The sequence below is a fragment of the Panthera pardus genome, unplaced genomic scaffold, assembly GCF_024362965.1.
Source record: "Panthera pardus isolate Hobbes unplaced genomic scaffold, ASM2436296v1 HiC_scaffold_15, whole genome shotgun sequence".
Lineage (NCBI taxonomy): Eukaryota > Metazoa > Chordata > Mammalia > Carnivora > Felidae > Panthera > Panthera pardus.
This window is the reverse complement of record NW_026526710.1, coordinates 78,539,996-78,612,084: the sequence shown is the minus strand read 5'-3', so window position 1 is coordinate 78,612,084 and position 72,089 is coordinate 78,539,996. Positions and strand designations below refer to the sequence as shown.

At 36.9% G+C, this 72,089-nt stretch overlaps 1 long non-coding RNA gene and 1 pseudogene across 1 annotated transcript; one reads left to right on the top strand and one right to left on the bottom strand.

Moving 5' to 3' along the window:
• Positions 1-4,153: 4,153 nt before the first annotated feature.
• Positions 4,154-16,757, bottom strand: LOC109256847 (importin subunit alpha-8-like; annotated as a pseudogene).
• Positions 16,758-42,765: 26,008 nt separating this feature from the next.
• Positions 42,766-68,474, top strand: LOC109256851 (uncharacterized). Its single transcript, XR_002075794.2, has 2 exons — positions 42,766-42,864; positions 68,301-68,474. It is a non-coding gene; the product is annotated as an uncharacterized LOC109256851 (long non-coding RNA).
• Positions 68,475-72,089: the final 3,615 nt, after the last annotated feature.

Below are 72,089 nucleotides of genomic sequence, written 5' to 3'. Positions count from 1 at the left end.
GAATGCAACATGGTACCGCCACTTTGGAAGACAGCTTGCGGTTTCTTGCCAACTAAATATACTCTTATCATACGATCGTCAGTCACACTTCTTGGTATTTATGCAAAAGACTTGTAAACTTATATCCACTCAAAAATCTGTACACAGATGTTTATAGCAGTTTTATTCCTAGTCGCCAAAACTCGGAAGCAACCAAGATGTCCTTCAGTAGGTGACGGATAACTGGTGTTACATACAGACATAGAATACCATTCAGTTCCGCAAAGAAACAGGCTATCAAGCCATGAAAAGATACAGAGGAAATTCAAATACATATTAATAGGTCAAAGATGCCAATAGTTGCCATACAATGATAAGGGAAGCATCATTAATTATAATTTATATTATGAAATATATTAATGAGGTGTGAGGAAAAGAATCAGTTCACCAGCATTATGTAAATTACTATGTCTTTTTTTATAAAGTAAGATATCATGAAATAGTAAACATTGTTCTGTTTGGGTAGAAATTTTACATGTGGAGTTTTCTATCATTCTGTTACTTGATCTGCGATTTTCCCCCCTTGATTCCAACAGGTACTGCTTTTCTATCAGAAATTATGCATTTATAATCTAAAGGTAGTTTTATTTGACTTCTGTATTGAGAAGCTTGAAGAGAAGCTTTAGGTACTCATAAGAGATCTAATATTAACCAAAAAGAAATATTCACGATCCAAACATGCATCTGGGTGCTCCAGGTGAGAAAACTTCAAAAAACTTTTTTAAAAAGTTGAATCAAGGGAGTTTGCCAAAGCAATAATATCAACAGGGAAAAAATTCACCATTACTTCCGGTTTTAATGAGCACATCTCATCCATAAAATAGGTATATTAGGTATAACAGAATTATAAGGGACATAATATGCACAGTGAATATTATGTTACATAAGTAAGATAATAGTTGAAGAGAACTAATGGTTTGTATCTGAGCAATATCATAGATTTAGGTAAATACCATGTTAGAATATGGCCAAGAAACCAATACGTAGGTGGGAATTAAAGATATCATAAAGTGTTATTCAAGGGTACTTGGATTAGAAACAAACAAACAGCAGTGGAGTTCATGAAAATTGAGTTCTTGACACTCAAAGATAGACTTGCGACTTCATTTTATCACTGATGTTAATTAAGTGCCGATTACTCTGCTCATTCCCATTAAGCATAGGTTTCCTCAGTTACTGATTTATACCACCTGCAGCCTCAATCAAGCACTCCTCTGGCAGCTTGTTTTCTTTTTTAAATAAAATCAATTGTTTTTATACTGGAAATTGTTATTTACTATAGGGCCGGGAATAGAGCAAGACAAGTAATGCAGTCACCTTGGGCACAAAACTTTAGGGGTACCAAAAAACTGAGTACTCACCATAAAGGACATTTTAATTCAATTTTTTAAATGCTTCTTTATTTATTTTCAGAGAGAGAGAGAGAGAGCAGGGGAAGGCTAGAGGGGGAGAGAGAGAGAGAGAGAGAGAGAGAGAGAGAGAGAATCCCAAGCAGGCTCCGCACTGTCAGCGTAAAGCCTGACACGGGGCCTGATCCCACGAACCATGAGATCATACCTGAGCCAAAATCAAGAGTCGGACGCTTAACTGATTGAGCCAGCCAGGCACCCCTAATTCAGTTTTTTTTAAAAGATAAATCAATGCAAATTTCTATAATGAACAAAATATCAACGCTTTAAATAAACTATCAGCCATGTACATATAGTTCCGGATTTCTTCCCAGTTCCTTAAGGGAAACTGCTTTCACTCCTGTGGCTAAGGAAACATTGCCAAGAGAGGCACCCACTTATTTAGAAGAGCGTGTAGCAGAGGGTATGCGGGAACTTTAAAGTGCAAGCATATCTCCCCCGTGTGTGTGCTTGGCCGTCTCTAAGGGGATTTCTGTCAGCATCACAGTTGCACAGATCTGTGTTCTATTTTTATTGCATAATCAGGCCAATGGCAGGCTTCACAATGTCCCCACCTATATGTTCTCTAGCAAACTGATAAGTATATCAAGAAAGAGAGGTCAAAGTCTACGGGCACATTTTGCCTGTTTGCATACTCATGGATTAATATTATGTCTAACAGTTTACAACAGCTTAGAGAAAATTAACAATGATCTCCTCGAAACATCAAATCCATCACATGAAGGAAGAGTAGTCATGAGAAGTGGTTTGCCATAACAAGGGTTAACTATAGCTAACCCCATGTGGTAACTCACGGGGAAAGTACCCTGAGCTTTATTATTAAAACTGACATGACTCTAATTTTCAATCTAATTTTTACCCAATATCTAATTAATTGAAATCAATCTAATAAAATATTTAGAAATGGGTACATTTTTTAAATATATGCTGATAATTCTTAAATTACTTTCATGATCTATTATTTAAAATTAGTGATAATTCACTTTTTGCCTTCTCTGGATGCCCAACTTGTCTAGGAGAGAGTTAAAATATTTAGTGTAACACATTCCAATGATTGAGCTTTTAAAGTATGAGAAAATACTCTGAAGACTAAGTTAAATCTCTCTTTACATTATCTGTATTTTTTTTTAAATTTTCTATTTCATGGGTGCTTCCATTATTTTGAGAAATATTTACGTGTTAAAAAAAACCTTTTGTTAAATAAGATAAATTTCAATCTTTCTCTCAATTTTTTCAATGGTCTCCAGAATCTCACTTTCAGGTTTCTGTCACTGATCGGATATAAAACGACAGTTAATTCTACCAAAAATTATTGATGGAGTAGTTGAAGATATGTTAAGTGACCTAATGGACACAGAAAAACGATATGCCTTTAAATTATTACATGATACTCAGTGGCTTTTTTCTTGGTAGAATCCCAAAGGTATTCTAAGACTTTTGAGAGGAAAACCTGTCATGAACGAAACAGGTGGGCAAATTGTATAACTTCATAATTCATGTGAAACCTAATTTTGTTAAACAAAAGTGTTATGACAAATGGTTCGGTTCAACCTGTGAGGAAATGCCAGGTAGAGCCTGTCTTGCTCTATCCCCTTAAATCATATTTTCATCTTACAAAGGTAATAGAACTGGACCTTGGTTATTTATATTTCCTACTTGTTCCTGCTTTTATATAAATCTCTATCCTGTTCTGTCTCTTGTTTGTGATTCTTCCCATAAACTGAAGGTGATACTTTTGAAATATTTCTTTCATTTCCTGGGAACTCGAGCATGAGTTCTCTTCTGGGATTCCCCAGTTTGGACAACTTCAGTGTGTGTGAACAACTCGGGTTCACACTTTGGCGCAACAGTAGAAAGTCACTGAAGTAGTTATATTTGAAATCGCCTCAGTCAATGGGAGGTACAGGTCTTTTTGGTTTGGGGGTGATCCTTGCCTGTACCTATGGAACTGTATAGTTATACGTATTCTTTTTTTAATTTATTTAAAAAAAATTTTAATGCTTTGCTTTTTTTTTTTTTTTTTTTTTTTTTTGAGAGAGACACAGACAGAATGCGAGTGGGTTAGGGACAGACAGAGAGGCAGACACAGAATCGGAAGCAGGCTCCAGACTCTGAGCTGTCAGCACAGAGCCTGATGCAGGGCTCGAACTCACGGACAGTGAGATCATGACCTGAGCCGAAGTCGGACGCTCAACCGACTGAGCCACCCAGGGGCCCGTAGTTATACGTGTTCTTTTTTTTTTTTTTTTAATTTTTTTTTTTAACAATTATTTATTTTTGAGACAGAGAGAGACAGAGCATGAACAGGGGAGGGGCAGAGAGAGAGGGAGACACAGAATCTGAAACAGGCTCCAGGCTCTGAGCTGTCAGCCCAGAGCCCGACGCGGGGCTCGAACTCACAGATCGTGAGATCATGACCTGAGCCGAAGTCGGACGCTTAACCGACCAAGCCACCCAGGCGCCCCTATACGTGTTCTTTAAATGGCAATGAAAGTGTGGGAAATGTTAACTAATATTCAGTTTAAAAATCTTTACACCTCTGAAACACTAGAATCTAGGAGGGATACTCCTTCAGAAAGTTACCCTTGAGGTTTTCTTCATTGGTTTAGAAGTTGTGGAACTTTGGTAACTGTGTTGCTGGTAAGCGATTTAAGAATTCATGATCCTGGCCTAGGACTGGGAATGTTATGTCATTGTCTTCTTCCTCAGTGAAGCGGCTCTCTATAGTGTCTAAAGAAGTCTGGACACATGAAGTTCCTCATGAAGTTGTAAACTTCAAGTCTATCAATCCCACTGAGTTCTGTCAGAAGACAGGTTTTCCTTCTCAGACAGTTTCTCTGTCACACGGTGGAGACAAGAGATGGTGTCGAGGAAAATGACAACAGTTTTGGTGTCTTGGATGATGAGAAGATTGTCCAGTGGCTCCAATACTCCGGAGTGAGCACGCTAGGTCAACTGGTCCGCAGTGCCCCACAGTGAAGGTAGCCTCTTTTGGGACTTTAAATTCTCCATTTTTTAGCAGAGCCACCAAGGGAAGGAGACTGTTGCAGGCTGGATGTGCCAGCAGGGCCCCACAGCGATGGAGCTCAGGTCCCAGGCTTGCCTGCTCTGGAAGGAGGCCTTGGGGCACACCATCGCAAGCTGGGGGCAGCACATTCAGCATGCCTGAGCCATGGCCACCTGGGTTTGCGGACCCATTCTAGTGACAGTGTTCCCGCAGTGTGGAGAGAGGGGGTCAAGACATCGAGCTCTGAGCTGTTCATTAGCTGACCAACCCGGGCAGGATCCTGTACCAAATACTTGGCCAAAGGACTCATTGTAGCCATTGGTGAGGAAGGACAGGGACCAGCAGGTGTCCAAGAGAATGTTGCTGTCATGGTTGTGAAGGAGATGGAAGAGGACGGGCCACATTTGCTTTAGTGCATTTTCAAAAGGGTTTATGTTCTTACTTTGACACAGGGTGGACAAAACCTGTGTAATTTTCCACAGAAACATGACTGATGTGATTGGTGAAACCAGGGTCAGCAAATGAGGGATGACATTGCTTGAGATGATGTCTCTGAACTCTGGGTGGTTTCTTGCTGTGTAACCAAAAACCCACCCTGTGTGTTCACACACAGCCCTGTGGAAGGAAGACAGGAGCTCAGTCAAAGATGAGACAGATAGCGTCCTTCCACAATGGCTCGGGTCTTCTCTGAAGTCCTTAAAGCAATGTTGGTCAGAGTCCAGATTACCTCTGCCTGGGAGCAGGGGTACAGGGATGACTTTAGGAACTCGACCAGCCTAGGAAAGAGCTCTCCTTCAACAGTCTGTTTTAGAGGAGGTTCCTTGTCCCGGGACAGCATTTTCTTAGCTTCCTGAGTGGACTGGAAATGTAAGTCTGGATCTGAGGCATACACACCATTGATTACTTCATGCGGGATGAGGCTGACTGGCTTGGATGGCTCTTCAGAAGCTGGGTCAGGGGAGAGATTGTTGATGTTCCATCTGTTTAGGGCCTGTTCACCTTTCTCAGCCATCTTCAGGCTAACAGCCATTGGCTATTGCCATCTGATAGATGCATCTTCGCTCCAGTACTTTAATTTTCTTGGCCTCTCTTCTGGAGCTTCTTTTTTAATTTTTTTATAGCTTATTTATTTTGAGAGCGAGAGAGAGAGGGCATGAGCAGGGGAAGAACAGAGATAGAGAGAGAGAGAGAGAGAGAGAGAGAGAGAGAGAGAGAGGCAATCCCAAACAGGTTCTGCATTGTCAGCATGGAGCCCGATGACTTGAACTCACAAATGGCGAGATCATGACCGAGCCTAAACCAAAATTCGATGCTTAACCAACTGAACCACCCATGCGCCTCTCTCCTGGAGCATTTAAACTCAGCGTATTGATAGGAAGAAGTAACCACCTGGCAGGAAGCCACTGTGATTGATGAAACAGAAAGAAAGCAATATTCAAAGCCCCAAACCCAAGTTCCAATTTGTGACTGAATAGAAGGTAGAATTCAATATCATCCACAGTGTTATTTAACTTTCCTAGTTGTCAGTTCTTTCGCTGATAGATTAGTGGTATTACCTGACTCTCCCAAAGTTTAAGGCTATTTTGCAAGAAGGAAATTACTGATGCATTAAAAAACTTTAAAAATTCATAATTCCTATTAACATTCCTCAGGGAATGCAAGGCATTTTCATTGTTATGGCAGCAAAAATTCTTTGAACTAAGTATACTAAGGGTGAATCACTCTAGTTAAAAAAAGTATACTTTTATAGTGATATTTTTGAGTGTCTCAGAAGTCTGTCAAGGGCTGTACTTGGGGACTCAGTATTTACACTTTCACTTATGTATACACATTCTCTCGTCTCCCATAAAATATTGATTAAGCATTTATATTCATTGAGTAAAGTAATACATAATTCTAACACATAGTATTGATTTTCAAAAAGATCATAATTTACACATGAGATTGTATGGTCAGTCGTTATGCAGCCAATGACATTTTTCTAAATTTAGTGCAACAAATATATGAATGATTGCTCAGCTACTCCAGTTAGTAATCTCTCCTCCCTGTTTTCTCCAAGAACACCCGTGTCTCATAATTCTAGAAGAGCTATGATTTTATGCTCTACTTGGTATTTGAGCATTTGATCAATACTAAGGATATTTCAGAGCATATGGGAAAAGCCAAACGGTAAAAAACATGCACAGAAAAGTCTTCTCAGCAGAAAAGTGGACTCTGAAGATAAAAAGCCAGAGGAGAATGAACAATGGCAGAAAGTTATTTAGTTTCATGTTGGGTTAAAGCTTGTTCACAAGAGAATGGACTATACGTAGATAATCAACAAAGTGGAATCTCCATAGACACAGAAAAGTGAGGGATGCATTCCTGTGCATCAGGAAAGGAAAGGAAACCGGTAGGTAAAAATGCCCATGTAAAGAATTGTTGACAGGAAAGAGAAGTCACCGTTGAGGTGATTTGCAGTGAGGTGGAGAATATCTGAAAAGAGCACACGTGTTTTAAATCCACCCAAAGGGAGAATGGGAGAGAGGCTGGCTAGAAAACATGGCAGGACTGGCAAAGCCCTAAAGGTTAACGTGAAATTGCTGCTTCTGTATGTATAGAGGGACTGTGCTGTCTGGTTTGTGGTTTTTCTTCACTAAAACTCAGTGTCTACGAAGCTATTGCCTAGTGGTATGCACGCAAGGGCCGTGCACACGACATTAGGTCATGAGATTTGGTGTAGGCCATTCATTTAACCTTGGGAAGAAAGAATGGGATGTTCTGAGAGCCCCTGCTGGGAGGGCTCGAGGTGGCTGTGAAAGGTCTCTACCAGGACTGTCCTTTATGGAAAAGCAGGCTACCCTTGAAGACAACGGTACCAGAGGCAGAGGAGTCTGGAGAAGAGTGTAGAAGAAAAATTACTAAGCCTAAGCACTGTAGAGTTCAGGAATGTGCTATCACGTGAATGAACTATTTTTTTTTTCTATTGTGCGTAAGGGGCATTTTTAATCACGTGTATGTATTCAAAGAAAAGATTAAACAGTTACCTTGAAAAAAATGACACAAACCCTAATCATATTATTTATTAACTTTGCAAATATAGCTACTAAAGAGTTAATTAAGAAGAAAAAAGAAAACCTCACCAAGGTTACAAAGCAAGCAGTTATAATAGTAAACAGGAAATCAGTCTATAATCACTCTTTATTAACTGTAGGCTTTTGTGCTGAACAGAAATTAAAAGTTTTTAAAATTATTTTTAGAGCAATTTTATCACTGGAAGTCTTTTGTTGACATTTAACTTATCCTTTCAAACCGTAAAATTATTTACAAACCCAAAGTTAAAGACATATTATGTAGTCAGAATTGTCCTTTTCCAATGTCACTCAGTTTTCACAATGAGCTGTGGAAGGAGATCTTGCTTTGTCTCAAAGGGATTTTTCTGACATTAAAAAAACTGGCATTTTTTATCAGTTTCAGTGTCGTTTTTCCATAACAGCTGTTTCAAGAAATATCAACTGAGTTCACATGAAGTATTTTGCCTTCTAGATTCCAAAACTACTAGGAGGCTCTTTCTCTATCAGGGTCCTTGACTGTGAAAATATGAACTGGGGCCAGTCCTCTAAGAAAATGAATGGTGCCCTAAGAATCAGAGCCAATATCCTCATCCTGGTTCTATTATTGAGAAACAAACAAAGAAACAAACAACTACATCCAAGCCAGATAAAAGCATAACATTCCAAAGGCTAACAGTATTTTACCATACACACATAGCATACACAGCCTTACATAGCAATAGAAACACTATCCCCAGGTTCCTGGATTCTGATGGGGCCTGCCTTTGGGCATATGTTACCCCCTCCATTTGTTTTGAAATCCTAATCCTTGATGATCTTTTGCCAAGAAGTCTGCTTTTGAATCAACTCAAGCCGACCAGAAGAACAGTTTTCCAAAGTCCGTAAAGTACAAAGGAAGTATGTATTTACACAAGGAATGAGATTCAAAGATTCTAGTACGTCAATTGGAGCGAATTGCCCACCTCACTGAGGCACCCTGTCAATAATCAGTACAGTATAACATACCCAATTATGATCTAGATTCCCATAATCTGAGCACGGCCTTCACAGATACAAAATATTTTTTATCTGGTCAGAAACCCAAAAGCAAAACAAGTTAGGAAACTTGGTTCCAAGAATTCCAGAGCAAACATGCTTTCCAATTACAGAACTACAGTTTCTTTCTTTCTTTTTTCTTTAAAAATATAGTTGACATATTATATTAGTTTCAGGTGTACAACATAGGGTTTCGACAATTATATACATTACAAAATGCTCACCACGGTAAGTGTAGTTACCATCTGTTACCAGACAAAGCCATTACATTATTGTTGACTCTATGCTATACTTTTCATCCTCCCGACTTATTTATCCTATAAAAATATGACTTCTTAAGCTCTTCTTGATTACTCTTAAAGTGCGAATAAATCTAACAAGTGTTTAAAACGCTTCAGAAAATATAGCCACTCTTTTAATACCAGCAAAAACGCAAATAAAATATCTATTTTTATACAAAGGAAATAGTGACCCCAAGGTTCTCATATTGGTTGGATTTTTGTGATGTTGTCAGTTAAATGTATTAAGATGTCAGGGTAATTATAGGCCATCTAGGAGTGAGTCAATTCACTGCAATTTTATTTAGTCTTCACATTTTAAAACCCTTGAAATAAAATGCAAAATGTCTATTTTATATATGTCATCAATCAGGGAAATAAATACATAATAGACTAATTGACCTCTAATAATTTACCTTTTCTGATTACCTGATCCTCAAGATTCGGAGTGTTTGTTCTTCCAGAAGTGCATCTCCTGCTGGGACAGTAATTTACCACATTATACTCTAATTTATATAATGTCAAAAAGATTAGCTGCTACCAAATCTGTAACAATAACGCAGCAGAATTTTCGAAGCATCTCGTGGCAATGACTATTTTGGCAGAAATTTCCTACCAGTTGTGGAAGGAGAAGGCATTTGACTTTCATGGGGTCACTCTTGGTTTTCAAGGAAGATTTGCATTATTGATAAAGACACACAGAAACACATGTACACACACACTGAGCAAAATCAGTTGGAGAATGGTTGCTTCATTAGAAAACACTAAAGCTGTTTAATTTTGATTATGTTATTATTACCACTACAATTTGAGACAATCTGAGTGAACCAAACCTTCAGGCAGCATTAAGAGCCCACCTTACAGATATTAGTAACACCCACTTAAAAATGGGAAGGACACCTAACTGAAGGCTTGTGCAACATTATCTGCAGAGCTAAGAAGGGGTATGTTTAAAGTGTTTAATTCCCTCAAAGTGACCTTTTTGGAATTATCTTTCTGGAGAAGTGAGCAGTGGGTTGCCTTTTAAGTGTAAGTCGTGTAAATTGCACCAACCTTGACCACAGCTGCTTTTCAAGAATTGGAGAAATCTGCTCTGCTTACGTGCCCCTTGTCAGTTAGTCTCTGCTTAAAATAGGGTGCTGTCAGTATCGTTTCCAGAGGGAGGGGATTTTTTTTCAGGGTTTGAAATACATATAGCACATTTACATATATACGAGTGTACATCTAGACTTTATTTTGTTTGAAAAACATTTGTTTATTTATTGAGATAGAGAGGGAGGGGGGGAGCGCCTAAGTGAGGGAGGGCCAGAGAGGAGGAGAGACAGAATCCCAAGAAGGTTTTGCACCATCAGCATGGAGCCTAGTGCAGGGCTTGAATTCACCAACCGCGAGATCATGACCTGAGCTGAGATCAAGAGTCGGATGTCCAACTGACTGAGCCACCCAGGCTCCCCTATACTATACTTTAATAAGTATTTTGACTGCCATTTCATCATACAGAAACCATAGACTTTCACATTTTCTCTAGTCTACATTCCCTGGGAGAGCTTGAGGTCTCTGCATTTCAGAGTTCAAAGGCACTGAAGGGCCTGGTGAATTCAATTCTAATGGTTTAGATCTTATTTCTACACACAAAGAGATGAGGTTTAATGTATATATTTGCTTCCATGGCATTAAGTATTACAAGACCATTGAGATTGCAAAAATCAAAATGAGAGTCTTATAAGAATGATTTTTGTCTAATCTTTCATATATATTTGAGGTCTTGAATCTTCTAAATATGCTATTAGTTCTCTGCCAATTTTCTTGCCAATACTACTTGCCTCTGGATTGCTCCACAAAGTTCTACTCATATTATTGACGTTCAATTATTACAGATGTATCCAGGAAGTCCGGTCAAAAACTGTGCAAGGGAATGTGAAATAAAATGTTGAGCCAAACAGCCACCGTCCTTGCCCTCATGGAATAAACACTTCCCGTCCGTCATCCCAATTGCTTATGCTTGTCTTTCTTTTACTACATAGGTAGGCTAGTGAGTTTCTTCTTTTTTTAAAGATATACTATGTTCATATATCAGAAAAGTCAATGTTTTTAAGATGCCAATTATCCATAAATTAATCTGTGGTTTAAACACAATCTACATCAAATTCCAGGTGGATTTTTTTGCTAATAATTACAAGTTCTACCTAAGCTCCAAAAGGCTTAAAGAGTTCTAGACTCAACAAATGTGTGGGACACCTGATTTTCTCTCTCTCTCTCTCTCTCTCTCTCTCTCTCTCTCTCTCTCTCCCTCCATATATATATATTTTTGAATGAAATTTTTAATATTTAAATCCAGGTTAGTTAACATATAGTGTAATAATGATTTCAGGAATAGAATTTAGTGATTCATCACTTACATATAACCCCCAGTTCTCATCCCAACAAGTGACCTCCTTAATGCCCATCACCCATGTAGCCCATCCCTCTACCCAACATCCCACCAGCAACCCTCAATTTGTTCTCCGTACTGAAAAGAATCTTATGGTTTGTCTCCCTCTCTGTTTTTATCTTATTTTTGCTTCCCTTCCCCTATGTTCAGCTGTTTTGTTTCTTAAATTCCACATATGAGTGAAATCATATGATATTTGTCTTTCTTTGACCGACTTATTTCACTTAGCATAACACACTCTAGTTCCATCCATGTTGTTGCAAAGGGTAAGATTTCATTCTTTTTGATCATCTAGTAATATTCCATTGTGTATGTGTATGTATATGTATATACATACACAATGGAATGATTTTCTTCTTTCCTGAATCTTTCATAAGGATTCACATAATGATTTCCTTCTTCCCTGAATTTTTCATAAGGATTCTTGAGAATCGAAATATCCAAGAGTTTAGCATGAATCTTTTTTGAAGATGAATCTACAAAACTACCTACTTGTTGAACCATTCCGCCCTTCCAAATCTCAGACCTTTTCTCTGCATCTGGAAATCATATCATTTTGGCAGCCCAGCTTCCTTGTCTCCATGTACTTCAACAGGTTTGGCTATGTATGGCTTGGCTCCAAAATGGACAAAGGTTTGAGGACTTTACCAGGTCCTGTCCTAACAATCATGTAAATCAACTGAATTATATTTGCATCATTGTTATTAATGAAATAATGACAAATATACATTAATACACAGTAAGTTAATATTTCTGTTGTGATACTGTGAGTTTGCTTCTGTACCAACCAGAACGCATCTTCTAAGACTGTGAGAGCAAATGCCCTGCACTGTGTTACTGCAGATCTCTCACACTCACTGGAGAAGAGCTACATCAAAGATCATACAGCAGCTAGAAGTAAACGCCAAGAGAAGAGACAGGGAACTAGGGTTAGGATTCTCATTTACCACTCTGGCAACCAAGATGAAAGAGGAAAATGGGAGGAAGCAGGAAAATGGAAGTATTGCAGAAAAATTAAGAAAGTTAGTTATGCACACATCTTATTTTGTTCATAAGAATCGACTTTTCTTTCTCAGACCTAGAGAGACACAAAAGACAATTACACTTTTTTGTTTTGCATTTGGCTTCAGTAAACATCTTTCTAGAAGACCATCTCTGTTAACGTCTTCTGCACTGATGGATAAAACATTGCAAAAAGTGTGAATCACTTAAACTCAAGCTTGGCTAACTTTTATACTTACATTTTTTAATGGTACATGTGCTTCTCAAATAATATGCATCAAGGTGGCATGTTTCTTGTAACAATGGAAAAATCTATGGAGACAGGAAGAAAGATGGGGTAAAGAGATTAGATGTATAATTTTTTTAATTAGGCAAACTATAAAAAATCATAGTAAAATAATGACATTGAGAAATACGAAAATTGCTACAAATATGTTCTGAACACATTTCTTTGAAGGAATAGTTCTTAATACCCTAATACCAGATGATATTTGGAGTTTTTTTCTTAATAATTCTATGTCAATTACTTCTAGTACACACACATTTCAGAGGCTTCACATAGAAAGCTTCTTTACCTGTTACCCAGACTCACCCAGTAAGCAGAACTGACTCCTAAGGTTTTTTATATATGTATGTGTGTATATATATATATATATATATATATATATATATATATATGCAGCACTGTGAAATCTTTGTCACAATTGAGTTAACTAACATATTCATTATCTCACATGATTAATATTTTAGCACATTTACAATATACAATATAGGATTAACTAGAGTCATATTGTCATACTTTAGATCTCTAGAAATTATTTATCCTGCATAACTGAAATATTGTAACTTTTGATGAACATCTCCCATTTCCCTCTTCCCCCAGCCTCTGGCAATGCCCTTCTACTTTCTACTACTATGAATTTGACTACTTTACAGTCCACACTTAAGTGAGATAACGCACAGTATGTGTCTTTCTTTGTCTGGCTCATTTCACTTAACATAATTTCCACTAGTTTCAACTATGCTGTTGCAAATGGTAAAATGTCTTTCTTTTTATGGCTGAGTAATATTCCATAATAATATATAATAGATATCTCTCTCTCTCTCTCTCTCTCTAGAGAGAGAGAGAGAGAGAGATATGTATCTCACATTTCCTTCATCCATTCATCTGTCAGTGGATACTTAGGTTGTGTCCATGTTTTGTCTATTGTTAATAATGCTGTAATAAACATGGGGATGCATATATCTCTTCCAGATGCTAATTTCACTGTCTTTGGATATATACCCAGAAGCAGAATGGCTGGATCTTATGGTAATTCAATTCTAAACTTTTAAGGGAACCTCCGTATGGTTTTCCATAATGGCCATATCAATTTACATTACCACCAACAGTGCACCAACACTTAGCTTTTAACTTTTTGATAATAGTCATTTTAACAGGTGTGAGATGATAGCTCATTGTGGTTTTGATTTGCATTTCCCTGCTGATTAGTGATGTTGAGCACCTTTTCATGTACCAGATGGCCATTTGTGTGTCATCTTTTGAGAAATGTCTATTCAAGTCCTTTGTACATTTTTTAAATTGGTGTTATTAGTTTTTAGCTATTGAGCTGTGTAGGTTCCTTATATATTTTGGATATTAACCCTTATAAGATGTACAACAGGCAAAGATTTCCTACTGTTCCATAGGTTACCTTTCACCCTGCTGGTTGTGTTCTTGCTGTGCAGAACCCCTTTTAATGGGATGCGATCCCATCTATCAATTTTTGTTTTGTTGCCTGTACTTTTCAGTTGCATCCTCACCAGACCAACTTCAAGAAGCTTTTGTCCTGTTTTCTTCTATAGATCTATGGTTTCAGCTTTATATTTAAGTCTTTAATTCATTTAGAACTAATTTTTGTATAGTGTGTGAGATTAAACCCATAAGTGTTTCTCCCGTGGTGATAGATTCACCTTTACTCTTCACTTTCTTTTGTCCTCATTTCCTTTTTTCCTCTCTTAAAGGCATCCATATAAGAATAAGTAAATGACTTTTTTGTTGTAATTTTTAGAGAAATGTTAGTTAACAATCATAGTTACTTGACATATAGTTATGAAAACTTGGATATTATTTTATCACTCCTGTCCAGTACTGTCCAAGATACTTACATCTTGGGGACAACGGTGGAGCTCTGATCAAACTTGGGGAATGACCTCAGGTTATGACTTATTTATTCCTCTTTTTTTTTTTTTTTTTTTAGTAAGAATTGTTTTCCTAGTGACCCTGTGCAATCTCAGGTTTTCCTTCGTTGACTAGTAAAACCTGTATAACCATCTAGTTTATAATTATGACTAATTGCTATTTCCTGAGATTTTAAAGGTTATATATATATATATATTTTTTTTTAAATAGGCTCAAGACAGTTTGACCTTAATAATCACAGTATAGGTGGAATGAAATATCTACAGATTTGTTGGAAATACTTTTGGTCATTGGATAAGAGGGGTATAGCCCATAAGATATCATAAATATCCTTGTATCTTTCATGTTTTTCAAAAATAGTGGTGCACGGCTTCCTGCTGTGAATGAGGTGGTAAGAATTAAGATAGGCACTTCAGAAATATAATAAGGTTTAGAATAATGTACTAAAAGCTGACCATAGATGAGTAAAATTGGTAAGGAAGAAGAAGTATAAGACAAAGAGTAAATAACACTCAAATAAAGAGAGGAGATGTATAAATGTTCATAGAAATTCTTTACATGCTAGTCACAAATAATATTCATATAGGAATATTTACATAAAAATATGTATTTGTTCTGTACTTTTAAAAATTGGGTTGTTTATAAAAGTTAACCATATATTAATAAAATATGTGAATTAGATATATATGATATATATGCATATACCTTTATACTATAAAGTATATTTATATAGTATATATATTATATAGTATATTTTGCATATATAGTATATATTACATTAGAGTATATAATATTTAACAAATTATATTAAATTTTCAAGTAAAAGTGAACATAATAAAGTGCATTAATATTTAGAAAGCAATTCCAAATATTTAAAAATTATTCAATTCTCACAATTGTCCTTTTATGGACACATATCCAGCTTGATGTAAGGATTATGTTTCTGGCACAAAATAAAAATACCCATCAGGTGCTAAAATACAGGATTCATGAGGTATTGCACAAATGAAAAAATCTTCAAAATCTTCAAAATGAGCTGCACATTACTAGTAAATGGTATTTTGGGGATGACTGAAACATAAAAGAGGGCCTGACCTCATAAACGTCCCAGTGCCTTGGAATTCTCCGATTCTTTAATTATCAGAATAAAACACTCTCTTTTCGTGGCCCCTTGGCTTTGCATCAATGTGTAAGTGTTAAAATCACTAATTCCATTATATGCCAGATGGTACTCAGGGGATCATTTCCTAATTAACCTGACTCTTCCATGACATTCATTCATTTTTGGTTTTACTGACATTTTATCAGCTAAAACACACTTTATATTTAAATAGCTTATCAGCTGCCTTTTAGGCAAACTGGTACATCCGGCATAATCTTTCTAACTTATAATGAAGGACCAATACATTTTTTGTAGTTTCATTTCAACCCACATAATTGCGGCAATGGGAAGATGAACATTCTACATGTCTCAAGGTTTTATAGCCTCAAATCTAGAGGACTTAGGTCACTAGTTCTGAATATTTTATATGTAAAACAAATTAAAATTACCGAGTGTTGAAATTATAACTTTTATAATCACAAGTATAGTTTAATTCCAGAGAAATCTAACAGTGAATAAGGGATATGAATCTGTCAAAAAGAAATCAACTCCTTCCTAGAAGACAGTATGGTATATGTGATCATAGCCTTCACGTACTGTATGGCCTGGATCAAGTTACAAAGACTCCTTAAATCTTAAGGTTTTTGGTGTTGTGTTTTGTTTGGTTTGTGTTTTGTTTTGTTTTGCCTCAGCAAAAGGAAAGAGTATAATCATAGTACTTAGTACCTAATCCCACTGCTGAGAGTATTACTGAACATAATGCAGTTAAAACATTTAGTACAGTGTTGGATACAACAGCAATTACTTAATAAACATTACCTGTTAAATGTCCCAATAAAACAATATAGAATCTTGCCTTTGGTCTAGTTCTAAAGATAGGATTGTCCTCAAGTAGTGGTACGAAGCTAGATCACCCCTAAGGTGGCTTATTTGGAAATCGGCCATCAGAACCTCCCCAGTGTGTGCCATACTCTGACAGAGATGACCTTGAAAGATTGCGAGAGAGCAGAAGTGAGTGTTTCTTCATCACTAGGAGGAAGATTTGCCACCAGGCGCCTACCAGCTCTGAAGCTAGCTCCCACCTCCCTGAATATTTTCTTAGAACCACACAAGACCGCTTTGACCGTACGCAGGAATTTTTGGCGTTGTCCTCTGTAATACCTACTGTCTGAAAGTATAGCTCCCCATGAGGAACATCAGGAGAATGATGTGTGGCCATTGCACGTGAATGTTTACTAAGGGGGAAGAGAAGGGATTTTGAAGTCACATCTGAAGCTCCCATTAAAGACTTAGGTACCTATTTAAGGATTGTGGACTCTGTGGGCCTAACTACAGAATTTTAGAAAAAAATATTAATTAGAGATTTATACCCATGTAGGATATCTGTTTCAAGCAAATCTCACACTGTATTTCCTTAAAAATGTCATGCTTACAGAGTGCCATTTATAACAAAGAAATGTATATTCGACTGGGAGTTTGAAATCAGTTATTAAAGGTTATAATTAACAATCTACAAAGAACTAACTCTCCTTTCTGCACTGTGAGAACAGACAGATGATGTATTAGAAATTCCCAGGCTTATAGATAGAAAGTAATTATTCACCTGAACTCATTTATTTCAGAGTGGTGCCATTTCTCTAAATATAGTTCAGTTTCACATCTGCACCTCGACATTGTAATTTAGCAGCCATCAAAGTATTATAAATGCAAGGGTTTTTTCATTTGATTTAGAAATGATTTTAGGTTATTTTTAGGGAATGTAGACAAAGGAAAAGTGAGCCATGTACGAACCATGGAACATTCATAAGGATGTTACAGAAGCTCTGTTGAACTTTGACTAAAATATTAGCTCATTCACTGCCAAATATTGATCAATCGATTAAATTAGTTATTACTCAGTGAGAAATACAAAATAGATATTTTTTGTAAAAAAAGAAATGTTCTAGTTTATGAATGAAATTCAACACGCTTCTATGAATATGAGCTATTATGCTAGCACTGTCCGTATGAATATGAACGAGACATAGACCCATCACCGTGGTACGGTGTAGAGGGTAGAGACTTCAAAGTCAGGAAAAAAAAATTGATTAGTTACTCTATTCTGTGGTCTAGAGGTTTAATCTATTTATGTTGAATTTCTCAGTCTGTAAAACACAGAAAATTATTGTAATACACTGCAATAATAGTCCAGGTGCCCAAGATAGTATGAGTCCCCTTAGTAATATGAGAGAAAGAAGAATTCGAACCTGAGCCACAGGCCCACGCATATTGAGAATCCAGTCGGCACAATATATATGGCCCCGGAAGACAAATCCTTTGCGAACCAATGCCTTTCATTTACACGACGCCATTCATCCATACAGCTCGCTCACCTTCCCACTCCGTCTGTGTCCCTCCCGTGTGCAGGTGCACATGCGCCACTTTTTCTGACCTTTCAGAACAGCGTATCTCAAACATCACTCACGCATGCATCAATGTATAACGCGTACATCTCTTCTCAGTCTTGTCACCATCGCTCTGTCTTCTTTTGCGCTAAACTCACCATCAGACCATAAAGGCAGAAATTCTAGCAAAAGCCTTGGCACTTGCTAACCTCTTGATAGAAGGTGGAAAGGGGACAGCTGAAAAGAAGCAGGCTGAGTCACGATATGTTTCAGAGTTCAGATTTCAGGCCTTGCCGACAGATTGGCTTTAAGGAGTAAAGAAAAGAGAAAGTTTAGGAAGACTCTGGTTTTGGTTTCAGAACTGTGTGGATGGTGGCGTCATTTAACTGAGCTGGGAAGAGTAGGAGATAACAGGTCTGGACGACAGGGTAGAATTATGAATTGTAGTTTACACAGACTAAGTTTCACATGCCTCCTGGATACCAAACTGAGAGAACGTATTTGGCAACAAGATTTACGGAAGAAGCCAACATTCTTTAGGATTCAGCCTGAAGAACGTTCCTAATGAAATATTAGTCTTAGGAAAGAAAGATATCCTGCCATTTGCAGGTGGATGAACCTGGAAGGTATTATGCTAAGTGAAAGAAGACAGAGAAAGATGAATACTGGGTGGTATCACTTAGAGGTGAAATGCAAGAAAGATAAAAGCCAAACTTATAGAAACAAGGCTAAAGGGTGCCTTCCAGGGGCTGGCTAATGTGAGAAATGGGGAGACATTTGTAAAAGGTTCCAAACTTTCAGTTATAAGATGAATAAAATCCCAGGATCTCTTGTTGGGTGACTATAGTTAATACTGTAGTCTATAACTGAAATTTTCTAAGACAGTAGATTTTAAGCCTCCTTGCCCCTTCCGAAAGGTAAATGTGTGAGCTGATGAATGTGTTAATTAGCTTGATTGTGGATCACAGTGTATACTTTAAACACATTACAATTTTACTTGTCACTTATACCTCAGTAAAGCTGAAAACAATTCTGTCACCAATAATAAGTGCACCTCACATGTTTTTTGTTTTGTTTAGATTTGCACCTTTGTGAAACATTCTTAACCTTAGTTATTATGAACCTAATATTTGTGATCTTAGATGAATTCTTTTTTTTTTTTCCTCTACTGTCTTTGAAAAATCTGCTCAGCAAAATACATGGCTGTTGTTTACTTAAAAACAAGTTAATCAAGATTCGTTAACAGTTTGTGCTAAAGATATGATGTTCTTTTAAAATTATTGTATTAGCCAGGGGCGCGTGGGTGGCTCAGTCAGTTAAGTGTCTGACTTCGGCCCGGGTCATGATCTCATGGTTTGTGGGTTCACACCCCGCATTGGGCTCTGTGCTGACAGCTCAGAGCCTGGAGCCTGCTTCGGATTCTGTGTCTCCCTCTCTCTCTGCCCCTCTCCTCTTCATGCTTTGTCTCTGTCTCTCAAAAAAAAAAAAACGTTGAAAAAATTTTTTAAATAAAATTATTGTATTAGCCAGGAAATAAAAATAATAATAATAAATAATAAAATAATAATTAAGCATTATTAGAAACTCAGTCCTAAAACAATGCAATTGAACTTAACTATAGAGTCCATTATTTAGCAATCTTGTTTTGGACATGAATATTCCATTCAGACTTAATGGAATATTTTCCAGTCTGTACACACTGATGTAGGTAATTGTTTTCTCCATTAGAAACGGCACAATATTCAAGCATTGTTGTTCCTATCATTCTTCCTGATGTGAGTTTTAATTTAATAGTATATCATTTATTAAACAAAATCGATGGTAATGTGAAATATATAGATTTCCTTCAGTCTTACCATTTGGTTTCGTTAATGACGACAATAAGAAAGACTATAAACTAATGGGGGTGGGATAACCAGAAGAGGGTATATGAGGACAAGAATCCTAAAATCTGTGCCTGCAGGAGATTGTTTCCCAACATTTTCTCAATTGATTGACCATTAGATCAGCACACTTTTAAGTGTAGACACTGATACACAAGAGGTACTTTGGGGGAATGTTTCATGTTGCATTATGATAACTCACAAAATGTGCTTAGTACAATCAGGAAAATCAGAAGTGTGGCATGATTAAGTGGCAGACCCAAGAGTTGCTACTGATGGAAATATGTTAAAGCAAGTGTGTCAAAGCCATGAGAAAGCTTAATGGTTAAAACTACAGGCTTTTGAACCAGATGGCCTGGGTTTGGATCTTTGCTAGTAAGGTGATCTTGGACAACTTAATGTCTCAGTTTACTAATCTCTAAAACAGGGGTAATAATTGTACCAATTTTGTAAAGTTGTTAAGAAGGTTAAAATGTTTCAATATATGTTTGAAAAAGTAAGAACTATGTTTAGTAAGTGCTATCATGTTTCAAGTAATCCTATCATTAACCAGAAAGTCCCTTCAGTCCATCTACTTAAAAAGCTCTCTGTATTTCTTTAATCTGAACTTTCTCAGACAGTGTCTGTGTGATGAATTCTACTTATTTTGTTGCCTCGATGAGCTTTGTTAATGAGAAGGATGATTTATTCCAGTATACTACTAGTGTGCTGAATAATTATAGTGATGGTGGATATCATAATTATTCTTGATTTTAATGGAATTTTTTCCAACCTTTCATCATTAAGTATTTTGTTTACAGCAATTTCTGGTAGATAATTTTCAGCAAGTCAAGAAAATATCTTTCCATTTATAGAAAATTAAGAGTTCTTTCCTTGTTTAATCAGAAATGAATACTCAATTTTAACAATATCCTATTAGTGGGTCCAGCTTTGAGTCTCTTAAATGAAGATGGCATTCTATTTTTATATGGCTGATTTACATATTTCAGACACTATTTACTTCTAACGTAGATACACTTTATACTTTCCTCTTCTTCTTTACCACACAAATTCAGACCTATTAAGCCATACTCCCTGAATTGCAGTCCCAATTGTCGACCCAGCTGGAATGGTTCTGACATTGTTTTGTTTATTTGTGTGGTAGGACCAAAAATAGCCAGGGAGATTCAAGGCAATCTCTCTGTAAACACAGTGACAGAATTTCCTTTATAATTATGCATTCAAAATTTTTATCCAACCTAAGTTGTTGAAATTGTGAATCGGGTAATTCCGCTCCTGTCCCACTTTGTCTTCTCCACGCTGCACATCAGAGCTTAACCTCCTTCTTACTGACAGCACCTGCCACATCTCTTCAACTCGTCTTAAGGGACTGCACAGTTTTTAAAAAAGCAGAGGGGTACCTGGATGGCTCAGTTCGTTGAGTGTCTGACTCTTGGTTTCCACTCAAGTCGTGGTCCCAGGGTTGTGGGATCGAGCCCCACTGAGCGTGGAGTCTGCTTGGGATTCTCTTTCCCTCTTTCTCTCCCCACCCCCCTCACGTGCTCTCTCTTTCTAAGATAAAATCAAATAAAGCGCAAAGAAATAACGAAAAACAATTCTCAATTTTACTTTTTACATCCTATCTTTATCACATTGTGATCCTGGTAGCACCACTACCCAATCTAATTATTCAGTCGAAACCTTGAAAGTCAAAACTGAACCCCTTTTACCTCAAATCCTTGCACACCTTTATCTCCGCTGTAGCACATCGAGAACCATGGTGATATAACTCCAAAATTTGTTCTGAACCTGATCACCTACTTCTCCCTATACTATGGCTTCCCCCATACCCTCTGATACCTTCTCCCCCACCTCCACCTGGACTCCTGCGATGGACCCACGCTGCCCTCTCTGGTGCCTTTCCATCCAGTCTACAGAGCAACGAGGTCCTCAACTTGAACTATGAATCAGCCGATGTCTCTAGTCTGCTTAAGACTTTTCTCATGGTGTGCCCAGCCCAGCACAGCCTGGTCTCTACATAAGTTTTCACCTTCATCTCTTACCTCTTTCATTCATTTTGATCACAGTTCTCATTTATAACAAATCAGACTCTTTGCTGTATGCCTGTCACCACTTAAACACTTATTATATTTTATTTTCTGTTTCTTGCTGCCATTACTTGTAGTGATTCTGTTTGACACTCCCCACACACATCCCCCTTATGTATTATACTCTGCACTGGTTTGACTTTTTTTTTTTTTTTACCTGACACTTTATTTTTGAAATCTGCTCATATTTTATTGGAGTATTGATTTGGTTACTTTTTAAACTCTATAATATTTTATCATTTGTATATGGCAAATATTCTATGAAATATTCTCCTTGATCGGGTCATATTCTTTCCTGAATCAGGCCCTTTATGGTTGCCTTGTCTCTTCCTGGAATCTAGCCTGTTCAGAGAGAGTAATCTTAAGAGAAATATAGTCAAGGCAGTGAGCTCTACCATTAATTCCAATCAGAAAAACTGTCAGAGAATCATCCTAAAAAGGTTAAAAATATAGTCCTAATGCAAGTACTTAATGAACCATGCCAAAATTTCAACTTAGATATTACATTAGATAGTTCACCCTAGATACTGCATTTTTAGTGATTTCTACTATGCATATATATATTTGTATATTTCAAAACCAAGAAAATCGTCTTCACCCAGTCTTGCTTACAGAAACTTTAATGTGGGTAACTTATTCTCTCTTGCATTTCCCCAAATCTGCTAAAGCTTCTGTTGTGCCAGAAAGTGACTTTTCTTACTTTGAATGCTTCAAGCCCCAGAAGAGATACTATATCAGTTTCCTCAAAGGGCCTCATAGGCACTGGTCCCACAAAGGATTTACAATAATATGCATCATCAGCTTTTCAAAAGAGGTGTATTTTCAAATAGAATCCTTTGTTGTATAATTGATTTGTCTAGCTATAACCTGGCCAAAAAGGGACAGATTCTTACTGAATGCATGGAAATTACTACATTACTTTGAAAAACAAAGTCACTTAGTAGAAGTATTTTTGTGGAGTCAGTGAGAACAAGATATAAATCAAGCAATGCTTCACTTCAGTTTATACAAGCAGAGTCTACTGAAGTTATAAAAAGGTCAGGAAGAATGTAAACAATGTCTTCGTATGCCTTTCAGAATATATACAGTAGCACAATAACAATAATATTCAAAAACAGATAACCACAATTATATTCTCCCTCTCTTACTATTATTACTGTCCATGTGATTATTTTTCAGTAAGATCTTGGATTCACAATCAGCTTTCATTAGGTCTTCTATTTTGAAATTGAAAACGAATCATGGAAATTCTCCCTCAACCCCCTAAAGTCTTCTGACCATGTACTGAAATGATGTCAGTTCACACTGAAAAGTTTGCATCTGTGAGCCCATTCTTTGTAGTATGATAATGACAAGTACTTTGTTACAGTCCTTTATGCTGGTCTCTGAGATTGTCCTTTCTCATTTGGGAGAAAACAGATGTCACGTGTTGATGAAAAGTTAGATGTGCTAGTTAACTTATTAGAGTAATTAACAATATCTGAATGGAATATAGTAAAATTTCTGTATAGACAGGATAGAACCGAAGATGATGAAATAAATAAAGACTAGAAAACATGCTTGAGGAATTTTGCTGTGAATGAGGGTAAAAGGTCTGAAGGTAACATTGGGAAGGTGAGGGTTAAAGAAAGGGGTTTGGATGCTCTGCTGCTTTTTTTCTCCTTGGCTGCAGCAAGTTTAATAACAGGTGGGAAAGAACTACTTGAAAGGCTTAAACTATATAAGAGATAAGGGATATACTTTGGGTAAGGTCTATGAAAGAGAGAGAGATACAAGTTTCTGAGCAAAGGGATTAGTCTTTGATAGGAAGAAAAACTCCATTACTTTATCAGGTGAAAAGGAAAATAGGTTTCTATATTTGGTATCATAAAGTGAGAGCACTCCTGTCTGGGTCATCCATTTTACTCTATGCAATGAGAAATGAGGTCATGTTCTGTGAAAAATAGATGAGAAGGTTTAGAACTTTGAGGAGAGTAGGTAAGGCTCAAAATCATCGGTGTAGACGTTTGGTGAATGAACTAAAAAGCACATATTAGAGAAATAGAGGCTAGTGTGGGAACTCATGTGAGTTTCAGACCTATGAAATTTCAAACGCAGATAGAATATTCACAGATGCCTTTCATAAATAAAATGTAAGCTATAAAAACAATTCTCAGTATATTTAAGTACATTAATATCATTTAGAGTAAGGTCATTGACCAAATGGAATTCAATTAGAAATAAATAACAAAATGGTATGTAGAAAGTAACCAAATACTTAGATATTAAGTAATATAACATTACATAACACATGAATAAAAGGGGATTCACTCAGTAATTTATAAATATTTTATTCAAGTGGGAATAAAAACATAATACACCCAAATCCATAGGATGCATCCAAAGCAGTGGTTGAGGACAATTGGCCTATCTGATACTTAAATAAGAAAGTAAGAATTCTCAAAATTTGTTATCTAAATTTTGACTTTAAGATGCTAGGTCAACAAGAAAAAAATAAACCCAAAGTATAAAGTAGAAAATAGTAAATAAAGGGGTAGAAATCAATAAAATAGAAAAGACGAAATAGACCTAATAAACTGAAAAGTTGTTTCTAGGGAAAGATCAATAAATATGATAAATAACTTGATGGAGGAATTTGTTTTTATCTAGGATAATGTTGATATCAGGAAAGAGAAGAGAAAATCAGTAAACATTTTATAATTATTAAAGTTATAATAAAATAAAATTATGAACAGCCTTATGACAATAAATGCAACAACTTAGAGGGCAAAAGAAAATTAAAAGTCAGAAATTTTAAACTGACACAAGAAGAAATAGAAACTCTGTATATCTTTACATCTTTGTTTTTTAAGTTTATTACTTATTTTGAGAGAGAGAGAGCATGTGAGCAGGAGAGTGAAGGAACAGAGGGAGACAGAGCAAAGCCCAAGCAGCTTCTGCACTATCAGCACGGAGTCTGACTCAGGGCTCGAACTCACAAACCGAGCCGTGAGATCATGACCTGAGCTGAAATCAAGAGTCGGATGCTTTACTGACTGAGCCACCCAGGGGCCCCTGTAGATCTTTATATCTTAAAGACATTGCATTTCTATTAAAAACCTTTTCACTGAGAAAATTATAGGGCACAATAACTTCACTAGTGAATTATGTAAAATATTTTTAAAATATACAATATGAAGCTTACATAAATGAATCAAAAATAAGAAATTGAATCTTTAAGAAACCTATTTCCAAATAAGATCACATTAGGAGGTACTATAGGTTGGGGCTTTGATATATCTTTTAGAAGGGCACAATTATTCAACCCATGACAGGAACCTCCACTGTTAGCATGCTATAGAAAACCACTAAAATTTGAAAAATAAAACACAATGTTCCATCTTTTTAAAAGAATGCAGAGTGCTCAGACAAACTCTAACTGGAGATATAAAATGAAATATAAGCCAGCTGCTCTGGGAAGTCTCGATTGATCTTTCCTGGGCATATTCAAGTACTTGTGGTCAGTTGACAGAGTGTCTGGGACAACATAATCTAAGGTGGCCTCACTCTCCTGTGTGGTACCTGGTCACTGTCCAACATGCTGGCCAGCCTGGCTCCTTCCAATAGCAGTAAGCTTCCAAGAGAAAGCAAGACCCAAAGAGCATTGTTTCAAGCCTCTTCTTGAATCACATCTGCTGTTATTCCAATGGCCAAAGCAAGTAAACACAACGGAGGCCAGAATCAACCCAAAGGAGTAAATAAAGAGGTGAAAACAAATAAGGGGCTTGAGGCAGACACACCCTGCGGTGAAACCCAATGGATCCCACCCTAGGCAAGCCACCATTTGAAGACGTGTGGCTTCTAACCAATAGAACCTGGAAAGGGTGATAGAATGCCACTTCCTTGATACTTCACCACAGATGACAAGTTTGATGGGATATCGCTGCCATGACTGACTGTCTGTCTTCTCTGACCAGAAAGGAACATCTTCCTGCAATTCTGGAAGAATCAGACAGCCGTGTTGCGAACTACCTATGAAGAAGGCCACAGAGCAGGGGACAGTAGATGACTTCGGGACCTGAAGCTGGCATCAAACTAAGAAGGCTAAGACTCCCAGACGTACAACTGGAAGGAAATGGAACATTTCTAACAACCTGAGTGAGCCTGGAAGTACATTCTTCTCTATGTAGAGACTCCAGATGGGCACACAGCCTTGCTAACACCTTGACTGCAGTCTTGTGAGAGCAGAGCAGGGTGCGGGGCAGGGAGAGTGCATAGGTAAAACATGCCTAGATTTCTAACAGAAACCTCGAGCTAATAAACTGTGTTGCTTTATGTCACTAAATGTATGGTGACTTGCTTCCCAACAGTAGAAAACTAATACAAGATTAGTAAAAACTGTCTACCACAGTCAGTTATCACCGCGAGTCCCTATCCTTCCCTGCAGCTGAATTCCTACGGTAGACTTCACCGTCTCTTTCTCACTGGGGTCATCAAAACATCAGCTCACCTTACAGCATCTCCAGGGAGGGCTGTTTTCTCTCCCGCACACTCATTAGGTTCCGCACACAGAAGCCAGGGCAAAGCTACAATTCATTACTCCTCTCCTGCACATGCAGCTGGAAACACACACACACACACACACACACACACACACACACACACACAAATCTTACTAATTGCGATCATAATTAATTCGTGAACGTCAACAGCCAGAGGGCTCTGAAAGAAGCCCGGCGACGTTTCTATCGTCCATTCACGCCTCTGCTCTCTCAGGTTAACTATTTTATACCTTCTCTGTTTTTCAGATGTCCAAAACCCTTGCCCCCATCTTCCCTCTCTACTGATGACCTTGTGATCTATATCATTGAGAAAACAGAGCAAGTGAAAGTTCTCTTAAGAGAATCTGTGCATACACACCCTACTTCAGAGACACCGGTAACCCACAGTGTCTCTGTGTGATTCAGAATCTCCCTTTAAAAAAAAGTTTTTCTGGTTTTTGTTGTTAAATTAGGCATATTGTTCGTTGTGAACCAGAGCAATCACAGTAAACACAAAGTCTTTACGTTTACATTTTTTGAATTAAGTTCTTAATTAAAAACAGAAATCTAAAAATTCCACCAGCATTTTGATCTTAATGTTTGATTTGGAAATTCAAAGTCATTAGGGTCGTTGTTAATTTTTTTACAAAATGCATTTATGGATGTTGAATTGTCTATATGTTCTTAGAAAAAGGTAATAAAAGAGACCGTGGCTCAGGAACAGCAAACTAAAATTATTTTTCTTTTCTATAATTTCAGCTTATGCTAGACCTAGTAGTTACTTTTTATTGTTTGCAGCAACTTTTTCATGCTACAGTAGAGGGACATTTGCAAAGATATCAAGAGCGGTGTGAGTATTTGATATCTCGGAGGCCTGGTCTGAAACCTTTTTGGTGGAAAATTCATTAGCAGTTGCTTAGCAACCGAGGTATTTGGATGTACTATGAATCACTTGACATGTTTTCAGTGGAAAATATTGCCACAGGGAGTAAAAAATTGAGATTTGGGATTTAACTGTGAAATTTGGAAAAGCATTAATTGTTCCTTATTAGTAAAATATTGTATTTGAAAGACATTTTGGAAGGAAGATATTTAAGATTGAGTTGTATTGGATACACACACACACACACACACACCCCCAAAGAAAAAAATTGTCAAGTAAAAAGAAAAACACATATTTCCTTATGAACCCTTGAATCTATATATAATATCAGGTTATTTTTAGAGAAAATAGTGTCTTAAGATTCACCATATAATAGGGAAGAGTTACAGGTTCACAGAAAATCAATGGCCACTTAAGGGGTGGAATCTCTCTGTAGATAATTACAAAGAAAGAAACCTTGTTGACAGGAAATATCAGATCTTGATCGATCTATGTATCTATGTATCTATCTCACTTAGAACAAAAGCAATCACCATGGAAGATGAGTTTGAGGAGAATAGGAATGTAGAATTAAAACCCCCAACTTGGAAAAAATGCTGAAAAATAGAGAGGTTCTTAAAAATTTATCTGATTTCCTTACATAGCTGTGCTAATGAAACATAGATACTATTCTAAAGCATGTTTGTCCTTAACTTCTAACTTGCCACAGTATTTGCAGAGTCAGAAGACAGAAAACAAGCAAGTTCAAATTGCCTGCTAGGAGAAAAAATAAGCATCCACTTCCAGCAGGGCTCGCACTTGATCTCCGACTGGAGGCTTGTGCAGAGTGTAGGGGAAACCCGGATAACCTGAACAAAAGAAGGAAAGAACAGAGGTGCTGTGATTTAACCAAAATCATCTTCAGAAAGAGAAAGTCCATCTAAGCGTGAAAATATCAGAAATAGTTGTGGTAGATCCAATCACCAACAAGAAAGCGTTTAACAGTACAGAGAATCAAAGAGGCAGTCATGCACAGGCATCAGTTGTCAGACAGTAAAGGCTAAATGGAAATACGAAAAAAGAGAGAAAAAGCAAGGAAGAAGGTACGACGTCCTTGCCACCTTTCATGAAATGGCTCTGATCAAGAAAATTAAGTACTGCTGCAGCACTAGAAGAGAATATTCTCAAATGAGGAAATCTTGTACTACCGATTCCTATCCACAGCATGCAGTCACAGAAATACGGACACACAGTCTTTACTTAGCCAAAGCTCCTATTCGACTGAAACGGAAAATGAAAATCAAAGCACTTGAGACAGTAAAATTACCTTTTCCCTGCCACCAAAAAAGAAAAAAAATAGAGAAGAAAAGTGTAACAAAACACAACAATTTGATTAAATATCTTAAATAAACAGTTGGAGGTGTGAAAGAAACCTGGAACCAGAATTTCCAAATTGAAAATAGAAATGCAAAACAAAGGAGAAAAATTAAAGGAGATTAAATTATTTAAGGAACTATGAGGCAGAAAAGATCAACATAATTAAAAAATTGAAGATAATGTACAAGGTGCCCAAAGGAGAGTAGAATTAACTGCATATTTAATAAGGGATAATGAAGAAAGCCAGGAAGGGAAAACAGAAAGCAAGGATGTAAAAATGAAGAAAATAAAGAATTAAAATATTTGAGAGGAAAGTAGTTAAAATGGAAGGCAAATAAAAGGATACTCTAAATGGAGTATTCAAAGGAATTGAAATCATTTAACTATTAATATTTATAATTATAATTAATTAAATTTTCAGAGATAAAGGACATCTGAATCTACATTTTGAGAGGATTACTGGAAACCATTCTTCAGAGCATCCTGTTTTTTCAAAGATATGTATATAGCATACAGTTTGGAAGCTAGATATGGTGTCTGTTTACAGAGCAAGTCAGATATGCTTACTGCTCATTATACAATATTTTCTCAGCTTCCTCTCCCGTAACAGAACCCACTGAAATGTGCAGGTGCCATCTGGCCTCTGTCTGTCTCACCCCGTAGGAGCTGTGGCTGTGGGAACCAGTGTCAAAATTTTGATACTCTGTGTACTGCTCTTCCTGTGAATAAGGAATTGCCCTTCTTATGTGACCAGGAATCTTGTCTTGTGCTAGCATCCAAGAAACTGGCAGGCTAATTCATTAGCGAGTGGACAAATAGCATGATATCCCAGAACATTTAGGGTTTTTGATATAATAATGGTAAAACAATTAGACTTTAAAGAGGAGGGGTGTTATTTCTATACGTTAAAAGATGAAACGAATTCCAGATATGCAAAGTTGATTTAATTTAGGAAATCTAATATAAATTATCATATTAATAAACCTAAGAATCCACAGATTCTTAATCCGAAGTATCTACAGAATCCACTTAATCCTAAGTATCCACATGAAGAATGTCCTAACACCAGCATTTTTCTTCATGGAAATACAGTAGATTTGTATCCTCCAAGATGAGAAGCCTCCTACACTACAATCGAATATGTAAGCGGGAGGGTTATTAGGTGATGGAATTTGGAAAGATTAATCAATTAGTATGAAATCACCACCTTTTGTGGATTTGTTTGTTTGGAATATATTGAGCTGGCAAGATATAAATTAATGTATAAAAACTGACAGTCTTCATATACATAAATAGTAACCAATTAGAGAATATAATGATAGAAAAACCCCATTTCCAACAGCAACAAGGAATGTTAACATTGAGGAATAAATTTGAGGAGAAATGTTCACAAACCCACAGGAAGAAAGTATTAAAACACTACTGACAGATGGAAAGTAGCAATGAAAAATCAGAATGACATAACTGGTTCTTCAACAGGGTGGCTCTACATGCTAAATAGATTAATTTTCCCAAGCTTATTTAGAAATGTCATATAATCTCAATAATTTATACCAACCAGGTTTACTAGGTAGCAGGAGACAGTGAGAGAGGAATGTGAATCCCAGTCTGCTCTTGTGAGTCTGAACTCACATAGGTCCTGGTTTGTCTTTTTCCTACTTCAGAACTTTCTCAGAACCTTCTCTTTTTCACTGCCTGCCCACCTGACCTCGTTCCCCATCACCCGATGCAGAAGTAACCATCTAAGAAATACTGTTTTATCAGTTCCCACAATTGCATAAATTCTAGTGATTTCATAAAACCCTTTTTACTTATCATATCATGATTCTGTTTCTCTGATCACACCCTGACTGATACAGCCATAGTTGTAGAACCTTGAAAATATTCTTAATCATGAAATGACCAGGTCAAAATTGCTCTCAATATTTATAAGGTATGCTGATTACTGCAGGAAGTGTTTGAGAAATCCACAAGAGTCCTCTTCTCCTTGTGAATTTCTAATTTTCAAGTATATGCATTTTATGGTGCAAGTGGTGATAATTTTTTTCCATATGACTTAATTTCATTCATATATCAAATGTAACTTTTGTCTAAGTTTCATGTGTTTATACTTTTCATTGAACCTGATATTTTCCAGTCTTTCTTAAATAACAATTTCTGAAATAATAAAAAATTACTTATTTCATCATTACTTAACAATTACAGATTCTAGGACAAGAGTTCTTAGAAATAAAGCTGAGCAGAAAGATAGTGCCAGAGTAGGAGGGGCCTAGGCTTGTCTAGTCCCACAAAAACAAGTAGATAATTATCAAATATTTTTAAATACCCAAGAAATCAACCTGAAGACTTTCAGAACAAACTCCACAACTAAAGGGAGAGAAGAGGCCACATCAAAGAAGGCAGGAAGTGAAGAGCCATGGTTCAGGAGAGAAATGTATCATGGGTGCATGGTGCATGGGTGCAGCAGAGGGGTTGGAGTTGTGGTTATAGAGAAGAGCAAAAGACAGAGGAATACACAGGGGAATGCACAAAGCCATCGGCTTGGTAAATGAGAGGGGATTTTTTTTGTGAGTCCTTGCAACCAGTGGGGGCTTAAAGCCTGGAGTTTTAAAGTTCACAGACTTGGCCGGAATTGAGCCCTGAGGGCACTGCACTAGTCCTGAAAAGAAAGCTTGCAAGCAACCCTGGGGGGCAGACAACCTGTAAACAGCAATCAGAGAGCACCTGGAGCACACAATGGGGAAATTATTTGGTCTTTTTGAAGTGTGTCCCTGAGAGAAACTTCTCCAGGAACAAAGGAGCTGGCCACCACCATTTCCCTCCCCTGCCCCTCAGCATAAATACAAAGACACCTGTGGGAAGCAGCACAATGTGGACACTGGTTGCCTAACTTGCTTAAACTAAGTCCCAGTCCCCTGCAACCAGGTGAATCTGCCCTTCTTGGTCATGCTTGCCTCAGTCCCAGTGCACAAGAACCCTCCCCAGAAGACCAGCAAAAACCCCAGCCCAGACCATGTCTCCCAAACAGAGTTTTTCAGGGCCTCAGTTCTAGTGGAAGTGGTGACAGATCTCATTTCACAAGCAGACCAGAGCACACCTAGTTAAAATTCACCACATTCAGACTAGGGACCAAACACTGCCCACAGCAGGCAAGGAGAGCTTCTGCAGATTACTGGCCTGAAGGATAGAGCAACCAGAACACAATAATAGAGCACACGCAGACACACCAGAAACACTCTCTGAAGCAGTAGGCATTGGGCATTGCATGACCTCTTCTTCATAAGGATACCAATTTCAAGAACAGGAGACATAACTGGCTTTTCTAACACAGAGAAGGAAGAGACTTAGACAAAATTCAAAAACAGAGGAACATATTCCAAATGGAAGAACAAGATAGGCCATAGCCAGAGACCTAAACAAAACAGACATAAGTAACGTGCCTGCTGGAGAATGTAAAGAAATGATCATAAGGATACTCAGTGGGTTTGAGAAAAGAGTAGAAGACATCACTGAGATCCTTACCACAGAGATGAAAGAGTTAAAAAATAATCAGAGATGAACATTATGATAAGTGAGATTGGAAACTTGCTTGATGCAATCACCAGTAAACTGGAAGAAGCAGAGGAATAAATTAGTGACATAGAAGAGAAACTAATGGAAAGTAATAAAACTGAAGAAAACAGAGAAAAAATAATTATGCAAAATGAGAATACACTTAGGGAACTCAGTAACTCCATCAAAAGTAATAACATTTATACTCTAGAAGTTCCAGAAGAAGAAGAGAGAGAAAAGGGAGCAGAAAATTTATTTGAAGAAATAATAGCTGAACACTTCCCTAATCTGGGGAAGGAAACAGACATTCATATCCAGGAGGCACAGAGAACTCCCATCAAAATCAACAACAATAGGCCAACAATAAAACATATTGAATTAAAGTTGCAAAGTATAGTGATAAAGAAAAAAATAGTAAAAGCAGCAAGACGAAAGAAGTCCTTAATTTACAAAGGAAAATCCATAAAGCTAGCTAGAAATTTTTCAGCAGAAACTTGGCAAGTCAGAAGGGAATAGCAAGGATATATTAGAAGTGCTGCATGGGAAAAATCTGCAGCCAAGAATACTCTATCCAACAAAAGCTATCATTCAGAATAGAAGGAGAGATAAAGAGTTTCCCAGACAAAAAAATAAAGGGATTTGTGATCACCAAACTAGTCTTGCAAGAAATATTAAAGGGGACATTTTGAGTGGAAAGGAGAGACCAAAAGTGAGTAAAAAGACAGAAACAAAAAGCTATACAAATAAATATTTGCATCAAAAAGCTCACACACACAAAAAGGATATAATATAGTAATTGTGGGGAGGAGAGGGGAAAAGAATGGGTTCAAACTTGATTGAACATCAATTTAATGTAGATTGCTACTTACAGGAGAGGTTATATACGAACCTAGTGGTAACCATATATCAAAAACCACTAATAAACATGCAAAGGATAAAGAGAAAGGAAAACAAAAATACTGTGAAAGAAAATCAGCAAACCATGAAAAAGGGGAAGACAAGAAAGGATCAGAGAAAATGTCCAGAAACAACCACAATACATGTAATAAAATGGCAATAAATACATGTCTATCAACAATTACTTTGAGTGTAAATGGACTAAATGCCCCAATGAAAAGACACAGGGTGTCAGAATAGATTAAAAGAAAAAAAGACCCATCTATACATTGCCAACAAGAGACTCATTTCAGACCTAAAAACACCTGCAGATTTAAAGTGAAGGGATGGAGAAACATTTATCATGCAAATGGATGTCAAAAGAAAGCTGGGGTAGCCATACTTGTATTGGACAAAATAGACTTCAAAACAAAGACTGTAACAAGAAACAAAGACGGGGAAATACAAGAAGATATAATAATTGTAAACATTCATGCACCCAACATTGAGACACCCAAATATATAAAACAAATAATAATAAACATAAAGGAACTAGTCAATAATAATACAATATTAGGGGACTTTAACACCTCAATCACATCAAGGGACAGATCATCTAAACAGAAAATAAGCAAGGAAACAATGGCATTGAATGGTACATTGGGCCAGATAGACTTAACAGATATATCAGAACATTCCATCCCAAAACAGCAGAATACACATTCTTTTCAAGTTCACCTGGGATATTCTGCAGAATAGACCACATATTAGATCACAAATCAGGCTTCAACAAATATGAAAAGATTGAAGTCATGCCATGCACCTTCTCTGACCATGATGCTAGAAAACTAGAAATTACTTACAAGAAAAAAAATCTGGAAAGACCACAAATATATGGAGGTTAAATAACATGCTTCTAAACAATAAATGGGTCAACCAGAAAATAAAGAAGTAAAACAAACAAACAAACAAACAAACAAACATGAAAACAAATGAAAATCAAAACACATGAGTCCAAAACATTTGGGATGCAGCAAAAGCAGTTCTAAGAGGGAAGTATATAGCAAGACAGACTTACATCAAGAAACATGAAAAATCTCAAGCACACAACCTAACCTTATACCTAAAGGTGCTAAAAGAAGAACAATAAATGAAGCCTAAGCCACCAGAAGGAAGGAAATAATAAAGATTAGAATATAAATAAATAATATAGAAACAAAAAAAGAGTAACTGAACAGATCAATGAAACTACTAGTTGGTTCTTTGAAAAAATTAATAAAATTGATAAACCTCTAACCAGACTTATCAAAAAGAAAAGAGAAAAGACCAAAATAAATAAAATTACAAATGAGAGAGGAGACATAACAACCAACACTACAGAAATGCAACAATTATAAGAGAGTATTATGAAAAAAATGCCAACAAATTGGACAACCAAAAAGAAATGAATAAATTCCTAGAAACATATAAACTACCAAAACTAAAACAAGGAAAGAAGTAGAAAACGGAGAAAGACGAATAACTAACAAATAAATTGAATTAGTAATCAAAAAACCTCCTAACAGACAAAAGCCCAGGGTCAGATGTCTTCCCAGGCAAATTCTACCAAACATTTAAAGAATAATGTGTACCTATTCTTCTCAAACTATTCAAAAAGTAGAAAAGAAGTAAAACTTCCAAATGAATTCTATGAGGCCAGCATCACCCTGCTACCAAAATCAGATAAAGACAACACCAAAAAGGAGAACTATAGGACAATATTTCTGATGAACATAGATGCAAAAATTCTCAATAACATACTATTAAACCATCATTCACCACAATCAAGTGGAATTTATTCCTGAGTTGCAAGGGTAGTTCAATATTCACAAATCAATCAATGTGATACATCGCATCAATAAAAGAAAGGATAAGAAACCTACAGCTCATATTATCCTAAATGGGGAAAAACTGAGATCTTTTCTTCTATGGTCAGGAACAAGACAGGGATGTCCACTCTCCCCACTGTTATTCAACATAGTACTGGAAATCCTAGTCTCAGCAATCTGACAGCAAGTAGAAATACAAGCATCCAAATTGGCAAGGAAGAAGTCAAACTTCCACTATTTTTAGATGACATGATACTATATATGAAAAACCCAAAAGTACCTACCAAAAACTGCTAGAACTGATAAATTAATTCAGTAAATTGTTAGGAGACAAAATCAATGTACAGAAATCTGTTGCATTTCTGTACATTAATAATGAAACAGCAGAACAAGCAATTAAGGAATCTAGCTCGTTGAAAATTGCACCCAAACAATAAGATACCTAGGAATAAACCTTACCAAAGAAATGAAGAAGACCCACACTAAAAGACTGATGAAAGAAATTGAAGATGACACAAAGAAATGGAAAGACATTCCACGCTCATGGACTGGAAGAACGAATCCTGTTAAAATGTTTATTCTACACAAGGCAATCTACACATTTAATGCAAACTCTATAAAAATATCAACAGCGTTTGTCACCGAGCTAGAACGAACAATCCTAAAATTGGTATGGAACCAAGTCAAAGCAGCCCTGAAAAAGAAAAGCAAAGCTGGGGGATCACAATTCCCAGACTTCAAGTTATATTACAAAGCTGTTGTGATCAACACAGTATGCCACTGGCACAAAAACAGACACATCGGCCAATGGAACAAAATAGAAGACCCAGAAATAAACTCACAACTGTAATTTCAACTAATCTTTGACAAAGCAGGAAAGAATATCCAGTTGGAAAAAGAATGTCTCTTCAACAAAAGGTGTTAGGAAAACTGATCAGCAACATGAAGATAAATACAACTAGACCACGTTCTTACAACATACACAAAAATAAATTCAGTATGGATTAAAGACTCAAATGTAAGACCTGAAACCACAAAAATCCTAGAAGAGAACACAGGCAGTAACTACTTTGACATCAGCCATAGCAACTTCTTTCTAGATATGTCTCCTGAGGTAAGGGAAACAAAATAAAAAATAAACTATTGACACTACATCACAGTGAAAAGTTTCTGCACATCCAAGGAAACAATCAACAAAACTAAAAGGCAGCCTACAGAATGGGTGAAGATATTTGCAAATGACATATCTGATAAAGGGTTAGTATCCAAAATAAAGAACTTATACCAAAAAAAAGAATACCCAAAAAACAAATAACCTGATTAAAATGGGCAGAAGACACGAATAGCCCTTTTTCCAAAACAGACATACGGTTTGCCAACAAACACATGAAAAGATTCTCAACATCATTCATCATCAGGGAAATGGACATCAAAACTACAATATCCTCTCATACCTGTCTGAGTGGCTAAAATCAACAACCAAAGTAACAAGAGGTGTTAGTGAGGACTTGGAGAAAGGGGAGCCCTCCTGCACTGTTGGAAGGAATGCAAACCAGTGCAGCCATTCTGGAAAATAGTATGAAAGTTCCTCAAAAAGTTAGAAATAGAACTACCCTAAGATCCAGCAATCGCACTACTAGGTATCCAAAGAATACAAAAATACTAATTCAAAGGGATACATATCCTGATGTTTATAGCAGCATTACCCACAATAGCCAAATTTTGGAAACAGCCCAAGTGTCCATCGACTGATGAATTGATAAAGTATATGTGATGTATATGTATCACATATGTATTGTGATATTACAATGTAATATACTTAGAGGTAAAAAAAGAACGAAATTTTACCATTTGCAACAACATGGATGGAGCTAGAGAGTATTATGCTAAACGAAATAAGTCAGGGAAAGAAATATGCTAGGAATCCACTTATATGTGGAATTAAAAAAAAAAAACAAGCAAAAGGAAAAAAGAGAGAGAGAGAGAGAGAGAGAGAGAGGCAAATAAAGAAACAGGCTGTAACTCTAGAGAACAAACTGATGTTTACCAGAAGGGGTGGGTGTAGAGATGGGTTAAATGGGTGACGGGATTAAAGAGTGCACTTTTGATTTGTATGGAAGTGTTGAAGCACTATATTGTAGACCTGAATCTAATATTACACTGTCTGTTAACTAAATGGAATTTGAATAAAATCTTTTAAAACTTTAAAAAAAAGAATTCTTAGAAATACATAACACTTGTTTTTGTTTTTATGATTTTTTTTTCTTTCCGAGGACTAATCTTTCCTCAATATTTTACAGTAGGTCATCTAATGTTTTATTTTTCATATTTTCGTTAACTAATAATAACCATGGAGCTATAAATTATAAATAACGATGGGGGTTATAGATACCGGAATTCAAATAATCCCTCAATTGATGTATTATTAGTGCGTGATCTAACTATTAATGAAAGAGAATAACAAGATTTCCTGCATACCAAACGCTCCTCTGACTTATCTAGGTATCTCACCTCACGTCATCCACACATCTCCTCAAGTGGACATTGTTATCAGTGCTATTCTGATTGAACTGAAGCTTGGAGAGATTAGTAAATTGCCCAAGATGAGACAGCCGGTGTGTTGTAGGTTTGACATTTGGCCCGAGGTCTATCTGACTCTAAAAGCTTATGCTCTTAACCTCTTCAACATAAAGCCTTCCGGAAAATAGACTCCAATCCTAACACCCGTATATAATTCCTTTGAGTCTCCTTAAGTAGTTTCAGTAACGTCTCTCTCCTGGCCAACACCAATTGTTAGAAAACACTTTCACATAACGTATGCTTTGCTATAACTTCTTCCTGAGTTTCCTCTGACTGCCCTCTGAAGCATCACAGAACATCCCCTCTGCCTACGCACATATGAGCATTCCAAAGGCTGTGGGTGAGCTCCACTGCACTTTCTCTTTTGGAAACAATTATCCTCACTTTTTCAGATGCTCCTTTCTATTCTCTACTCTCTATGATCCTTGCCATCAAAACCATAGCTTGCCATTGCACCTCCTTCTCGAAGTGAATTGAACAAGTCTTCCAACGAATTTGTCATGAAAGTGAAAATAAACAGAAACAGCAATAATTTAATGTTCACCCGTTGCCCTTTAGGATGGCAATTGCCACTGTTTAACACTGAATCAGCCTTGCTTATGGACATTACTGTCACTACTCCATGTGACTATTGGTGAGGCATGGTGTTCCCCAATGCCCAGCTGAGAACATGAATCATAGTAAACACATATTCATTAGCGTTAGATTCATGACTACACATTAAGTGAAAATAATTTTCAAAGAAAACTTTTATGAAGAGCTGTATCCAATAGAGTTTATTTCCTATAGTTTGGAAATCTCTCTTGTATGTCCCTTGTGTCTGGCCTGGAATTATTACTCAGCTTGAAAGCAGTGCTCTCTTCAGTAAAGTATGACATTGTCTTTCAATTGGCTCAGGATATTACCTCAGGCACCGTCACCCTTCCTCCATTTCAACCATTTTTAAAATATTTTTTAAAGTTTATTTATTTATTTTGAGAGAGAGGGGGAGAGACAGAGGAGCAGGAAGAGAGGGACAAAGAGAGAATCCCAAGCAGTCTTTGCACTGTCAGTGTGGAGCCAGACACGGGGCTCGAACCCACGCACTGTGAGATCATGGCCTGAGTGGAAATCAAGAGTTGGACGCCTAACGGACTGAGCCACCCAGGTGTGCCCTCCATGTCAACCATTTTAACTCTAGTGTGTTGCATGTGGTTTCGACACAATTGTTTCGCAAGGGATTTTCAGCATTAACTTTTTTTTCCTCATAACTCTAGAAGTTGTACCTGATAAATGCAGCAAAGCTTAGGAAGGAGTCCTACGAACCCAACATCTGCATTTATCTCGGACATCTGGCCAGTTGAGCTCGGTCATGTGTGCGTGATTCCTATTGTCTATAAGACTGAGTCTAACATGTTACATTGTCAGGCTTCAGTGTTCTGCATGCCTCTTTCCATGCTTCCATGCTTTCCATGGTTCTCCAGGATTCACAACTTCCTGGAAGCAGTATCCTTCTCCACTTTATTTAACAGACTTGTATTATCACCTTATTCCTGAAAGAATACGGATCAGGGGAAAGAGAGTCACTCTTAGAAAGTTATCATAGTTTTTTTGTAAGAACCTCAGAAACTTCTCAGCTTAGAAATTTCCTTTCAGAGACAGACTCGGGCAGAATCATGTAATTGCTGTCATCAGCTTTTGTACTTCCCTCAATCCTGTGTCACATATTCACTGTACTCTTCTTGGCTGCGCAAGAACCCCTACAAAAGTCTTATGCCTGGCACGTGGTTAATGTTTTAAATTCCAGACACCCTCTTGAAAATGTGTTTCTCTTCTATTCGGTTTTCTCATGACACTGTTTCCCCTGAAAAGATTTAGCTTTGCATATAGCTAATATATTGCTTTAAAATAAAATCCTTGAAATAATTATTTTACTAAAGTCATATCATCATATTATCTTAATTTAACTGATTGAAAAGTGACGTTGAAAGTGTAGGTCTCACAGGGGAAAATGTGGGGTCACCCTGGATGCCAGGGTCTTGCCACATTCCTCATGGTATTCTCTACGGCTGTTGAACATCACCTTTAGACCTACTTGATCTGTATTGATGTTGTTATCCCAAATGAGTATTGATCCCAATAGTTTAATAGTCCATAATTACTCTTTCCTACATACGCTCCATATGTCCATACACTCATGTGTCCTCTTATTTTAAAATAAAATCAATCACTTGAGTGTATTATATGTCTGTGTGTGTGTGTGTGTGTGTCTGTGTGTGTGTGTCTGTGTGTGCATACATATATTAATTTAAATATCTCTTCTATATGCCTTTCATCTTGTACAGGAGAATTTGAGGATTAAAGACTCTGCCGCCAAGTTATATCCATCCATGTGAGGAGCAGTGGTCAGATTTTATAATGATGTTCTTTGCCTCTAATTGCTTGTTGTTCCATACACTAATCACCCTCTGCCCGAGGACATTTTTCATGAACTCCCTTGGTGTACTCTCTTTTCTTAGCCTTAGCTTCAGTTCATGGCCTCTTATTTTTCAGTCCATTACCTCCTCAAATAATTTGTGGCTTACTGTTTTATATGTCCTTCAAAATTTTATTCAACTCAAATAACATTTTTCTCATTTTATATTCATTTGCTTTAAGGTTCTCTTATTTTCTCTGTGTAGTTCTTATCTATAGGTAAGGCATTAACTTTCATATTTTTTTCACCCTCATGACTTATATGTTTAAGAGCCTATATAACACCACGATTATGTACTGGTTCTCTGTCTGACATGCATTCAATAGGGATGTGAACAAGAATTAAATACTGCCAATGAACGAATCTAAGTGATTTCCAGTGTAGAAAGCTATGAACCATCTATTATACTTTTGTTTTGTTTTAGGAGGTTGGAAAATAGGTTTGTGATAAAGACAAACAACCTCTAGGAAGGTAGTTAGGTGGGGGAAAAGTCTGACGAGAATATTTTGTCACGGTAAGGGATTTAGTTTTGTTTTGTTGATAATGTAGGCAGGATCTACTTTACTCATATAATCACAGCTGCATATCAGGGTTAGGGTTTCTTTTCCTGTTAGATCTTGGCAAAACATATAGAAAGTAAAAACTAGACAAGTTCAGGAAGTCATATGATAAAATGTATTTAATTAATTAATCATCCAATGACCCAAATTATGTCTTAAGGTTAAGACAAGAAACTGGGTGTTGACATATAGGTAGTAAATACACCAGAGAAACTGCACATTTTCACCACTTAGCTTAAACAGTTTTCACTTATTTTCGTCAACAGGCAACATGGCAATTGTGAGCAAGCAAGCTAGTGAGGAGAGTGGAAGATCCAGGCTACCTTCAAGGGATTGACTAAGATCAGCCAATCTCTCACACTCACTCAGCCACCACTCGTTCTTGGCTAGCTTGCTCAATGGTCTCCACTTAAAGATGTCTTAAGGGACTGGATTCCACAGGATCACCCTGTAGTGGCCTGCAAAGCAGCTCAGCACATTCCAGAAAGATGCACAGAGTCAATACTTGATGTTATCTGGCAGGCCAGACCTTTCTACTAATTGAAGCAACTTAGTATTCTTGGTGTGCTTCAATGTTGGTTGGTTCACAGTTGCGTCAACCATAATCTGATGATACATTCACACGCACATGTGTATGTATGTATGTGTGTATGCAGGTATGGTGTTCATTTCACATCATTCTTTACCAATATATTCTAGAGTTTTTCAGTACTGTCCAAACTTATTGCCTACTAGTTTATAGTGGTATTTTACTCTATTCGACCATGTGGTCGTATGCTTAAGGGAAAAATAAAGGTTTATAGCTACACTCGAAGAAAACATGTCTATAAGCAAAGAAACATTTTGCAGTGGGAAAACTTGGCTGCGTTCAAGTTCACATTAAAATTCACCCCTATTCAAATCCACATAATTCACTTCACGATCATAATATATATTACTTGTTGGATTTTGGTAATAAGATTTTTAAAGGGTCAATTCTAAAAATGATAAATTAACCAAACATTTTAGCATTGCCATTTCAAAACATGTCTCTCCTGTTATCTAGTGAATTAAAATATCTTTATAAAAATATTTCTTTTGAAACCCAAAGCTCTCCCACCACAAAGAAAGGTCTAACTCTAACACTTAGGCAATTTTTTTTTTCTCCTGGAAGAGAAAAAATTTTAGATCAAAACAAAAATTCTCGAAATGATTGGTATCCAAATGATTTGCATCTGAGGCCAGCAAGAGCTACTGGTTGCTTACAGTGGAGGAAGTTAGGGGAAATAAAAGGTTACAAAGCAGTATTAAGGGACTTTCAGTAAAACTGAATGGAAAGCGGTATCAAATTTCACAGAAAACCCTTCTGAAATTAGGAAATTTCTTAAGAAAGTTGCAACATTCTTCTCAATAAAATACCGTAATTACACTCTGCTTTCCCCTCCCTCATCTTGTCATTATCCTCTCAGTTTAGATACTTTTCATGGTGAGCAGGAATCTCAGTTTTACATTTACGGAAAGAAAAATCAAAGGAAATTGCAATTGCCTCATAGCCAAAAATGAAATATAAATAAAAAAAACACCCTTTTTTGGGATGTGCCATAAAATGTTATTAGTAAGGATCATAAATAAAGTTTAATTTTCAGCTGCCTAAAACCATTATCAAAGGTTGGCTCATTATAAAAGAATGATTCCCTAAATCAGAAAATAATTAGGTACAGAATAAAAAATGAGAAGGTATGTATTTCTGGAGGTCATGTCCTACCCAAAATAGCCCAAAATAAAATTGGCCCTTATGCGGAATTGAGAATTATGTTTCCAAAGACCTCTAGTATATAAAAAAACTATAACTGAATTTTCTTTGTGAAGTTGAAGTAAAATAGAAATGCCTCTATGGTAATCCGTAGTTTGAAAGATGACTAAATGGAGGCAGAACAAAGGCTGAGCCAAAATAATACGAAAATCTCTGGTTAGGCTAATCACCATGCCTTCTCAAAACACTTTTGCTGTAGAATCATAAAGTTTAGAAAATGTTTTGATCTAATAGAAACTCCTGATCATTTTTGTAATGGTGAAAACTGCCTGAGAGGAGAAGTGGCCTTTTTCATGTCAAATCAACTTTGGCACTAATAAACTGCACTAAAAGTAGCTTTAAGAAGCTTCCTCTAGACGTGTCACATGCCATTAACCTGAGCAGGTCAAAATAGAAAGCCCTCCATGTGGAGAGAGGAGCATAATCCTCCTAAAGGCGAGGCAATCTGGCACGCTCTGTCTTGTTCCTTCTTGATTCCCTTCGATTTGCCACACCTAACTTCCACTGCCTTCTGATGATGCACAGAAAAGGTAATTTTTTTCAGAACTTTTGAACTTAAAAATATCTTTATTCTATTCTGACATATCAGTAGTGATTCGGGTATATAATGTGAAAGTGGATAATTTTTTATCAGAATATGAGAGAATTGTTCCTATAGTCCCATGCTTCCACTGGCATTATTGACTATAACCAAATGGTGTCATTTGCAATTATTTATGATGGCCTGTATAGTCATTTAGCTTTTAAGATTTACTCTTCACTTCAGGTCTGTTGCAAGTTTAAACCAATGCATTTTCTTATGGGTCCTTTTTCAATTCTTGTTTAGGGTATGGGCTTGACCAGTTCATTGGAGAATCCCAAATACCTATTACTGATAGGTCTTTTCTCTCAGGCTGCTGATTTCTCATAGACAGAATATTCCAATCTTCTATCAGGGTTTTTGGAGCTAAAGGAGGCATTGAGAGTGGAGAGGCTCATCGTTCAATGTGTTGACTTTAACTTTATATCCTTGATGTCTGTTTTTAGTATTTCATCTCTATCTTGTCTTTTGCTGTGAATTTTGAGTCTCATGGCTTTCTTCTCTCTACAAAATAATCCTGCAATCTTTCAAGCAGGGTTAAAATAGCTGTGGTTGCATGACTCTTGTTCACTGTGTGTGCACGTGGAGCAGGGGAGAAGTTCTAGTGGTTTCATATGTATTTTTATTTGTTTCTTATACAGACCTTCAACCAGTCCTTTGAGTTAAGCCCCATCATATTTCACAAGGTCAAAAGTTTTTATTTCGTCTGACTTCTAAATATGTGACAGTATGCAAGAAAATCCACGTTATACATTATAATTAGTATTGGAGTTGTGAAACATCAGGAATAAATAATTTAAACATGAGGATTTGGAGAAATTCAAAAGCTACCTCTTGTTCTTTAGTAGATGGGGGTAAGATACAGTCCAGTAGAAGAGATAACATCCAGGATATCAATAAATAAAAATGGGATAATCTATGGTGGAAAAAGTATTGAGGAAATTTCAAAGATAACCACAAGGGATAATCTTCCAGTGGCTGAGAAAAGTTGTACCAGTATTGAAGAGAAAACTGTACAAACACTGTCTTCACTTATGGGAAGAATTCTACTAGTAATAGAAAATCACTGTTCATTGTCAAGAATTGAGTTTTCTCTCTCCATTTCTTTGTGTCCTCTTTGATTCCTTTTGCCTGTGTTTTATAATTCTCAAAGTGTAGGTCTTTTACCTCTTTGGTTAGGATGATTTCATTAATATCTGGAATTTAATAAATAAAACAAATGAGCAAATGGGAGAAAAAAAAAGAGACAGAGAGAATAATAAAGAAACAGACTCTTAGCTCTAGAGAACAAACTGATGGTTACCAGAGGGGTGGAGGGTGAGGGGTGGGTTAAATAGTTGACAGGGATTAAGGAGTACACTTGTGATGATGTATGGAAATGTAGAGTCACTATATTGTAAACCTGAAACTAATATTACATCATATGTTACGTAATCTAAATAAGGAAAAAAAAAATGAAGTTTCACATTGTAAATGATAGCTACAGAAAAAAAGGTACCGAAACCAAAACAAAACAAGCAAAACACAAAGAAATAGTTTCTGTCCAGTAAACACTGAAACAGAATTTTCAAAACATATGAAAAAGTTTTGGGGTTCCTGGGTGGCTCAGTTGGTTGAGCATCTGACTTTGGCTCAGGTCATGATCTCACGGTTCGTGAGTTCAAATCCTGTGTCGGGCTCTGTGCTGCCGTCTCAGAGCCCGGAGCCTTCCCTTCTCTCTCTGTCCTTCCCCTGCTCATGCTCTGTCTCTGTCTTTTTTTCTCCCTCTCTCTCAAAAATAGATAAATATTTATTTATTTTTTTTAAATATGAAAAGTTTTATTGAAGACTTATTCTTCAAATTTCTTTTCAGATTATTTCTGCTGTCAGTTACCCTCATGTTAACTGATTTGGTCACATCATAACCACTATTCACTTTGAACATTGATATGTAATGTTCTGCCTTTCAGTGAAATAGAACTTTTGTTATATCATAGGTATGTTTGATTCACAGACAGGAAATACATTAGATAGCAAACTGATTTTAGAAATAGAATTCCTAACAGCAAAACTTTTATTCGTGTCAGTTATGTTCAATCTGAAGACAAGGAATTCTTTGCCACTCTTTTCTGATCTGATGTAGGAGCTTTGTCCTGTGGTTTACTTCACATTCAGCAGTATATTTCGCCTTCAGCTCCCCCTAAAACCATACTGTGTGAGTTTTCAGGGGTTTTCACGCTGTCTTCGGTTTCACATAGCTATGAGTAAGCTTCCTGTAACAAATTCTTATTCATAAGAATGGAAAGGAAAAAAAATACATTGCAAATCATCTTCAGGAGACTCATCATTCCTTTTTCCAACTTTCATGTTCTGGTCCAAGTACTTCCAAATATCCCCATCTCCTGAATTCTCGGTTTCGAAATTTATTGTCTGCTTCCTCTAAGTGGTGTCATATAAATTATATGAAATTGCCCTACTGCAGGAGGGAAGAAACATTTTATCCCTCGGGAGAATAAAACCCTGACCACACTTTCATAAACACGGTGAAAGGTTTACTCTTTGAACAACTTGTTTCTGGTGATTTCTGTGCCACGGGAACCCCAACTACCACTCCAGTTTTCAGGTATAAAATATTTTTGCGCTCCACAGATGCCATGCATCACTCAGGCCATGGGCTGTGCATTCTTCTGCAAGGATTCGGAAACTCTCCAATTAACATGGTAAACGAGAATTGCATTGTGACCTAAATGAGTCAGGGTGGAATATTTCATCATTTTCCAAACCGAGTGACCTCGCCAGCTTTCAGACGGTTTCTATGACTCACGCTTTGGACAGACACACAGAGGTGGGGCTCTGCATCGGAGAGTAAGCTTGAGTGCCCAGTCAGGTCTCAATATCCAGAACTGGCTGTGGGCTTTCCCTTCCGAGATACCGTTTGTGAAGTTAAAGAGAGATTCTGTCTCTGTCTCTGTGTGTGTCTCTTTCTCTCTGCCCCTCCCCCTCTCATGCTTTCTCTCTCAAAAATAGATATTTAAAAATGTAAAAAAAAAAAATGATACTTAGCAAACTGATGAACAAGAACAAGAGAGTAAGCAAGTGCTTGTGTGTAACCCAAGGGTAACAATGGATAACAGCAGCAATGGCAGAATGATACATTTTTATGAAATCCACAAAACGCTTCTTCAACACATTTTAAATTGTTTTTAACGTTTATTTATTATTGAGAGACAGAGAGACACAGAGGGTGAGCAGGGGAGGGGTAGAGAGAGGGGAGACACAGAATCTGAAGCAGGCTCCAGGCTCCGAGCTGTCGGCACAGAGCCCGACGTGGGGCTCGAACCCACAAACCGTGAGATCATGACCTGAGCCGAAGTCAGTTGCCCAACCGACTGAGCCACCCAGGCGCCCCTTCAACACATTTTAATGTAACGACATAAGTCAAATATTATTTCTAAAGCATCATTCCTGGATTTATTACAGCAAAACAAACTAGATATAGAAGAAATGACAATTCCCATACTAAATACTTGTTGCTACTGGGCATGAAGAAGAGGTCTTAGGGGAACAGGACTGTATTCAGAGAAAACAATGTGTTAATAATGTTAGACTCTTTAGATTGTCTTTGAGCACAAACTTGCTACAAAGGAAAAAATCATACAGAATTAAAAAAAAAATTACAATGTCTATTTATTTTTGAGACAGAGACAGAGCGTGAGCAGGAGAGGAGCAGAGAGAGAGGGAGACACAGAATCCCAACCAGGCTCCAGGCTCCAGGCTGTCAGCACAGAGCCCCATGCGGGGCTAGAACTCATGAACCATGAGATCATGACCTGAGTCGAAGTCAGACGCTTAACTGACTGAGCCACTCAGGCGCCCCCAGATTTTTTTATTTGAGTCCAGAGTAGGTGAATTTGTATTGACTGTAGTCTGACAGATGTCTGAGGAACAAAATTCCTGATTAGATCCAGTTGGTATAAGGAAATGAAAACACAGTTGGATCAAATAGATTTTTCCCTGTAACATACTACACAGACTTTATTTAGCTTAAAAAACACACATGTTACGGAGAGGTTACAGAATGCTTGAGCTCTATCTCTACTAATTTAGGAACCCTCTTTGGTAAACAAGAGAACCCTCTGCAAGATCAGGCTAAATCAATAAAGATGGACCTTCCTGCAAAAACCCTACTTGAAGTTAAAAGATCATTTGCAGCCTTGGAAGGATAGGAAACTATTCAGAAGGAAAAATGCAGTCCCGTTTAAGCGGTTTGCTCAGTTAAGGGAAAAGCTTGATTAGGTTTCTACAAAGTATAATTAACACAGATAGCAGTGAATGAGACATAGTGAATAATATCTCACAAGCAGCAGGATATTCTAATAGCAGTTATTCAGTATGCTCTCAATAACAAAATAGCCCTCCAGAAACTCATCTCATTTCTAAGTATTATTAAACGTATATCCAGAAAGATTTTAAATACTTTTTGTAACACATAAATACTGACTTTTGAAAATCTTAATTTCTGTTAGCATTTTCAACGATCTAATGAGTAGTAGTCACTAAAGCATGGATGCTTTGCAATTAATATAACTAACTTTTCTAAGCCTTTGGTTAAACTATCTCCATTTAGAAGAGAATGGGATAATTACACTACCCTTCTACGTAAGTCTGAGAAGAATCCATACAAGATGGAAATATCATCCAAAAAGATTTCCTCAGCGTGATTACCTGAAGTTTAGAATCCCTCTTAAACAAAATTAATATTGTATCTATATAAAATATAATATTAAATATATATAAATATAAATATTAAAATATTATATAACAGTTAATATTATATAAAACCTATACTATATCATGTATTTCTAAGACTTTTGATTAGTAAGAGTATAAAAAATAGAGTATGAGTTAATTCGTTGTTTTGCTACTTAGTAAAATAGTAACTCTAACTCAAAATTGTATTCAGTGTATAAAATTCAATATACAAAGGGAAAAAATTGGTTTTCAGTTAAATGATTTCCTGAGCTGACTACTACAATTTCACTCCCTAAATTAACTCTGACCCAAAATTCAAAATGCAGTTAATTAAATGTCATATATGTTTAAATCCACAAACCACAAAGTTATCATGATACCTTATATCTAAAACTTTCATACATTGAGACTAATTATTAAAATATAGTAATGGTTCCCCAAATATAATGAATTTGATATTCCCTATATTTAACCTGAAAAATATCTCAGTGTATGTTCACATGTATGTATACGGATAGAGGACAGATAGATATGATAGGTAGATAGATGATAGATAGATAGATGATAGATAGATAGATAGATAGATAGGTGTCATTTTAATAGAAGAAGAATAAGTAGAAAATAATTGAAAATCAAAGACTTGCTAATATTTTGAAAATTAGAAATCTAGGTAAAGAAGCAGCACGTTCTATGTTATTCAATAAAGTAATGTAGGACTGTTCTTTCAACAAAATATAGAAGGGAATGTATAACATTCACCAGAAGACTAATATCATTCACTGAATGATTAAAAAAAAGTATGGTGTAATTCAGTTTAATTAACTAAAGAAAATAATTTCCTTCTGATTTTTAATACTGAAATCGATGTGTAAAGTTTGATTAATCTTATTTAAACATTATTCTTTTCTTTTTTAAAAACTATTTATTTATTTTGGGGCGCCTGGGTGGCTCAGTCGGTTGAGCGTCCGACTTCAGCTCAGGTCATGATCTCGCGGTCTGTGGGTTCAAGCCCCGCGTCAGGCTCTGTGCTGTCATCACAGAGCCTGGAGCCTGTTTTGGATTCTGTGTCTCCCGCTTCCTCTGACCCTCCCCTGTTCATGCTCTCTCTCTCTGTCTCAAAAATAAATAAATGTTAAAAAAATTAAAAAAAAAAACTATTTATTTTGAGAGAGAGAAAGAGTGTGAGCAGAGGGCGGGGAGAGAGAGGGAGAGAGAAAACTCCAAGCAGGCTCCACGCTGTCAGCACAGAGCCTGATGCGGGGCTCGAACCCACAAACTGTTGACATCGTGCCTGAGCCGAAAACAAGAGGTGGATGCTCAGCTGACTGAGCCAGCAGGTGCCCCTAAACATTGTTCTTTTAAAAGTTATTATTTTTATAAAATCTTTCTTTTTTTAACTTTTAACATTCTCTACATTCTTTAACTTATTAAAATATGTGGTTTTTTCATTCCTGTTTGTAGTTTTAGGTTTTCATAGGATTTTGAAAGTGTTTTATTTTTTAAATGTTTACTTATTTATTTTGAAGGGGAGGGAGAGGAAGGAGCAGAGAGAGGGAGGAAGATAATCCCAAGCAGGCTCCACAGAGTGAAGCCGAACGCAGAGATGCATCTTATGAACCGTGAGATTATGACCTGAGCTGAAATCAAGAGTTGGTCGCTTAGCCCACTAAACCACCCAAATGCCCCAGGCTTTCATAGGATTTTAAAAAGTTAATTAAAATTTAAACAAATGCCCATACATTTTTTTATAGCTGTACTTTCAGAAAAACTAATTACTTGTGTTGGAAAATATAGACTGGACAAACTGCTACCTAATACAAAAGAATATCGTGTCATCGATGTTAAACATTTTACATTAACCAGGAATTGTGATAGCTTCTACCTTTAGCCTTCACATATTAGAATAATAATGTAAGGGGATATCATGTTCCACTCCTCTTTTATATCTATTTGAGGTAGTACCTGTGCATGTGGCTAAAAGAAAAATAAAAATGTAATGAAATTACATGATAGATGTAGAATTTTGAAAAATATTCGACAAGATTACACTACAGAATATCTTTGCCTGTATTCATCTGTCTATCGTCTTCTTCCTCCTCCTTCTCATCATCTATCATTCCATCCAGGTAAGTGTGTTTATCACACAAACACAAAATATGGGTGTGTTTATCAAGGATTACTTTGGAAGCTGGGGCACCTGCGTGGCTCAGTCGTTTAAGCATCTGACTTCGGCTCAGGTCATGATCTCATGGTTCATGGGTTTGAGCCCCGTGTTGGGCTCTGTGCTGACAGCTCAGAGCCTGGAGCCTGCTTCGGATTCTGGGTCTCCCTCTCTCTGCCCCTTTCTTGTTTGTGCTTTGTCTCTCTTTCTCTCAAAAATAAACACTAACAACAAAAACAGCAACAATTTTTTTAAAAATAATTACACTGGAAGCAAAGCAGAACATATATATTTCCCTTCATTAACCCTTATACTTTATTATCTGAATCACATCCTACTCACTAAATTTCCTGAGCAGAAGTCTTTGAAAGAAAAGCAATTCATAAGAACATAAATTTGGGCTTTATATCTGTAAAGTGAGTAGTTGAGTTCATAACTTAAGAGATAGAAATTAAGAGTTAGTAGAGGGACTGGAATCCTGTATAATGTAGAATGTATAAGTGTACAATGAAGAATTTCTTTAAGATTCTATAAATCACTTCAAAATGAAGATAAAACATTTAAAATAGTGACTGTTATGTGTAGTACAAACAGAGAAACTTGAACTGCATTAGCATGGAGCAATTCATGGATTTTATTATATCAAAAGAGGAAAATGAATAAAATGATAAATTATAGAGAAGTTTAAACCACTTCATGAATAACAAGTTACATAGTGAGTACATGATAGAAATTAGGGTGTTTTAAGTGTGTGTACTCATGTTCAAAGTTGATACAAACACACAACAGCATCACTAATTTTAGTAGTTCAAATTCTATCTTGTTATGAACTATCTCAGCTATGGTTCATAAAAAAATTAAAATTAGGACATGAACAGTTACACGTGTTCACATGTTAACTGCTAAATAAATGATTTCCAAGGACCAGTAGAAAAAAATGAAAAAAAAAAAAAGATTGCTTGCCAAATAGATAAAAACATTTTTATTTTCTTTTATTATTCTATTATTTACCGTTATTTCTAGATAGAAATACAAAAATGATTATAGTTAAGCAATAATAAATATCTGTGTAATGTTCAATTTGATGGAATACTATGTGAAAAATAGTTATATTAACATATGTATTATTTGTGGGTTAATACACTTCCATTGATAAACGATAATGGAAAAATAAATTGATAGTTATGCATGTATTGGTTGGTTTAACTTTCTTGTGTCACCCTTTTCTATGTATCTTTTAATCTTTACAATTTTAGCTTTACTTTATAGTTATGTAAAAGTAACTTAAATATAGTTACATTAGTACTCTGGGGGACTAATTTTGGAACTGCTTCAAGAAAAAAAATTACAATAATGTGACCATATTAAAGAAATTTAATGAGTATTTTTATATCACATTAATTAAATTTAAGTCTTATAAAATATTGATTTATCATTGCCATTTTTTAGAATCATCATTTTAGCTGGCATCATCAAGTAAATAACTGTTAAACAGTGTTATAATTGTTTAAGTTGATACTAATTTAAAAAAAAATCAGGGGCACCTGGGTGGCTCATTTGGTTAGACTTCAGCTCAGGTCATGATCTCTCGGTCTGTGAGTTTGAGCCCTGTGTCAGGCTCTGGGCTGACAGCTCAGAGTCTGGAACGTGCTTCGGATCCTGTGTCTCCCTTTCTCTCTGCACCACCCCTACTCATGCTCTGTCTCTCTTCGTCTTTCAAAATTGAATAAATGTTAAATGTTTTTTTTTAAATCATAAAACAGTCATCTAAGTCACAGGGTGAAAGAATTATGTGACTGCTGTTTATCTACACAGAGTGGAAAAATACTGGTCCAAGCTTTATTCTAAGTCATTATTTCATTTGATTTTCTTATGTCCAGTAACTAAACTTCAATACATATTTTTTGCATAGGTTTTAGTTGGTTTAGTTAAAATGTAGAATATTTTTAGTGCATGAAATATTTTTGATGTATGGAATATTAAATTTTCTTCTCTCTATACATTGTTGAAAAATAAATGTGTTATAATTTTGAATTATTATATGCTCACATTGATTCCTGGGGACAAAACTCACTACTGTAATGATTGCTTCAATAATCAAATCTTGTTGAATAATATTTTAGACAGCAGCATACAAACAAACATTAAAAAAAAAAAAAACAAAGATAGGGGCGCCTGGGTGGCTCAGTCGGTTAAGCATCCGACTTTGGCTCAGGTCATGATCTCGCGGTCCGTGAGTTCGCGCCCCACATCAGGCTCTGTGCTGACAGCTCAGAGCCCAGAGCCTGTTTCTGATTCTGTGTCTCCCTCTCTCTCTGACCCTGCCCCGTTCATGCTGTCTCTCCCTGTCTCAAAAATAACTAAACGTTAAAAAAAAAAAAAAAAGATATTTTTATAAAAATTGTGTTTTAATGGCCAGTTCCTTAGTCATCATGTATTCTTTGAAATAATGTAGGGTTTTAACCACACAAAAAAATGTACCTACCTTAACTAAATGGAGAATACAGTCATTTTGACAATTGTATTTTCTTAAATCAGAGTGGGGTTAAAGCAATGACCTTCAAACTTTGGTATCCATCAGAGTTTACAAGGAGAAGTCTAACCATCTGCATTTTTCTACCAACAAAAATAAACCCCAGCAGACTGTGTGGTCATGCCACTGTAGACAGAAGTGGGAAAATGATATGATGGGGAGGAATTAGCTAAGAAAGCCAGTCAGAACCAATATGGCATGTGGCTGAAATGGTACCACGGCCAGACTCAGTGGATACAGAGCTGCCGAACTGTTGTGTTGGAAAGGCACAAGCCGGAGTCCATGGTATGTGTGTTGGGCTGAGTCTTTAGGGATAACTTAATACTTCAGACTGTGGAAATCTAGAAGTTACAGGGACCAGAATGCATTCTGGTTCTTTCAGTGTAGGAATTTTTATTAACAAAAAAATAAAGTATTCTGTAATCAAGTTTTAGGGTGTATTTTGTGGAGAATATATAATAAATCATGTCTTACACAATTTCGATAACTATAAAAGGATGATGGGGCTTTCAGTAAAATATAAAAACGGAAACACAAAGCGGGTAGAAAATTCTAACACATTCCCATTAGTTTGGTGTGTTTAAACATATCCTTTCAATGTTTAAGAATAAATTGTTATAACTAATAAATAAATGGATGAAAAATTCAATAAATATGAAATTACTATGATTGACATGAAAATTATAGTAATCAGTGTACCAGTGTTTTTTATTTAACAAAAAAGAAAAAGTTCTTTAAGAAAAATCACATTTCATGCTGTCTTTGTAAATTCTTTTAATATTCCTTGAAGCTAACTTTAGGTACACAATGAGCAAATATATTTACAACAAAAGCCCATTTTCAAGTACCTTACTCTAAAGATGGATGGGGTTTCTGTTTATAAATATATCATAAAAGTAAAAACCATATAAAACTATACTAATTCTTTATTCTACACTGTGCATCATACAAAATGGACAATCGATAGTAGTTATTGATGAATTGACTTATTTGTCTTGGCCTTGTTCCTATTTTATAAATGAAAAAAGAAAATTGAGTATTTAAAACAGAGACGTTTAATATAAAACATAAATAAATGCTACATATTCTCCTAGAAGAAAATTAAATCAAGATATATTTCTTTTAGAAGTAAGGACTTCTGTAACATCAGAAGTTGTCTTGTTGGGACACCTGGGTGGTTCAATCGGTTAAGCGTTGGACTCAATTTGGCTCAGGTCATGATCTCGTGGTTTTTGAGTTTGAGCCCCACCTCAAACAATGTGCTGGCAGTGTGGAGTCTGTTGGTATCCTCTCTCTCTCCCTCTCTCTCTGCTCCTCCCCTGCTCTTTCTCTCTCAAAATAAATAAACTTAAAAAAAAAAAAAAAAAAAAAAAAAAAAGAAGCCATCTTGCTGTGTTTCTTTCCAGTACTTTTCCTATAGTTTTTACTGTGTTAATCCTACATCACATATATATTTACTTCATTTCATAAGCACTTTCCTACAACACTAACGTTTCCCATAAACATTATAATGTCCACATAATGTTTCTCATGGTGTGTATGGCCTGGTCTGCAGCCCATTAATTGCTGAGGTTGTTTTGATTTAGATCAAAATGTCTTTATTCCATTCTCTTACAGAGAATTTAATCCCTTTTCTTTCCAAAGCTCTTCTCCTATGTAAAGATATAATCAACATATTTAGATCACTTGTCACATGCTTTCATAGGCTATAGTGTTGCAAATGGAATTCCTGGCCACCACTTCTGAAGTTAGTGATATACACTGCCAAGTTTCTTTCCACAAGGTGGCAATCTATGATCCTCCTTTTAGAATGTCAATCCCTAAGGGCAGGAATTCCTCTCAGCGTGTTCCCAAGATCTACTATATAGAAGGAACTCAATAAGTATGTATGTCATTTATGAAAGAAGAAATGGAGTAATGCAATCTGTAATGCAATATTATCGCATCCTTGAAATTACCAAATATGAAACGTGCATTCTCTGTTATCATAGATGAAAACATACTATGTGTTTTAATTTTATCTCATACATAGATCTCTGGCCATTGGGGTTTGCTTGAGGGGTGATGTGAGCCTGTCTCTTGCAGACAAGTGTGGGTTGAGGAGCCTCTAGCACCTGGGGTACCCAAGTGTTTCTCATTCCAGGACGACCCTGTCTCCCATTGGAGAAACGAGATTTCACGAGATAGACCTTCCTCTGGAGAAAGTGATTGGCTAGTGCCTGGGCCTGATTCAGCCATTCACTGAGCCGCCCCTGACGCTCAGAGTTTTCCAGCTCAGCCTCTGCTTCCCTGTTCTACCATCAGGATCTGCACTCACTCTTCATATACCCTAAGCCTCTGATGGGCTCTAACTGTACCCCATTTACCTTCCTGGGAAACCCCACACAACACCCACCCAGACCAGGCCCTGGCCTTGGCCCACAGGCATCTCCTGTGGTGTTCAAAAGAGAAGAACATTTCCTGATGCGGGGGCTTAGGTGGATGGGCCAGCTCTCTCATCCGAGGGTGCCAGCAGTTGAGCTAGGACAGAAAGAGAGAATAGTGCCCTAGGGCTGCTCTGCAGGGAAAGGCTCCAGGACCTGGCAACATAGTCTCCCGGGAAAGTTCTAGATACCTCACAGATGCTGGAAGGAAAACTGGCCCCCTTGGATTTGCAATGAAACGTAGCACTCAGATTATTGCAGCCTTAGACCTTGACAGATGTCAGATCGGGGCCCCAGATCTCTGTGCCAAAAGTCCATATCCACTACCTAGGGGCCCCTGGATTTACAGCTGGTTCATGCGTATTTCATCCCATTCTGGCTTCAGTAGGTCCCACCCCTTCCGAGCCTTGGGCCAGAATCCCTTCCCTGGCACCTGGCTAGGCCCCGAGGCAAGGCGCCAAGAGCCCGTGAATCTAAGTGACTCTAAGCGACTCTAAGTTCAGGGGCCTCCAGGGCATAATCATACATCATAATTTTTCACAATGTAAATTTTGATATATAATTAGGAAGCCATCAAAGGCATTGAAGGATCGGTATTGAATATAGAACATAAAAATCTGAAAGTAAAAATTCTAGTAGAAAAGAAAGCAGTTTTGTGTGACACCTTCATGTTTTAAGGACTCTCTGTGTTCTAACAATAGATCACAACAATGATTAAGATTTTGATCAATGCTGGGGCACCTGAGTGGCTCAGTCGGTTGAGCCTCCGACTTGGCTCAGGTCATGATCTCGCGGTTTGTGAGTTTCGGCCTGGCGTAGGGCTCTGTGCTGACAGCTCTGAGCCTGGAGCCTGCTTTGGATTCTGTGTCTCCCTCTCTCTCTGCCCCTTCCCCACTTGTGCCCTGTCTCTCTCTACCTATCAAAAAAAGATAAATGTAAAAAAAATTAAAAAAAAAAAGATTTTGATGACTGTTGAAGAACTACCTCACTAATGACAGTATGAAAGATTGTAGAAAAGAAAAACTTTTAATGTTGAGCACAGGCTAAACATATTCTAATATTTTATTTGTTCTTTGCTACTTTTATTTTATAACAATACACAATAACAATAGAGATATTAAGAGGAAAGGTATTGCTGATTTTCATATGAAAAAAAAATGCCCTGGGATATTGCGTTTCTGACGTATTCTAGTTTCATCTTTTCCATGGACATCCATCTTATTTAACTGTTTAAAAATGATATTATAAACTAGTGTTAAAATAACTATTGGGTTATATAAGAATAGTTGCCATAAACATATCCCTTCGTGTATTTATTTAGGAATGCATTATTTGATCACTGACCTCCATCCATAAACCAAGGTTCTGAATCACTTGCTGAGATTGCATCCTTATGAACAATAAAATAGGGGAAACTGTAGATTTTTTTAAGACATCCATACATTTAGGCAATTAGGAAAAGAAAAAAGTGTTCATGAATATCGTGAAGTGAAATTTGAGAAGACAATAGATGCTCTTACTGGAAGAACCTAACACAGATGAAAGTGAGGGTAGGTCCCATTGAGTGAAATGTGTGATGAGACATGGAATTGAGTAGAAATGAGATAAAGAATGTAAAAAATGATTTTTTAAGGAGAAGAAACTGCACGTTTAAAAACTTGGATGAAGATGAGAAAGTTCGGTTTATTTAAGACACCAAAGGGAGGTCAAGGTAGCAGATAAAACATTAGTAAGATCAGGTCACGTTCTATCGGACAAAGAAAGGAAAAGAATAAAAATAATCCTGTAGATTTGATCGTGAAATGAGAGTATTTTTGTCTTTTGAAATTATTTATAAAAAACACACAATAAATGTATATAATATAAATGTACATAGGATAGAAATATGTAGAAATAATATACACATATGATAAAATTAAAATATGAAATATATATATCTTTCAAAGTTGGAACGTCGCCTCCATGTTATTTAATTTACTCAATGTATTTGAAGACTACAGAGAGTTTATTTAATATGTGTATATCGGTCAAAAATACTACTTTTTCATATGTTTCAGGAGAATCTGGTGTGACCATCAGGGGAGACTCAGCTTCTCCTTGACAAATCCCAAATTAATTATTAGTTTTTTAATTCTATTTTTAAAGTAAGAAAAGAAAGTTTCAGAAGTCCAGGTTGCAGATATGAGCCAGAGGGATTGTTCCATAGAGCCCGTATTTTTCTACCCTTGATAATATCAGTAACAATTAGGTAATGTTAGGTACAAAAATAAACAATTGAGTAAAATGACCATCTTTTTTACTGATTGGACATCTCTTGGAACTATATAAAAGGTCTGAGAATTCCTTCTCTTCTCTCAGCTACCTCCCTCCCAACTGTTGAATAGTAACAAAAATGATTTGCCAGTTTCCAGCCTTTTGGGCAAAGGCTGGTCACCACTACTCTTCCTCTCATGGATCAGCTTCTCTTTTTATTTCTAGGAAGATTAATATTTTTAGAGGCACCTTGGTGGCTCAGTCTGTTAAGCATCTGACTTTGGTTCAGGTCCTGATCTCAAGGTTTGTGAGTTTGAGCCCTGCGTCGGGCTCTGTGCTGACAGTACAGAGCCTGCCTCTGATCTTGTGTCCCCTTCTCTCTCTGCCCCTCCCTGGCTTGAGCATGCTCTGTCTCTCAAAAACTTAGTCATCTTTTAAAAATAAATAAACATTTTAAAAAAGATTAATATTTTCCAACCTTTTCCTTCTTATTTGGGGCACTGAAATGATGCCTTTTTTATTTTATGTAGGTATTACAAAAAAGGAAGCACACAAAAATTCTCAGGAAAGAGCATTCCAGGTTTTCCTTTTTTTTTTAATTAGGATGAAAAATTTCTTAAGAAATTAGGGTATCATTGGTCGTGGTGCACCCCGTTTTCCTTGTGACAATATGCCCATTACATCTGTTCACACATGATGAAATTATTGACCTGTGGAAATGTCCGAGGGTAAACATGACATTGAACATAGTTTTCTCTCTCACTGTTTTCGCTTACAGACACTGAGGCCCTGCTTTGATAATATATCAACTTCACTTTGCCTTGGTCTTCTTAGCTATGTGTTACTTCACCAATATTTTTAAAGAATCAATAATAAAGCTTTTCCATTCAGGCTTCTGTAGCCCACATGTGTGAATGAAAACATAGAGAATATGTAAGTTATTTAAAATGTTGATGACATTTCCACTAGGCAACTTGCATTCTGTATTTTTGTCGTCACCGGATGAGATTACATTTATGAGCACACACACACAAAAGTTTTATTGTAAAGCACACACAGATTTGACTTGAAGTGAATCCATTTCATAATTAAGTTTGACAGAGATAGCATTAAAAAGTAGAGTAGAGTAGAGTATAAAGCAGATATCCAGAAACTTAGAAGGAAAAATATGTACCGATTCTGTTAAAAGAAAGAAAGAAAGAAAGAAAGAAAGAAAGAAAGAAAGAAAGAAAGAAAGAAAGAAAGAAAAAGGAAGGAAGGAAGGAAGGAAGGAAGGAAGGAAGGAAGGAAGGAAGGAAGGAAGGAAGGAAGAAAACGGGAGAAATCCATGGAGGCAAATTGCTGATTATATTTCTCTTCTATAATATACGATTTTCTTTACACAAAAATAAGAAACAAAGACCTGAAACACTGGGGCAATGTGATCTGTGATCAACATGAAAAGAAAGTTAACTTAGAAGGAAAGAAAGCTGTTAGAGAAGCTACAAGTAGAGAATCAGACTGGAATCTGGAAAACCAAATGAGAATTTTATAAGAAAAGTGAAAGAAACTGACAAATACCTGACAAAAAACCATAAAGAATATTTAAATAAATAGAGTTAGCATTAGGTAAAGAATAGAAGCCTCATTATCTCATGTTAGATAGTAAAAATCTGGTAAAAAAAAAATTGCTCTTCCTCATATAACTTAGTTATCACTCAGAGGTTTTTGAGTTCCTGCAAATACTATCAAGATGATAATGTCTTTCTCGAAAATGATGAACCATCATTTCTTAAGACCACTGATAGGGGCGCCTGGGCGGCTCAGTTGGTTGAGCAACCCAATTAGGCTCAGGTCACGATCTCGTGGTTTTTGAGTTTAAGCCCCGCGTAGGGCTCTGTACTCACAGCTCAGAGCCTGGATCCTGCTTCACATTCTGTGTCTCCCTCTCCCTCTGCCCCTCCCCTACTCATGTTCTGTCTCTCTCTCTCTCACTCTCAAAAATAAACATTAAAAAAAAAAACCTAAAAAAAAAAGATCACTGATATAATTTAGATGTATAGTTATAAAAACTTTATATAAATATTCATTTATTTATAGTTAAGATAGGAATAGAGATATGTTTTTTTTAATTTTTTAAACGTTTATTCAGTTTTGAGAGATGGAGAGACAGAGCATGAACGGGGGAGGCCAGAGAGAGGGGAAGACATAGAATCTGAAGCAGGCTCCAGGCGTTGAGCTGTCAGCACAGAGCCAGATGTGGGGCATGAACTCACGAACTGTGAGATCATGACCTGAGCTGAAGTCAGACGCTTAACTGACTGAGCCACCCAGGCACCCCCAAAATACAAATATATTTTCAAAGGGAGAAATATAATTATATAGATGTATATATATCATTAAATTAGTTTAAAGAAGTATATTTTTAGATACAATGCAAATTAGTAACAAAAAGTACATCTTAATAACTCTCGTCTTCGAGATAGAGTTTTTTTCCAAGTGAGTCTTACCTGGACCCCTCTATTTGTAATTTATGCCTCTTGCAATCTGACAGATGATATGTTTGAGTGTACCTCTTACCCTGCATGGTCTTAATGTTTTTACTATAAAGATGGCTCTCTGAAAAGAGATGTCAACACTGTTAAATTGAAAGCCATTTCATTTGTTTTAATTTATATGAAACTGAATTATATTTTTGGCTTCCACTTAGTGGAAGGTCATTAGAGTGTAATTGTCCCATCAGCGATAGTCAGAAAATGTAGGCATGAAGCCATAAACGATAAATTCATTTCACTGATCCTTTGGGGTTTGTTTTAATGCCTTTTTGTCTGTTAGCTTTCCAACGATGTTGGATATCGTAGACAAGATGAAAAGCAGTGATGATTGGTCATATTCATAGTAAATTCATTTTTTTTTCAGCTGGTTCCCAAATGAATATTTAATATTAACATGGTGAACAGTGTTTCATGCCTACTAATATGAAGGTGACATTGCTGTTTTTGTTTTTGTTTTTATTTTTCTTTCTCTCCAGAGTCATTACTGCCTAGAGATGGTTGTGGTAATAGTTTAGGAAATGGAATTAGAGGATGCTTAATAAAATGGTGTTTTGCTGATATCCCTGAATATTGTTTCCTTTTTCTAGCTGATTTCTCACAATGAAAATACTAAATACTATTGTAACAGTATGAGGATTTTGTGAATCTGAGCTGCTCTGTAGAACACTGCACCAAGTTTGATCTCAGATGAACCCTGATACTTGTCACGCCTACTATGTTCAGAATCCCCTCCAAAAAGAGTGGCCACCAGGGATTATTTTCACATAGGATGCTGTCCTCTGAATCATGTGACCTGGATGCTTGGGTCAAAGTAGACTGAGATTGGTCCTTAAAATAAAGGGCAGTCGTCATTAGCCTAAATCGGTGATATGAAGTCTTGCCAAAGAACATGCCCTATTTTGATGGTGACTCGTTAGACCAATCTGATCTTCTTCAAGGAGTTTGGACACAAAACACACAGACACACAAATATAGGACATAAAGACAACCCATAGGGGGCACGTGGGTGCCTCAGTCCATTAAGCGGCCGAATTTGGCTCAGGTCATGATCTCATAGTTCATGGGTTTGAGCCCCACTTTGGGCTCTGCACTGTCAGCACAGACAGACCTGTCTGTGAGAAGCTGTGAGCACAAAATGTCCTGAAGTAGGGAAAGCAAAGTAAGAAGTCACTGGAAGTGTTATCAGATGTAAGCAGAGAAGAGAAACAGAAAAGCCACAAGACAAAAGTAGCTAAGTGAGTAATGCAGGGCTGCTATTCGGCTGGCACACACTGGTATGGCCACTCTCTCTTTTAAGCATTGAAATACATTGAAAATAATTGGCAGATTGCTGCTTCTCAAAGGTTCCTATGCATCCATTCCTGGCCACCAGCTACCCTGGCCACTGTCCTATATCCAGAAACTAAAGTGCAAGGAACATTTATTCTGATGGATTGAGGATTGTGCCTTACTGATGATTAAATATTTCCATTTTTACTCCTGCACATTAAGGTGCTATGAAGGCTTGCCCCTGAGGAAATAACAGGGTCCTGATCCATATTCTGTAAGACCTCGCAGGTCCGTAGGAGGCTTGATTACAAGGTTGTGTCAAGTGCTTATTCACTTCTCTGACACGTTATCACAAAAAGTGTCTGTATTTGAAGAAATTTCTATTCTTTCCAATCAGATCAGGTGAGCCTGACCATAATACAGGTTACCAAAAATATAAAGTTGGCTTCCAAAAACAAAAACAAAACCTGTTTAAGGAGACTCAAGGTATATGGCATTATCATTCTTATGCTCTGAGTTGTACTCAAAGCATAAATGTCACGAAACCTTCCCACACTTCCAAGAGCTAGATATACATGTGAATTACTTATAGTTTCATTAGTAGTTTTGGTTAATCACATTCTAGAGCACAGTGTTCTTAAACAGATAAATCATAAGAGAAATTGAAGTACTTCCATCGTTTTCTGGTTACTTATATCAGCCATATTACATATAATGGAAATTATTCCATAAAACATAAATACAAATAGTGCATATATATATCTTTTCACGTGCATATATAAAATGTGTGTGTGTGTGTGTGTGTGTGTGTGTGTGTGTGCATGTGTCTTTATGCAATCTGTGATACAATAGAGACTCCTAGATCACAGGAATCCAAAGTCTCTTCTCTTTCCCGGATACACAGTTAGACTTCACTTTCTAGTTTCCCTTGAGGTTAGCAGTGACCATGTGACTGAGTTGTTGTCTGTCACAGCAGAAGTGTTATATGCTACTTCCCTGAACGACCCACAGAAACTCCCTCAGGGTTCCTTTATCTTTCTGGCTGGCTGGACTGAAGACAACTTCCAGAGTAAACTTGGAAGCCAGGAGTCGAAACGGAGCACACGGCCTAGGGACACCCTGTTGCTCTGTTTACTGCATAGCACTGCTGTCTCAGAAAAAAAAAAAATTATTATGTTTTAGATATTTTGTAGTTTTGGGTCTACTTGCTATAGCAATTACTCTATCCTAACTTGTTCATGGTATTAAATAGTAACCCTTAGAAGAGAAGTTTAGCTTGTAAGAGATTTAGAACGTGTTATCCGTAAAATAAAAGAATAAATTCAGTATCCTATTGAGTTTATGTATAAAAAGAATAATGTTTAAATCTTGGTGATACCGCTAGGTTTCCGGCCAAGTACTACTAAAAGCTATGACGGAAGTTACATGAGAGCAAACATCCCATTTTATTTTGGTTCGATAATGTACACCTTGCACTCAGAATGGTTCTTGACATATGGCAGTTTGTCCATAAATACTTATTAAATAAATACGCAAGAATTGCGATTTATGAAGATGATCTGTTAATTTTCTAAAATGTTTTTCTTAAAATTGAGCTCTCAACTTTATCTGATGATTTCCCAACATGGCAAAACTTAAAATTGGGTAATTTGAGGACAGTATTTAAAAATGAGGTATGAGGGGGTGTCTGGGTGTCTCAGTCATTTAAGTGTCCGACTCTTGATTTTGGCTCAGGTCATGATCTCATGTTTTGTGGGTTTGAGCTCCACATTGGGCTCTGTGCTGAAAGTGCAGACCATGCTTGGGATACTCTCTCCCTCCCTCTCTGCCCCTCCCCCAATCATGGATATGTGTGTGTGTGTGTGTGCGTGCGCACACACACACGCACACACACATTCACTCTCTCTCTCTCTCTCTCTCTGTCTCAAAATAAATAAATAAACTTAAAAAAATAAGGTGTGAGCACGGTGACCAAAGTGCAAACAATTCACAATGAATAAATAGCACAGTGTCCTGTAACTAGTAAGAGAAACTTACTGTCATCTTGCAGAAACTGCAATCTTCAGGCTAAAGATTTAGCTATCTCCCAACAACCCTACAGAAATGATTCAAAGAAATAAGTACTTCAACCGCACTCCCCACATACCGTCCAATTCCCACTTGTGGTGACCAGTGGCTGACCCAAGTAGCCATTTCTGGACAAGTATTCTTATACCTGGTAGGTAATAAATAGATATGAGGAAGGGGCAACATAATGTGTGGGCTTGTTTAAGTTTATCTATTTATTTTGAGAGAGAGAGAAGCAGAGGCGGGGTCAGGGGGGAGAGAGAGAGAGAATCCCAAGCAAGCTCTGCACTATATCAGTGAGGTTGAGCTCTCAACTTTATCTGATGATTTCCCAACATGGCAAAACATGGCCAGAGGTGGGGCTTGATATCAGGAACCATGAGATCATGACCTGAGCTGAAATCAAGAGGCAGACTCTCAACCAACTGAGCCACCCAGGTGCCCCTAATACGTAGTATTTAATCACTCCCCGCCTTGACGTGTAGTTTAAATTCTAAAGCATGAGATAAAGATGAAGAAATTAAAGTGATAGGATACAAAGTAACTTCTACTGATAAAGTCATACAGAAAAACAAAAATTAGATGTGCCCACAATTTGCTTTCCTCTCCTGGGATTAGCATGTGGGAAAGCCTATCCTCAAGAGAAATTGGATCTTGAAACTCTCCCTTAAATATCCTGAGCCCCAAAAGTGAGGATAGAGGAAAACAGCCACTTAAACTTTCTCAAGAAGGAAGGATTGAGTCTGAACACTAAAATAGTGGAAGTGTAGGAAAATACAGCCTGCTCAGGCATGCAGACTGGAAAATGTGAATAAGAAAGTTTCAAGCCACTTACGCTCATGCTCAGCATTTTCTCCAACAATTCCTCCTTGTCTGTTTCCAGACCTCTTCCTCTTCATTAGCTCTCTCCAATCAGCATGGCGGACACACACTTGTCTCCTCCATTCCAAAAGTAAATATATTTCCTATGGATCCCCTTCCTCTCAACTAAAGCTTTTACTGGCCAAGTTTTACAAAGCAATTTTCTTTACGCTCTGGCTCCATTTTCCGACCTCCTGCAACTCCACTTTTCAATTTGTGGGCATTTAGCTTCCACTGTTCCATTCATCAATCTATGTTTGCTAATATTAAAAAAGGGATCACAGGTCCAAAATGGAGACACTGGTGCCAAGCCCATGTCAACAAACCAAGACTTAGTAGTAACCTAAGGGCAGTTTCAGCCTCTCCCAGGAGTGTAACCTTTAACTGGTCAGTCTGGAGTTACTTGGTCAGCATCAATGAGGTAATCCACTGGATAGACCCCATCTGTCCCCCATAGGAAGGTGACCTTGTTGGAAACCCATTCTTTCCTTGTCTCTCTCACCTTTCTGACTAGAAAACCCTTCCATTTGGTACAGCTTCTTGGAGAGCCTTTTTATTTGCGGGATGTCAATTCATGAATTGTTGTCTAAAACCAATTTGCTATTTAAATTTACTCAGTTGAAAATTTTGTAACACTAAGATCACATGAAAGTTCCTATTTCCAATGGCATTTTTCAGGTCTCTCTCTCTCTCTCTCTCTCTCTCTCTCTCTCTCTTTCTCTTTCTCTTTCCTCTCTTTGTCTCTCTCTTAATTTACCCTCTCTGATGTATCAACGGACTCAACCACACCCTCTTGGAAAAATTCCTTTTCTGTGACATTTCACCCTTTTCTTCCTCCTTCTGACATTCAAGCTCTATATCTCAGTGTTTGTGGCATCTCCTCTTCTATTGGGCCATTAATCATTTGTGTTACTCAAGTTTGATCCTGAGTCTTTCATTTTTTTTTAATCTTAAAACTACACTCCAACCACAGACCATTTTATCCTCTCTCTTTGGCTTCACATATATTTTTATCTTTAGATCTGTATACTCAGGTATTTATTTGACATTTCCACTTTTAAGATCTAAATTGATATTAAAGCCATGTTCATAAGTTCTTCATAATCTAAATTAACTCCATAATCTAAACTGATTTCCAAACTTCCATCTCAATATTTCATGACTTATTCCTGCAGTTAGTTGTATCAGTAATCTGAGGTAGGAATGAACATTTCATTCTTTCCACCTCCCACAGCTGACAAGTCATAATATTTTATTGGAAATAACTAAAAATAGATATATTTTACTCAACTGCTTATGTCTTGCTTCATTGATTCAGGGAACAGGGGAAATAAAGTGATAGATAAAAATGAATACATTTCAGAGGGCTCTAAGAAAAGGTAGCACCCAAGTCATATTCCTAGTAGAGACAAAGTCATGAAACTAGATGTGGAAAGTGCTTTTGCTTGTTTGTTCCAGGCAGAGAGAGAAGAAAGAGGCAATGATCCTATGTAGTTTTGAATTTGAGATATGATGAAAGACAAAAGATTGGAACAGAATAAGGGAGAGGAAAACAGTAAGGGCAGAATGGGGAGATGTATCGAAGCCATCAAATTGGAACTTTCTTATGGGAAAATAACATATGGTTTATGGTTTTAGATGAGTATTTTTGTTTCCTTTTAAAATATTTCTTAAAGTTTGAGAACAGTTTTAGATTTACAGCAAAATTATAAAGATAATACAGAGAATTCCTGTATACCCCACATCCAAGATCTCCTATCATTACCATCTTATATTAAATAAACCAACAAATACATTATTATTAACTGAAGTCCAAACTTTATTCAAATTTGCTTAACTTATACTTAATGCACTTTTTCTCTTCTAGGACCCCACCTAGGATACCACATTACATTTAGTTGTCATGTCTCCTTAGACTCCCTTTGGCTCAGTTTTTTGTTTGTTTGGTGGGTTTTTGTTTTGGGGTGTGTGTGTGTGTGTGTGCGTATGTGTGGGTGTGTGTGTGTGTATTTGACATTACTTAGTTTTGACAACTTTGAAAATTTTGAGTACTGCTCAGATATGTTGTAGATTGCATCACAAATAGAATTCTCCTGGTGTTTTCCCCCATGATCGTATGGGTTTATGAGCTTTTAAAAGAAAGACCACAAAGGGAAAATGACTTTTATTTCATTTTCTTATACACATGTATGAAGTAGCACAATGCTGGACAGGAGAGGTGAGAGAAGAGATTCTTGTCCTGTCTCTGATCTTAGAAAGAATGGATCCAGTTTTTCACCATTAAGTATTATGTTAGCTATAGGCATTTTGTAGATGTCCTTTCTTTTTAGTTTTTTATAAGTGCTTTAATTTTTTTTTTTAATATTTATTTTTGAGAGAGAGACAGAGCGCAAGCAGAGGAGGGGCAGAGAGAGACACACACACACAGAATCTGAAGCAGGCTCCAGGCTCCAAGCTGTCAGCACAGAGCCCAATGCAGGGCTCAAACTCACAAGCTGAGAGATCATGACCTGAGCTGAAGTCAGAGGCTCAACCGACTGAGCCACCCAGGCTCCCCTAGATGTCCTTTAAAAAGTTAGGGAAATTCTCTTCTATCCCTAGTATGCTGAGAGTGTTTGGGGTCTTTTGTTTTCTCATCATGAACAGATGCTAAATTTTGTGAAATGCTTTTCTGTATTGATTGATCTTTAGTTTACTCTGTTGCTGTATTGGAACACACTGATTGATTTACTAATGTTGAATCTGCCTTACATCCCAGGAATAGGTTCCTATTCCTCCACAGAAACTGGGGGGTAGAGGCATTATCTTCCTTGCTGGTCACATGTCAGTCCTACTCTCCTGAAAAAGACAGTCCTGGGTTGTAAACCTGACAAGAAGCTGTTTAAAAAAAGATTTACATACATCTCAAAGGAGTAGAGTAAGAATTTGCAATTGCAGGCTTACAAAACAAATGTTCTAAAAAAAAAAAAAAAAAAAAAAGGGAAAAAGGGAGGTAGGGTGTCTCTCCCATTATTTTAACAGGGAAAATCATTTTTATTTTATTTTTAATTTTTATGTGACCTTGCAGTTGGTGGTGGTGGAGGAAACATTATTAGGTTTGGCTTATGCTTTATTTTTATTTTTATTTTTGTTTATATTTCTAAAGATTTTTTTAAAAAGTTTTCATTTATTTAAGCAATCTTTATACCCAAAGAGGGGCTCAAACTCACAACCCTGAGATCAAGAGTCACATGCCCTACTTACTAACGCAGCCAGCCAGGCGCTCCCCTGTTTTTCCTTTTTTTGAAAGATTTTTATTGGGTTTGGTATATATTTTAGAGGTCAAAATGACTGAATTTGCTGATGGATTTTGATGTTGACATGACAGTTAAGAAATAAGGCAAGATAATCGAACTAAGTAATCGGTGAGTTGTAGCGCTATTCATTACAACGTGAGCACAGGGAAATGGGAACCTGGATTACTCCCTGTTATTTGTTAGGTTTCAGTGAATTATTTGATGTTGAAATGCAGCTGAATTTGGGGCAATCGGGGATTCAGAGCAGAGGTGATGGCCCCAGGCATACCATCTAGAGTCCTTGTAATGTAGATGATTCGTGTAGATGGGGTGCTGAAGATCATCCAGAGAGTACAGGTATTTACCCGAAGGAATCTGATGAAAGATTAGGTCCCAAGGAACTCAAACATTTAGAAGACTAAGCACAGAGAATGAGAAGAGGGAAATTAGGAGAAAATGAGGGAAACATGGAGTCTTTGGAGGCAATTAAAGAAAGACGTTCAGGGAGAAAGGAACTGGTATGTGTCAAACCCTTCGAAGTGTTTGATTCTATCCTCACTTTACAGCACTCTTTCTGTGACCCCCTGGTGTTCAAACACACCTCACATGCACCCTATCCCTTATCTTCTAGAACCTTTGAGTCCCCTGATTTTCCTTCCCCAATACAATCTGGATTCCATCTCCTTTTCACCTGATTTTTCAGGGCTCATTTTAAATCTCTCTCTCCTTCAGAAAGACCCCCCCCCCCAACTCCTCCTAATCATTTAGATCTTTCTGGTAGGTAAGCTCATTGTGCCTCGTAGCTCTCTGTCCTAGCACTTAACCACCTTTCAACTAGAAAACTTGTGTAGATTTTTTAATACCTCTTGCCTTCAATAGATTATAAGCTTTAAAAATTCAGCAACCAGATGGTCTTGTTCACTTCTATTTTCCCACCACTTGGCACAAGGAAGCATATTTGTCGTATAAATGAGACAATAAATGAAACAAATGGCAAACTATTTTGGCTTTTACCGGACTGTTTAATGCAACCACAGGAAATAATCTTTCCAACTTGCTCCCATGCAAACGAAATGTACATTTATTTAGTCAGTACTTTAAAAGTCGGTAGAGGTTGTGGAAATAAATAAAGGAAACTTCACTTAAAAGGTGATAGGGGGAGCTCTCGCCCACCTAGCCTTCACAGCAGCCTGCATTACCAGCCAGAAAAAGGAAGATAAGAACTATCTTGACAAGGGAGGACATTTTTTCACAAAAGAATTTTATCTCTTGCTTCTAGGAAAAAGAAGGAAGATCTCTCCCTGCCACAACAATGCACTAAGGGCAGTTTGCAGCCAGTGAGAAACCACCGCAACCTTGAACTCTTCTTCTTCTCCAATGAACTTTTGTTTAAAACATCCCTCCCGTATTTCCTTCTAAAACCTAATAAAAACTGACCTTCCCTTTGTCTCTTTAGATTTGCCTGTGGTTCATTATAGCTTACTTGTCCTGAATTGCAATTCCTCTGCTACTCCCTAAAGTAAACTCTGGTAAAATAACTGGCTATTTTACTTCTAAGGTTGACAATGTTAAGATAATAATAAAGCCACTCCATTCAATTTTTTTAAAGGTGTTTTCGCTTAAAAGAATCATTCTGCAAATGCATCACATCAATATGCCAGTAAGAACAAATACCATGTGACAATTAAATTGATTTCTGCATCTCATCGATTAAAGTGAACATTGCCTTCACACGCCATTGAGTTCTCATATCGTAAACAGTAATTAAGATATTAATCACAGAGATTCTCAGATGGTTGTTTCAGTGGAGAGATTTTCTTTCTTTCTTTCTTTTCTTCCTTCTTTCTTCCTCCTTTCTTCCTCCCTCCCTCTCCCCCTCTTTTCTTCCCTCCCTCCTTCCTTCCCTCCCTCTCTTATTCCTTCCCTCCCTCCCTCCCTTTCCTCCTTCCTTCCTTCCCTCCCTCCCTCCCTTTCCTCCTTCCTTCCTTCCTTCCTTCCTTCCTCCCATCCTTCCTTCCTTCCTTCCTTCCTTCCTTCCTTCCTTCTTTCCTTCTTTTTTATCAATCTCCCCTTATTACATTATAGTGATCCTACCCATTATGATCTGGAGATTAAACACACCATATAATCATTTCCATAAAGCCTGTTAACGAGGAAGTTTCTCTATTTTTATTTAGGTAATTTACTTGCATAACACTGACTTGCGGTGTAAGCCGTAATAGTTCTACTGAAACAAAATGAATTTTTTTATAGGATATTCTCATTGCACATAGTAATGTGATTGCTTCTTTAATTAAAATGATTTCTTATTTGCCAAGGAAAGACAAACAGCAGTAACACAAAAAAAGAAAACCAAAGCAAATTTAGACCTCGATAGCTTTACTTCAGATAGTATTGCATTCGAATGCAAGAGGCTCGTGGATATTATCCCATTAGAGATTCTCCGAGAACCGACTAATTCCATTAAACAATGTGTTGCTAGCACCACTATGTGTAACATGCAAAACACATGTTGTTCTTGCAAAGCAAATTGGGCATCAGTACATAGGAATATGAATTTTAGCTGCTAAAATGAAGATAGTCCACTTGCCCTGGGTGGCTAAGAAGTTCTATACTTTAAATATAAAGAACATATATTGTGGGGAAAAAAAAAAAAAAAAAAAAACCAGCTATTTTTACAAAATCATTCCAGTCAATGAATAATGAAAGAAATGCTCAGGCAAGTATGCGCTGTGAGGTTAAAGCACTTTTGTGTCGTGGCTGTTGGTGTCCATTTCTTCAGTTTCATTTGCATCTGGATAAGCAATATCTAACTCTATTAATTTATTATAAAACTTGAAAAAAATACTTTTGTCTAGACCACTTAAAAGTGTAATATAAAATTGTTTGGCCCGTTGCATTGCACTCCATTGAGTAATAATCTGCATGTTGAATTAAATGATCTCCAGAAGTCTTTAAAAACACATTTTTTTCACATCCTAAGACTTGCAAAGCTATGACTCTGTGTTCGTGGGTGAAAGAGAGCTGATGATCATCTCGGACTGAGTGTGGACTCAGCATATGTTTGGTGGGCACATCTTGCTGTCCTCTGAGGTACCTCCAAACCTGAGACACTTCAAGTGGGAAATACTGAAGTAATAAATTAAAGATTAGGAGAAAACAGACACAAAATTAAAATAATATTCTAAAGACTTTGCATCAAATTAAAAGTAGAAAAATATTTCAGTAACAAAAATAACGATACTCTTCTATTATTAAACATCCTATTTCCCCCAAATTAATATTCTTCCACTTGTGGTTAATAATTTCTTGTCCTTCTCCTACTGTCTGCTTTCTGGGTCCATGGTCTCAAATAACAGCTGGCAAGTTAGACGTCAGTGAGAACACTGGGGGCAAATTTGATTTCAAAATAAAGACAAAAAAAAAAAAATCTCTTCAACCACACACATCGCTGAGACCTTTCAGTTTACAATGATGTAAAATCAAGCTATGTCTTTCCCAAGGGAAAAAATCAATAATAGAACTCTTAGTTTTCCTTTGATTAATAGATATATAGAATTAATGTGCTCTTAGCAATTTGCTCTGTCTGGTTGCTCTGTGTGTGCGTGTGTGCGTGTGTGTGTGTGTGTGTGTGTGTGTGTGTGTGTGTGTGTAAAATAATAAAATATCAAGGAGCCCTTGGGTGGCTCAGTTGGTTGAGTGTCTGACATCAGCTCAGGTCATGATCTCCCGGTTTGTGAATTCGAACCCCACATCTGCTGCCCAAAGCCGACTTAGGAACCTCTGTTCCCCTCTCTCTGCCCCTCCCCTGCTTGAGCTTTCTCAAAACTAAACATTTAAAAAAATAATAATTAAATACTAAAAAATTCATAAACATAAAGGTATATTTGCCCAATAATTATAATGTGAACACTCTTGTAATTGTCATTTAGATTTAAAATGAAAAAATTGATAACAATTTGGAATTCTTCCTCCAATATGGAACTCTTCCAATAACAATCTCCCTGTACACTGGAACTACCTCTTATTTTCTAGAACTGCACTGTGCAATAGGTTCCACTAACCACATGTGTATGTGTTTAAACTTAATATGAATTAAAATAAATTAAAAAGTTAGTTTTTCAGTCACAATAGCCACATTCCAAGTGCTCTCATGTACCTTGTGGTTTTCGTATTGGACGGCAAAGAGAATATTTCCATCATCAAAGGAAGTTCTGTTGGACTGTTCTGGTCTAGAAACAAAATACTTCTAGGACATAGTAAACTTAAAAAATTAAATTTCATTGTAGCAGGATTCTTGTGCAGAATTATGACACCGAAGCTTTTCTTTCCAGGAAGCAACTTTATTCGTGACAGCAAAGGGTCAGTTGGGTTCATATCTAAAAAGCTGAGCCCCAGAGCTGCATGGTGTAGCCTTTTATACATTTTCTACTTCTTTGTTTCCCATATATGGGTAACATATACACATACAGTCTGATCGGGTGGTCTCATGTTACAGGGTCATGAGGGATGTCACGTATGCACATGGCCAGGTTGCCTTCCCTTGTCTTGAGGTCTTTTCTCACCACATCCCTTAGGGAGGGGACTTTACTAGGTCATTCCTATAGACCTCATGAAACAAACAAACAAACAAACAAAGGCCAGATATTATTAAAATTAGAAAAGAGAGACTTCATTTCACATGAAAATTTTGTTTCGCCATATTGGAAGTTCACGTTGACCGCCATTATACAGGTTCTAAGAAGCCTCAATAATGACATTAGGGTCTCTCGGCCTGTCTATCATCATTTCTTTCCTATATTATTACAATATTTTCTAGCTCATTGTTCTGCTTGCCCACATGTCCTACTACAATATCTCCTACAAAGCAAGAGAGTGACATTTCTAAAGCAGATCACTCCCGGACTCTGTGCCCTCCACCAGCCTTCTTTTTCATTCTGAGTGAGAATCAAAGAGCCTACAGTGGTTTGTGGGTCCCGCCTTCCTCTCCCCATTCACTCTCTGTGGTTGTCTCAGTCTCTCTACTGCTCCTTCAACACAGGTGGCCCGTTCCCAACTTGACATAGCA